This window comes from Cynara cardunculus (genome assembly GCF_001531365.2).
Source record: "Cynara cardunculus var. scolymus isolate 2C chromosome LG 11, CcrdV1, whole genome shotgun sequence".
Classification (NCBI taxonomy): Eukaryota; Viridiplantae; Streptophyta; class Magnoliopsida; order Asterales; family Asteraceae; genus Cynara; species Cynara cardunculus.
Genome location: NC_037538.1, coordinates 6,339,160 through 6,401,402, shown reverse-complemented (window position 1 = coordinate 6,401,402; position 62,243 = coordinate 6,339,160). Strand labels below are relative to the sequence as shown.

Sequence of the window (62,243 nt, the reverse complement as noted above, 5' to 3'; positions counted from 1 at the left end):
AGAGGATGAACATCACATTTTAAAATATAAAAAATCTAAAATATAATTAGAATAATTATCGAGTTCCAACAAAATAAATAATTATTATCTTTATAAAACAATTATATTATTAAACCAAATATAAATTACTTCGTTATTGTACATAAATTAAATTATAAAAAAATTGAATTAAAAAATTACACAAAAAATGAGGAATTTCAGATAGTTAATTTAATACTAATATCGATATATTTTTGTCAAATTTTTATGATATCTTCAAACATATATTTTATTCAAAAATAAAAACATCATCGATTTCTCAAAATCACATAAAGTCATATTATAACATCGACTGAGATAAAGAATAAAATGAAATATTAAAATCACAATGTATCTCGCTGCATTGCGCGAGTATGCTTCTAGTTATTTACATAATAGTTTCGTGGAAAAGTACTAATTAAAATTACATAAAATCGCTTCTACTCCTACTTTGTTATATTTCAAAATCCTATTTCTTGTATTTTTGCTAAATATTTTTAATTAATTTTTAACAATAATACAAATTTATAAATAAATAAAAAATCATTTCACATTTAACAATCAACCTCAAGAAAAAAACAACGCATCAATTGTTACAAAATTACCAAGATCCAAATAAGAAGATGTTCAATGGTCGATTCTCGGTAAAATACAAATAACCCAAAAATAAATGAACTAAAGTTCTATATCGAGATTTTAAGCAGTAATAATGCAAGATAATCAACCACTAAAGAATGTAAATAATAAACGACTCCATAAAATACAAAATAAAACATAACTAGGAGAAAACACTGAGATTTTTAAGTGGAAACCCGAAAAGGGAAAAACCACTGATGGAGAACATGGAGAACTGTTTCATTGATTGTTTTCATGATGATACTCTTGAAAAAATTATAGTCTTTTACAATGGATAAATGATAAGCCAAGAACTGCTCCATTGTCATTTTAAAATTACAATAAACTTGGGGAGAAAGCTTTTAGAGAGAGAAAAAAAGTTTTTCTATATCTGATAATTTTGAAATCTACGCCCTACAAGGAAAGAAGCAGGATTAAAACCCTCGGACCAAAGATTTGGACCGGGCCACATGTTGGGCGAAGTAAGAGGTTGCTTGTTTACCTCTTAATGGTTCTAAAATTCTCTTAATGATTTTACATCATGGACATTTCTTTAACCATTTCGTGCCTTAATTTCACTGTAAACAATTACCAAACAATTATATTTCATTTTGCACTATATCGTGAGAGCCTCTTAATCATTCTGCACCAAACCATTCAGCAACTATCAAACAACCTCTAAGCCGCATGAATGAGGTCGCCCATCACACACACAGGGGCTGAAATCCGTGTGAACGATTTGGCCGGTTGGCAAGAGCATGCCATAAGGCGTACGAGTTATTGGAGATATCGATCACGAAAGGTGCTGTGCAACATCTTGAGCTGTTAAAGCCGTACAGAAAAAATGCCAAAAACCATCAAATTACAATGTAAAGTTAAAAACTTATTACTTTATTTATGATACTATCTTTTGTTGCAAGTCATGTCAAAACTTGTTTAGGCCACGGATATTGGGGGGAAGCAAATAACAAGGACAACCTGACAAGGCCACAAACTCGGGAATGACATTATATCATTGTCAATGGCAGCAGCGGCTGCAAGCAGAACTTCCATAACTAACACAACGTTCTACCTACAAATTTTGGAGAATTCTATTAAATTAAGGTCACTAACGAATGCCAAGACAATTCATCAGCATTTCATCAAGAACAATCTCAAATACAGCTCCGTTGTACTGGACAAACTCACCCGTGTCTACATTTCGTTTCACCAGCTCGAACTTGCCCACCGAGTGTTCGATAATATTCCTTACCCAGAAAGAAAGAACAATGTCTTGTTATGGAACCAGTTGATCAGAGCTTACGCTTGGGAAGGACCCTTTGATCATGCCATCACTTTATATGTTGAAATGATGCAATCAGGGGCCACAGCCAATAAGTACACTTACCCGTTTGTTTTGAAAGCGTGTTCTGCAATAGGGGATGTTGAATTTGGTAAATTGATTCATGATCGTGTGAAGAGTGTGTTTCTTGGTGATGATGTTTACATTTGCACTGCCTTGGTTGATTTTTATGTGAAATGTGGGTTATTAGGTGAAGCACGGAAGGTGTTTGATAAAATGCCTAATAGAGACGTTGTGGCATGGAATGCTATGATTGCAGGAAGTTCTCTTCATGGCATGTATCACGAAATGATCGATTTAGTTCAAGAAATGCAGAAGGTGGGATTGAGGCCTAATTCATCGACCATTGTGGCTATTCTTCCGGCTATTGGGGAAGCTAATGAATTGATGCAAGGAAAAGCAGTTCATGGGTTTTGTTTAAGGAGGAGATTTGACGGTGATGTGGTTGTGGGAACTGGGTTATTGGACATGTATGCCAAATGTGAGTGCCTGGAAAACGCGAGGAGAGTTTTCGATACAATTAATGTAAAAAATGATGTAACTTGGAGTGCGATGATAGCAGCATGTGTCGCTTGTGATTCAACCATGGAGGCATTGGAACTGTTTGACCAATTAATGGTAAAAAATGGTGCAAACATGTCTCCAGTTATAGTTGCAACTGTTCTTCGCGCCTGTGCTAATCTTACTGATATTAACAGAGGGAGGTGGATACATGGTTATTCTATCAAATTGGGGTTTGTTTCTTATATAATGGTCGGTAACACACTTCTTTCTCTTTATGCCAAATGTGGGATCATAGATGATGCAATTAGGTTTTTCAACCAAATGGATTTAGAAGACACTGTATCCTTCAATTCCATCATTTCTGGTTGTGTGCAGAATGGTCATGCAAGGGTCGCATTTAATTTGTTTCACGATATGAGATCATTTGGTATCAACCCTGATATGGAAACCATGATGGGATTCTTTGCTGCATGTTCACATTTGGCAGCTCTACAACATGGAGCCTGCGGCCATAGCTATTCAGTAGTACAAGGATTTACAGAATCGACCAAAGTTTGTAATGCTATTATTGATATGTATTCAAAGTGTGGAAAGATAGAAATGGGAAGGCTAGTTTTTGATCAAATGCATAAAAGGGATTCTGTTTCATGGAATGCTATGATTTTCGGTTATGGCATACATGGTTTAGGGTTGGTAGCAGTTTCATTATTTGAACATATGCAAACTGTTGGTTTTAATCCGGATGATGTCACTTTTGTCTGTCTTTTATCCGCTTGCAGCCATTCAAGACTTGTTGCAGATGGGAAACATTGGTATGCTGCCATGACTCACAAATTTCAGATAAATCCCAGGTTAGAACACTACTTGTGTATGGTCGATCTTTTAGGTCGTGCTGGACTTTTGAGTGAAGCTTATGAGTTCATTCTTAGGATGCCGTTTAAGCCTGATGTTCGTATTTGGAGTGCATTGCTTGGTGCTTGTCGAATTCATAAAAATGTTAAGTTAGGCGAAGAGATTTCAAGCAAAATTCAGATTCTTGGTCCCGAAAGTACTGGAAACTTTGTTCTTTTATCTAATATTTATAGTACAGCAAAAAGATGGGATGATGCAGCACGAACCCGAGTCTTGCAAAGGGACAAAGGTTTCAAGAAAAGCCCAGGGTGCAGTTGGGTTGAAATAAATGGCATCGTTCACACATTTGTTGGCGGAGATAGGTCACACCCCCAATGGCCGTTAATAAACACAAGGTTAGACAAATTGCTAACGGCTATGAAAAATTTGGGATATGATGGAGATTACAATTTTGTCCTTCAGGATGTTGAAGAGGAGGAGAAGGAACATATTCTTCTTTATCACAGTGAGAAGTTAGCTGTTGCTTTGGGCGATCTTAGTTTGAGCCCAGAGAAGCCAATTCTCGTGACCAAAAACTTACGAGTATGTGTTGATTGTCATACGGCCTTAAAGTATATGAGTACAATAACAAAGAGAATGATAACCGTTAGGGACACAATCCGTTTTCACCATTTCAAGAACGGAACTTGTAACTGTGGAGATTTCTGGTAGGGTGGTGATCTTAGAGGAATCTTCAAAACCACCGGTTCAAAGAGAAATACTTAGAAGATTGTTTTTGATTCGGGAAGCTACGGGTGAAAGGTGGGTTAACTACATCATGTTCATTTAAACTTTGGTAACGAACCATCTTGTTGGCAGTCTATTTATGTGATGAGATATCATCACTACGCTGAATATAGTCACAAGAATTAACTTTTATATTCATCATAAGTATCGAATGAAGATGCATTTACGGTCCATGTTTTGTAGGGTGCGGTTGATCGAGATTACAGCAGGGGAGATGCATGATCCAAGGGCAGATCTCAACCACCATTGGTCGCGGGTTCAAGTCTTTTCAGGATCATTGGAGATTTTCTTGGCTGTTATTTCTGTGCCTCATGGGATAGTCGAGATGCGTGCAGGCCGGCTCAGACACCATGATTACCAAAAAAAGGCAAGATTTTTTAGCTCTTCACGCACACTACTTATATGGTTCATCAAGTTGAAACACATTAGTCATTAGCGTGGGCATTTCCCATGGCCCATGCGTTTGTTACGATCGCACAAGCATATATCTTTGTCAACCCCGTTTTATACAAGCCTATACAATTCTGAAGGCGGAGAACTTGTGGGGGGATCTCAATTTAATTCACAAATGACTGAATGCGTTTTACGTTACGAGAGATATTTAACCTTTCAAGAGGTACATATATATATATATATATAGAGAGAGAGAGAGAGAGGGAGGGGGGGAGGATCAAATGAGAACAAAGTCAAATAAGAGAACACGAGAATAGCCAAATCACACGTGATTTTGCACTAAAATCACATGTGACTATGGAACATGGTCAATGCAAGAGTGTGCGGGCAACCTGACCCGCTATCTCAGGTCGCGGCTAAGGTTGCGCTAATCACATGTGATTTGGTTATTCTCGTGCTTTCTTATTTGACTTTGTTCTCATTTGATCCTCCCCTCTCTATATATGTAGATCTATATATATCTGTCTAAAAAACATGCCAAAATCATATAAACAGTTAACCATTGGGGGTGGGTTAGCTGGTAAGAACTTGAGTTTGCTCATAAGTGGTCACCAATTTGAGTCCCTTCAAAATCACTATAGGTTTTTCAGTTAATTTTAGGTCCTTATGCCAAAATCATATAATAGAGAATATGCATGCTCTAAGATTAGCCTCGTTAACACTTTAAGGCGCTTTTGGTTTGCATAAAATGTTTAATGAGGAATTGCAATCCAAGAATTTTGGAATCAAATTGAATCTGATTTAGGGGCCGTTTACCCAAATGCTTACCCGGTAAGCGCTTACCAATAGGAGTCAACAATATAATTTATTTTGATGCGTAAGATTTTAGTACATCAAAACATATTGAATGCAACGATTTACTGGGTAAGTGCTTACCTTGGTAAGAGTCGTCATCCTCACTTACCGGGTAAGACTCTCCATCTTTCTAATCGCTCTTACCCAGTAAGATTCTTGACCCATCTCATGTTCATCCGATGAAGAAATTTATACGTTAAACACTTACCAAGTAAGTTTTTAATAAACGACACCTTAATCATACATTTAATTGGTATAGAATAAAATGGAATTCAATTCTATTTTTTAACCTTATGTCTGGTTCATAGAATATGTTCTGGAACTAAATATAAATAAAGATAAATCATAGTTGTACCTTTCAGTAATATTTTTCTAATTTATTGTTTAGTTTACAAAGTACCTACTCACAATTAATTATAAATATTAGTAAAATTATTCAAATTACCATTTATTTGATATTATTAAATTATATATATATGCAATATTTAGAGAATAGTTTTTTCCATCATTTGGGAAAAAAAGTTTGAATACCTACAATTTTAATTGGCCTTACAAGGAATCAATATTAGGTAGTATTTTTTAGCTCACTCAGTAGGAGGGGTTGAACCCGAGAGATGTCGTTATTGAATAATATTTTAGAGATTTAACTAACAAAAAAACCGTATTAAACTATATGCCGCTACAGGTTTTTTAATCTAACTGATACTAATCGAGTTTCTTAAAAGGTTATAGATTTAAAAGAAGTACTAAATATTGTGGCTGAACCGATCCTAATCTTTTTGTTAATTATTTTAAATAGAGTTGTTTACAGACAAGACATCTGCTGGACCAACCCGTTCGACTCGTTAAAAAAAAAATAGGCTTTGGACAATAATTTTCAAAAAATTGGAAATGCCAGAAATGACTCATTTATATTCATGGGTAGGCTTAAACTATATAAATTTCTTTGGGTAAAATACGTGAAATAGCAACATATTTTTACAAATTTTTTTATTATAGCATTGTATTTTCAGTTTTTTTATTGGGTAACATCTTAAATTAAGTTTACCCATTATACCAGGTTTCTTTGCCACATCATTATCCACGTAGATTGTCCATATGTACGATGGTGCTGATATGACATTTCTTAATTGTCCATTTTTGATATTTTATAAAACTCTTTTTTTTCTGTTATATATTTACATCTTATTTCAATTGAAAATATTACTATGTACTTTAGATTATTTTATGTAAGTTGTGGTTTTATATAAGTTTTGTTTCTTGACAATTACAAGATTTTTTTGGCTCGTTTTTCTACCCATTTAGAGGATGGGTAAAGGTACGTTATTCAATCCGGAAAAAAGAGTTTGAGTATGCAATATTAGGCTTGTTCGACAAAAACGTTGAGTTAGACCAAGTTCGGACCTGACTCAAGTCCACGAATGATCATCTCTAATTTTAAATAATGTTATTTAGAAATTTTACAAAATAAATAAATAAATAAAAAGTAATTGAATTTAGGTTTAAATCTAATTTTCTTTGAGAATAAATAAAGTACATCATCATCTACACTCACCATATAGTTAGAAGAGTCTAACCATAAGCATTCATAGTCTCATGATACCATACATATTTTACCTTACAATCTAAGCATCACATTCATCATGGGTACATTGGGTGTCAATCACATGTGAAGTAAATTAGGTGAAGGTCTCACAAACTTTTAAAAAGTAATTTTTAGTTTTATTTTCTTCATGTTTTTATAAAAAAAACATTTAATGATACACATGTACGGTCCAATTTTTTTGGAGGCCCTATTGTATCTAGAATTTTTGATGGCATTGCATAAGAGATAACAACATACATATATGTTAAGCACAAAATGACGCTAATCCTAAACGATCAACAATCTGAACCTAACCTGAATCCAAACCGTTAGTAATTGGCATTTAAACCTAAACAATTAACAATTTGAATCTAAACAATTTGGGCTATAGCTTTACATAAATTGATGAAAATGCCCTAAACATATGTAAAATTGGGCCCCAAAATTTTTTGAGACTATGTTCAAAATCTCATATTTAACATGCTAAGGGACGACCCTGATGATACATATAGTTTTATATAATTATTTGTATATGTTAAATTAATTGATGCAATAAAAAATAAATATTAAATATCACATTTAAGATTTTTATATCTAACCAATTGCATCAATTGATTTTTTTGCATTAGTAAAAAACAATTTTTATTGTGGTAATTTGGATTTTTTTTAAATGTTCAATTTGATATCTGAATTAAAAAAAAAAACGAGATTTGAAATGAAAAATAGATTTGATTGCATTAATTTTTGAAAAAAAAAAACGAATTTTAGTTATTTTTCTATAATTATTTTGCAAGTTGGTTCCCCAAAATAGCAATCAGGTGCAAGTTGGTTCTCGAAAATGACGATTTTGAAAGTTGGTTCTCCATAATAGGAATTAGGTGAAAGTTGGTTCCATTTTGGTATAATTTTCCCTTAAATTAAAATACTTTCTAATAACATAATAAAAATAAAAATAATCTTATCACCTATGATCAATAATATCAAACACTTTGATGGTAGATTCAATGGTGTTAGTTTGGAGAAGATAGTTTCAAACACTATATTTAAGGGTTTATAGTAAACTACAAATTTGGTCCTTATGGTTTATCAAAAAATAACATTTTTTGTTGTTACAGTTTTGATATTACAAGATGGCTATCACGGTTTGTAAAAACATCTGAATTTCGTCCTTCCCTCAAACACCCGTCAAAAATTCTGTTAAATAAGGAGTATTTAAGTCTTTTTATCGATTTTTTTGCCACTACTCCATCAAAAACCACAAAGACCAAATCATAAAATCAATTTTGATTGGTTAAAAGAAAAAAAAATCGATAAAAGAACGAACATGCCCTTCATTTAACGAAAAATTTTATATGTCATTAGAAGGAGAGACCAAATTCAGACCATGATAGTCATCTTGTAACTTCATATCTGCATAGATGAAAAGTGTTACTTTTGGCAAAACAAAAGAGACTATAATTGTAGTTTACTTTAGGAGATTGTTTGTTTACCTCTTAACAGTTCCATTAAGAGACAACATCTGAATCGTTAAGAGGTGAATCTTGTTTGATAATTTTTTTTTGGCTCTTAATGGTTCCAAAACTCTTTCAATGATTTTGTATCTTGAACTTTTTTTAACCATTCAGCACCCTAATTTCATTGTAAATAATAACCAAACAATTATATTTTATTTTGTATTATATCATGAGAGCCTTTTAATCATTTCAATCACTTAATCATTCTGCACAAAACCATTCAGTAACAGCCAAACAACCCATAAATTTTACATACGTTACATTAAAATTTGGTACTAAAACAAACAATTTCAAACTAACGAGTTTTCCAAAATTTGATTCACTAAAATAAGGATTAGATTAAAATACGTATTATTTTTATAAATTTTAATTTAAAAAAAATAAGAAATACAAGAAGTTTTTTTTACCTATATTTTTTATAAATAAAAATACGTAAAATATTTTTTAAAATCGATTGTATAGTTAATATCGTCTATGTTCAACGCAAGAGCTAAAAAATGAATTATTAAATAATATTTAATTGAATTGTTTTGTTTTGTCATTGAAGGGTAACAAGAAGGATCGGAAATCGGAATACATCAAATATTCCAATGCCTCTCTTTGGATTTATTGATGGAACTTTTCTGGAAAATTAATATTAAAAATAACTTAATAATATTAATTAATAAATAACTAACAAAACTAGAGGACTTGGCGCCGTATGTACTAACGAGGAGTACTGTTTGCAAAATGATAAATTTCAAAACACCCCCTTCAATATTGTAATAAATGCATAGACACCCCTGTGTTTTTGACACAACACAAACATTAAAATTTACATACCAATAATGAAGTCAGTTGAAGATTTTTTGGTTGCCTAAGAGATCGTTCACTAAACACTTACCAGGTAAGTATTTATTGGGTCATTTATTTTATCGGATGAACATGATAAACTGAGAATTTTACCTGGTAAGGATGATTATAAGGATGTAGAGTCTTACTCGATAAACTGTTGCATGCGGAAATGTTTTGATGGGATACCGGGTAACCGACCCCTAAGTTCATGTGTCGGGTAATCATCCCAAGGGACTAATGCACTCTAAGTTGCTTGGACTAATGGTATTTGAACCAAGGTTTGCCGCTCTAGGAACCCAACACTCTGGCTAGCTCTCTCTCGACACTCTGAAATAATTTGTGCCTGCCTTTGTTAAAGAGAACGTGTTGCAGTCCATATCAGCTAGACTCGCAATCTATTGAGCTATAAATGTACTGATATAGATTTTATAGAATGAATAAAATATCATATAATCTGTATAAATACATTTGTGAAAGAAGAGTAACTACTCTTTAAATGGGAAAAAATCAAGATCAATTTATTAGTCAATCTAGAAAAAGTTAAAGGGGAAAAGATGTCAAATTACTAAAATACAAGGGTCGGATTTGTTGTTTCTAACTCGGCCGGCTATTTTACGTTTCCCCAGCACCCCCAAGGACCATCTCTGATCTCTTCTGTGTTGAAAATGGAGTAAAAAAGCAGAGGAGATCAAAAAACAACCACGAGAACAATGGCCACCTAGCTAACATCACTTTCTCTCTCTGGATTTGCCTTGTTAATATCACTGCATTGTGATCAATCATTTGATACCCAACGACAAGAACTGAAAATGTATTCTGTTTCTTAAAGCTGAAAATGGGTTTGTTGGTAGTGATACTACTGGAATTTACAATCGTTTAGGACACCATTAATTGGTGGAGCTTGCCGCTAGATAAGGATGTATAGAGCACAAAGAAATGGGAAGTCTCCCACTTCGGGCGAGAGGATTGATTTTAAGTTCTCAAAATTTCAAGCTCTTCAGGTGAACAACGATAACCCATCAATCAATCTTTCTGAATTGTCTTTTTTTAATCTTCAAGATTAATGAATTTATTTGCGATACTTGTTACAGTTTTTATGGTAGTGTTTGTGGTAGATTCATCTTAATTTTTGATAAAAATGGCTGGTTTTGTGTAGTTGTTCTAAAATGTTTTAAGAACCAACATGATACACTTCAAGTGCTTGATAAAATTACTGAGAAGGATTTGTGAATCGGTAGGCGTAACACCATTAAGAGCTTCAAAGTCAATCTGAGAACTTTTCTGAAACTGCATAATGTTTGATGATTTATTGTAGTATTAGTCGCAATCTAAGAGAATGACTTCATGTTGCTATGATGTTTGATGATTTCTTGTATTATTTGATGTTTCTATGATTTATACGAGTTCAAAACTTGTCTTGCTAAGAACTTGGTTTTTGATCATATTGTATCCATGGTGATTAATTACCATTTTTGGTTGGGATTTTATTGTCCTAGGTACCGAAAGTATGGGACAAGCTTTTAGTGTCAATCATCTCTGTGGAAACAGGAAAAACAATTGCAAGATCAAACAAAGCTATGGTGCGAAATGGGAACTGTCAATGGACAGAAACTCTATCCGAATCTATCTGGATTTCAAATGATGATTCTTCAAAAGAGCTTGAAGAACATCTCTTCAAATTCGTTGTTTCTATGGTACAAATGATCTTGATCCTTAAAATTTCAAACTTTATCATCTGACCATAATCTTCCAATCGATTGTGTGGCTTTAAACTTCGGGGTTGTAAAAGAATCTTTATTTTGTTCTAGGGGTCTGCTAGATCTGGCATTCTTGGGGAAGCAACCATCAATATTGCACGATACTATACAAGTTCAAGATCATCTGCCCAAGTTTCATTGCCGTTGAAGAAATGCAACTATGGCACAATTTTACAGGTAAATCGTGTCTGAACCAATGTGAAAATTATAACAATAATTGGTATCAACATAATCCAATAAGATATTACATAAAATCATGCTCTTTTCATAGAGCATGTATGGATGCAATTGTCTTATCGAGAAGTCAAAATTCACAACCTAAGGTTTGTAAAGATCCACCAATACCATTTAGATCAAATGACACTTGGTATGTCTTATGAAGGGTTATTTAGCTAAATGATCAACTCATTATTGTTTTTTTTAAATCCATGACCTTCTCACAAGTTTCTAGAAATTTTTGTGTATGAAAGTGGCATTCTTTTGTTAATCAGCAACATTCTCAAACCTGTCAGAATAGCATGGATCAAAAAATAACTATCTGATGTATGACAGTATGAGTGTTCCTTATAGACTTATGCTCTCATTTCAGGTCAAAATCCAGTGCTTAACACCAAGAACAAAACTCAGGTACCTGCATATGACAAATTGTGTTGCTTGTGTATGATATTTCCGTGTTCCACTTGATGTTGACAGTTGTCAGTGCATATCAAAGGGTTGAAGGACCGAAATACTCGGGCTCCAATGCAGAAGCCTTGGACGAAGATTATGATGATGGGAGTAGCAGATCAAATGGGTCAGCTGCCTCTGTTAATCTGACTGTTAAATCCCCTTCAAGTCAAGATTTGGCTCCCACTTCACTTCTTGGAAGGATTAAAATCATGGTATGTTACAATGATATAGATTCTCCAAACTTTGACTTTCTTGGTCAATAAGATTAATTTGAACTCAGAAATCGATATGCTTACTTCAGTTGTTAAAGAAACATTACATAACTGCCTAGAATTTTGTTAAAAATAATACAAATTTAACATTTTTGGTGCTTAATTTGTGAAATGATCCATATCAGTTTGAACCTGAAAATAAGATTGTTGACTTTGACCCCAGAAGTAAAGATTAATTTTGAATTCTATGATCTGTTAAGATATTTGCAGCTTAATAACCTAGAGGCTTCTTTAGATCCTCTAAAGATTGTAAATGTGGTTCCATTTTCTTGTTTCCCTAAATGCAGGAAACAAGTTACGAACCATCTGGTTTTAATCAAAACGACGATTCAGCTGAATATTCTATAGAGGAGAGATTCTATCGAAAAAATCATATAAATGGAATCAAGCATAATCTTAATGCTAGCTCCAGAAATAGTTCACCACGAAGCAATTACCCCATCGAAGAAGATCTTTCCATATCAAACTCAAACAACTCATCTTTCAAATCAAGGATAACCCATGATGACCAAGAACAAGAGTACGAGGAAAGCCCCCCGGCTGTTCTTCCCACATCATCTGTGACGAAGACTGGTTCTTCAAAGAACCTTCTAGAAGCGGCTGAGGACACCATCGAAGAGCTCCGTGATGAAGCCAAAATGTGGGAGAGGAATTCACAGAAGTTAATGCTTGATTTGGAGATCTTGAAAGAGAGATTCTCTGATCAGTCCAAGAATCTGTCGGATGCTCAAATGGAGCTTTCAGCAGCACAGACGGAGTGTGATGGTATGAAGAAAGAAGTTGATCAACTGAAGATGTTGCTGGAGGAAACGGTTGTCAAACAGAAGGCCACAGTGGAGTCAACATATAACTCCAAAGGTGGAAGTCAACTTCTAAGGGAACTTGAAAATGAGCTAAAAGCTCATAAAGAAGCAAATGTTGATTTATCTCAACAGCTAAAGAGGAATCAGGAATCAAACATCGAGCTTGTGGGTATTCTTCAGGAACTGGAGGAAGCCACGGAAACACAGAGAGCAGAAATCGAAGAACTTCTGGAGGTTAAGTCAAAGTTTAGCGAATTAGAAAAGTCTTTCAATGGCAATTTGGTTGAAACCAGAAGCTTACAACTGAAGTTACAACAGATGGAGGAATCAGAGAAGACTTTACATGCAAACTTGCAGATTCTTGAACAAGCCTTGGAAAACAAAATCAGTGATTTGGAGAACGCGAGAACTTCAAATAGCCATTCAATGTCAGTACTTGAGAAAGAATACAAGAGTTCCTTATCTGTCAAAGAAGAAGAAATTAACAGCTTGGAATTGAAATTATCAAATTGTATCTCAGAAAACAAAGAAAGCGAAGCGGAACAAATGCAAGAAATCCAAGGGCTGAAACAAAAAGTTAGTGAGGTAGAAAAGGAATGTAGTGAGCTAACAAATGAAAACTTGGATCTCCTTTTTGAGTTCAAAGAGTCGAAGAAAGTGATCCAAGTGAGAAATGAGGCTATTGAAGAAGGTCAAAAGCAACTGAAAGATTACAGTTTGAAAATTCGAGAGCTAGAGAGTTTGAATGTGGAACAAGAAGCTCAAATTTCTGATCTTGAAAAGGAGAAAGAAGAGCTACAAGAAAACATGGAAGTTGCATTGAAAGAGAGCAACATAACCTCTAAATGCTTGGATAATTTAAGGAACGATCTGATGGTGCTTAGCAGCAGTGTCGATTCACAAGTCTCTGCCAATAAGCTACTAGAACGGAAAGCACTGGAGCTGGAAAAAATTAAGCGTGAAGTGGAGCTTCGGTTGTTTGAGGTGGAAGAAGAGAATGTCAAACTACTTGAACAGGTGTCTGCATTGGAGAGTCAACTGAGGCTTGTGAAAGACGAGCATGGCGTCGCACAATTGGAGTTGGAGAAATCTGAATCTGCGATAGCTGATCTTCAGAATGAAGTCGAAAAGTTGCAGGATGTGGAGAAGTTACTATTGGATGTTCAAGAGGAGTGTGAATATGTGAAAGCTGAAAAGCAGAAATTGCAAGACTCTGCGGAGAATCTCATTGAGGAATGCAATTCTCTTCAGAAGTCATATGAAGAGATGACAAAGGGAAAGGCGGAGCTGTATGAGCAATGTTCACGTTTGGAGATCGAATTGATGGGAGCTCGGGAGAATCTGGTAATTTCTTCTGAAAGGGTAGAGGAATTGGAAGAAAAATATTCTTCTATGCTGGAGGAATACATGTTCAAAGAGAAGAGTCTTTCTTCACACTTGGATGAACTTAATCAAGAAAACTGGCAGTTAAAGGAGAAAGTTACAATGGAAGAAAGTTTGTTGAATCAAATGTACTTGGAGAAGACGGCCGAGATTGAGAACTTCCAAAGTGAAGTAGAACATCTCAAAGAGGAAATTTTTCGGCTTCAAGAACAAAAGGCAAAGGTGGCATCTGAAGCCTTAGAAGAAATCTCAAGTTTAACTTCTGAAAAATCCAAGTTGGACTATTCTCTCAAAGAAGTTCATTCAAGAGCAGAATTTATTGAAAACCAGCTTCAATTTGTTCGTGAGGAATCTGAATCGAAGATTCAAGAACTAACAACTGAGCTTGATGCCATTAAACAAAGCCATAAGAAACTGACGGCAGATCACGATAGGAAGTCAAAGTTTTTGGCTGGTTATAGAGCCAGAGAAGAGCGGAGAAAGACAATGGAGAACGATCTCGAACTTAAACTTACAGTTTCAGAATACGATCGCCAACAGCTCATTGAAGAATCTGCAAAGTTGAAAGATAAGCTGCAGAAAACTTCAAAGCTTGAAAATGAAGTATTAGATCAAAAGAGAAATCTTGATAAAGTAAAGTACGAAAAGAGTAATCTTGAAGCTTCTCTCCTTTCTGTTTCTAGTAGCTTGGAAGAGCTTAAAGCTGAGAAGATGTCTTTAACTGAAAAGATGTCTATCTTGGAAGCATCTGTTTCTGAGTATGAGGATTGTAAACATCAGAGAAATGCATTACAAGAAAAGCTACTGAGATTGGATGGTGATCTAACGGCTAAAGGAGCATCATGTTCGCAGGACGCTGAGATGAAAAACGAGCTTAGTAGGATCAAGAGTGGAAATTTGCAATATCAGCTGAAAATCCAACAACTTGAAGGCGAAAAAAACGAATGCTTGAAGAAAGTCCATGCTCTGGAGGAAGATCTGAAACTGCTGTCAGCCAAAAAAGATCAAACCAAATCAGGCAGTAAAATGGTTAGTTTTGTTCTCTATTTATTCTCCATTGTATATTATTAAGTTTTTTGTACCAAATTTAATGTTAATTTACTTAACAACCAATTAAATTCTTGAAAGAAATATAGCCTTTTAGCTGGAATCTGTAATATCAATATTATTTTCTATCTTCTGTACCAGGGTGTTCAGGAAACTTATTCTCAAGAAGATACTGATTATGCAACAAAGATAGAGATGCTGGAAGCTGAGCTTGATGAGGCTCTTGATGCAAATAACAAGTACAGAGTCCAGCTTCAGAGGTGAGTAAACATCAATGTGAGTTGTCACAATTCTAGTAAAGGATACTCTTTGTCAAAAAATATGTGTCCACTTTCGAAAGTAAATACTTACTTTTTCACTTCTACCGTTATATTGTTAAGGGTAAAATTGTCATTTAGTTAATAAAAAGTGTATTACACATTTTTTGAACTCTGCACAATTTTCATTGTGGACATTTATTTTGGGACGGAGGGGTATTACAAAGGCAAACATCTTGAGTTAAAAGGTAAAAGCATCACTAGTGTGCACAATTGTTAGTCGTGGCAGTCGCAGTGTCAGAGTTACAATTCCTTAGGGGATTAGGCTCTTTGTGCGCACTGGACTCTTAAGCCAACCACCTAGTGGGCCGTTGTATACCTGATTTGCTTCTTCTTAGAGTGGGGTGGGGAGAGGCAATGTCGGCCAGCTCGGGGGTTGCCAGTTAGAAACCCTTTTGCATAAACTCTTAATTGGTCAACATATCTCTCCAGGCTAAAGTCCGAGGGGCGTAATAGTCTTTCATCAACTCCTGGGAAATCAAAGGGTGAAGGTGAAGTAGTAACGAAAGAAAGGTTCGAAAGGACAAAGTCATCATTGGAGACAGAGCTAAAAGACCTTCGTGACCGTTACCTTGAAATGAGCCTCAAGTATGCAGAAGTAGAGGCCGAACGAGAAGATCTTGTAATGCAGTTAAAAACCAACACCACCACAAGGAAACGATTCCAGTTCATCGACAACCCATGATAAGTATACGCTATTCATTCAATCAAAGATTAATAGTTCATATCCGTACTCTTAAATACACTAAAAATAATGTTCACGGCACGGGGTGGTATGAATATGAGCCCATGCACGTCGACAACAACATGTTGCCACCAGAAAGAAATAAAACGATATTGTTTCGAGAATCATTAATGGTTTTTCGTTCTATTTTTGTACGTTTTGAAGAATAGAATGTATAAATATAGTCCATCTTGAAGAGAAGATGCTTATTCATGATGGATATAGTTCATGGTAATTTACATATTTTAATTCAAAGTGTAAGATGCCTTCTTTGGACCTATTTACAAACTAATTTTCTAGTGTTCTTTTTTACAAATTTTACAGTTTAACACAAGAGGGAGTGGTGGAGTCAGGATTTGGGTCTAGGGGGACCAACAAGTATAAATAAAATAAAAACAAATATTAATTTTCCAAAAATGGTAAAAACAACGTTATTATATTCATGACACGTATGACGTATCTATACGGATTTAACGGTGACCTCGAGATTTCGTTTTCTGTAACTTATCTATAACGTGTTCATTATCTACCTTAGCAAAAGCATCTTTCTTTTCATACCCTACAAAAACATGACGTGAGCACTTACAACGACCAAGAATTTTATCTGATACAAGGCTAGCAAATACGATAAAGAAACACTTATAAGCTAAAAAATACCTACCAACAATTCATTTTGATGACCAACAATACTGTTATCCGATAAGGAAAGTGAATGGTATTATAAAATATTAAATTATTAGTATTAGAACTATAAAAATTGTAGTTTTGGCAAATAAAATTCAAAAACAAAATAAATATTTTAGAACCATTAATATTATCATTAACTTTAAGAAAATCAATAATAATTATATATAGAAAATATGTATATCTGAGAATTTATCACCTGCATTTTGCTTTAAAATGTTATGATGAATTAATTTGGTTATTTATCCATGTTTTTTTTATTAACTTGGATGTTTAAACCGTTATGCGAATCGACTAATATTATAGATCTGTTTGAAACAAAATACATTAAATATATATTTGTTCAATTGTATTTTATGGGAGAACAATTGTTCGATTAGTTCAATCTTTAAATCAGTTGATTTTTTTAAGGAATATTATTTGATATGTGTTCCATCTAGGGATGTTCAAAAACCCGACCAACCCAACCCAACCCAACGTGAAATAACTTAACCCGAAGCAACCCGATGTCTAATCGAGTTGTAAAATTGTCAAACCGTAGATATTGGGTTACAATTATTTGAACCCAACTCAACCCGATGAACCCGATATCCTTTTATTTATTTGATTTAATATGATTGTTTAATTTCTATTAATATATACATTAGACAATTACACTATCATGTATGATTTTCATATACACATATTTTCAATCTATACATATCTCTATATACTCATTCATATATATGTTCAGTAACTGAAACATATATATGTAAATAGAGAAAATTGACTGAATGAGATATAAGTAAGAAATATAGATAAGTTATATCAAATGGTTGATGATTTAAAAAAAAATTATGAGTAGAGAAATAACATATTCAAGATTAGAAGAATATTTTAATATATCAAAGTATCAACCCGACCAACCCGTACGGGTTGGGTTAAGATTTTTTAAATCACAAGCATTGGGTTAGGTTATTTAAATGTCATCAACCCGATCAACCCAACCCATAAACACCTCTAGTTCCATCACATCAACAAAGTTCATGTATACTAAAATCGTAATTAAATATAAAAACCTTATTAAAAATTAACATGACTTACAACAAAAGATGATGACATAAACAAGTTTTAACTGTATTTTCCAATGAAACTATAAGTATAATGAATAATAAATAATATTTTAAAGTATTATATAAATTTAAATAAACTTCTTTTTCAAAAATGTATTTTAAAAAATGATTTTAAATTTAAAACTTTTTTTTCTTCTAATACAAGGGCAGCCTTACGGCCTTACCTTCGCTTTCTTTGTTCATTGCTTTATTTTTCTGGTCTAAGGGACCGTTCATCTAAATGTGTCTAAATGTTTAAGGGTCGTTTATTAAATATTTATCCGGGTAAGTACTTACTAAGTCATGTTATCTTACCAGATGAATATGTTAAGAACCAAAAGTCTTATCCGATAAGTGAGAGCGACGACTCTTACCATGGTTAACGCTTACCGACTATATTGTTATATACAATGCCGTTTTGATGAACTAAAATCTTATCCAGTAAATAAGTGATAGTGTTAAATTTTACTGGTAATCGTTTACCGGGTAAATGTTTGGTAAACGACTCCTTAGTCAATAAGTGTTTACTGGTAAGAGTTAATACTCTAACTTATTTTACTGGGTAAGTCCATCAAAATAGTATCATATGCAACTACTTATTCGGTAAATGCTACCGTTAAAAAGTCAACACTCTAACTTACTTTACATGATAATATTATAGTTCATCAAAGCTGTATCGTATGCAACAATTTATCTGATAAGTGTTTATTGGTAAGAGTCAAACACTCTAATTTACTTTACCAGGTAATATTGCATTTCATCAAGACAGTGTTATATACAATAATACCAGTAAACACTTACCGAATAAGAATCGTAATCTTCACTTACCATAACAGGGTTTCGTCTTTGTCACGCGCCTCTAAGTGGGCTATAAATAAATTTAGAGTTGTTGTATTTTTTCAAATGGGACCCATAAGTGGGAATTGTTTTCTCCTTCTCTACATGAGCAAGCAAGACATAAAATCATACGGCGGGCAAACTCTTAGTGCTTCATGATTTTGTTGTTGGAATGATCGAAGAATCAGAAAATTGAACTACTTGTATTTGTGATCTTGGATTCTTAAATCTATCAGCCGGTTTCGATTATAATCATGTTCAAACCCTTCTGGTAATCTTCTTACGTTCATTTTTTTTTCGATTATAGGGTTTGATTTATCTGATTGTTTGAATTACTTGTAACGTTTGTGGAAGCTCTTCGGTAGGGATTGGTCTTTTATTCGAGTTTTGACCAACTTGATTTCAAACGATAACTGCTAGTTTTGATTGATGTATACGCACAAAGCAAAGTTCTTCATAAGAGGCGAAAAAAAGAAGAAATTAACGGACTTGTAGAGAACTTGAAGTTGTTTTCGGAGTCGATGTAGTACTCCGATCAAGAATATGTGGATTGGAAGACGCAAAATTATCTGAACAGTTTCCTCAACGTTGAATTTTACAAAACGATTACTCCCAACTGAAGAGGAGTCCCTTTTGAATCCAAAATCGTAGCTTTTCTTTTTTCAAATGCAAAATTGGTATGTCTTGCAACTCCATAGTGTTTTTATTTGACTAATTATTTTTGTAGTATATCATAGTCATCAATTTTTAGGATGAATGGAGGCATTTTTTTTCCCAATGTTAACCTCAAAAATTAACTTGGTTGACAGTAAGGTCAAATATGAAGAGGGGTATCATAAGTAGATGTATGCAATATTCTTAACACATTATTACAGGTCAGATAAGTTCCATTTTTCAAAATTGAAGTGGGTTTTCACCTTTACTAAGTGAGTTCTATCCTTGGTCGAGTCTTCTGATTTTTGTTTGTTGTGCTTCTACTTAATGTGGTAATATGGGTTGGTACTGCAAGTGAAGTGGGGGAGTTCTAATAACTCGAGCTATTTCAATCGCTACCATGAATGATTGTCCATTTTTTAGATCTTTCTGCAGTTGCTCAGTTAGTATTTCCTTTAAACTTCAGAGAATATTATTCGCTATCAAATATGATATATATGCAAAAACACACTGGCTAGTGTCATTGATCTGACATTTGTTTTCTCACTGGAAGGTTGGTAAACAGAGACTATTTTGTTCTGTATTGTTGGGGATGGGGGGAGCTTTTGGTTTATAGATTCTAACCTAGCACTTTCTTCATTCTAAATCGATGTCAATGTTTTCAGCATTGTAACTCCAAAAGGACCAAAACAATCTATTGCAATATATTTTTGCATAGTTTATCGAATGGCAAATCTCTTTCATCATCTTTTGTATGAACTTGATCCTAAAGGTGCCCAATATGATACTCCGAATTCATGATGAACCAGTAAATTGCCCGTCTTGTATGATGTGGGATATGGCTTTGAAAAGTCAAAACAAGCGCAGATTGGAAAACCAATGAGTTTTCATGTTCCTACTACTGAATTATACCTATAGTTGTAAACCTGGTGCCTGTTGTTTTCTAGAAGAGTTAATATCATTGCTGAAAGATGATGCTCAATTGTAAATCGTTTGCTTATAACCATTTGAATTTTAAACCTTAGGGGTCATTGGGGGACTGTCTCTGAGCTGAGCACTAGAGTTGGTATCCATGGGACCATATGTCTTCCTATGAACCTCTTGCTTGGTAGTTATAATAGGATGTTCATATGTTGATACAATCATATGTAATGGCGGAATTGTATTTATGTGCATGTTCCAGTTGAAGATACAATCTTTTTCCTTTTTTCACTTTTTTGAACTCTCGTTCCCTCTAGGGGTTCTGAAGAACAGGTTCACGCGCAGGCATATGGAGATAGACCTGTATCCCGCATTCCACCTGGTGAGGCTGCTGGGATTGTCGTCGTCTTAAAAGATAAAAGGTTTGCTAGTCTTCTTAAATCTGTTGACATACCTTACATAGTTACTTAAACAATTGATGGCTTCCCAAACCTGGTTAATTTTGGAAATGATTGGTATGATTAGCACTTATCTTTATATATGTAAACTATGCAACTACTGGCTTGGCATGATGCAAAGAAAAACTCGCATGTATAATATTTGTAGAGCTTCAGGTTTTACATTTTCACATGAATGGACATCTTTTGTTGCATCATGAATCAATAATTTGATTGGGATGGTTGGATGCTGACAAGCTTAGCTACGTAACACATCTGATTTGTGATAGTGGCCATCTTGTTTGAAACTGGTATAGGTTGCTTGAACACCTTGAGTTCATGAGCCATGGTGCTTGTGTGCACAATGCAATTCTGTGTTAGACTGTTTCTATCTGCTCAAGTAACAAGCACCTCGGGAAAACTAGGTTATCAGACCTTCCACCTGATAGGCAAAAGCCATATAAACTCATTGGTAATATGGTGTCTACCCATCTAGAAGATGAGCATAGACGGGAGAACAGAGGTCAAATAAATCTACCCATCCAGTGTACAACTGTATTTAATTCGAGGGAGTTCCAAATTTATATGGAAAATGCGAAAAGTTGCTTGAATAAATTGGCCTACAAAACCACAAGGTTCACATAGGAGTCTTTCTCTTGCAACCATCAACCCTTGGCCTGTAGGCAGTTTGTAAATTGTGCCCTTGGCAAGTAAAAACTCATGAAGGACTATGTATCCGCTTGGGAGGATGGGTAAATCCTATGCATATAAAACCAGTTGAAGATTTGGCATGTTGGGTGAGACTGACTCCCTAGACAAGGGACGTGTGGCCTATTTATATTTGAGAGGGACACTGAGTACGAAGATTTCATGCAGCTACTATTGTTAGGCCAGAGATTAAGCACATGTATAGTAGAAGGAGGAAATAGTAAGTAGGGGGCAGATATATAATAAGTCATGAGGGCACTTTTATACTTTTCATTAGAGAGTTGTTTAGTAGTTAGAGGAGTAGCAGAGTTGGTTAGAAGGGAGCGGGTTGGTGTTCTTACAGTGGGATGTCAACTATAAATAGGGAGGTGGGTAGGTGAGGATGTGAGAAGTTTCTTGCCGTAACAGGCCTAGCCTCTGGAAGAGAGCAGCCTCTCAAACAACTGCGATTTGTACGCGCTTGGTGAGAAGTCAATAAGATTCAGATAATATGCTTCAGCCTTCAACAATTGGTATAAGAAACAGAGAAGAGAAGTAACATGCCTACAACTCTGAAACCCCTTGCATCAGCTGAGAAGGAAATTTTGTTTCATTTATAGCAAGTACATTGTCGTGTACCTATGGAGCCAACTCTCCTTGTCTAACTTGCTTGCCAATCTTGTACACTATTCTACTATACTGGTTCCATGGTGCTCAAAATGAGTACAAGTAGTTTCCCAAAAGCCACCCGTGTTTGTTATATTTATTTAACGTATAGGAGGTTTGATTTTACAAATTTCATGGATTCTGATCAGCTTTCTTACTTTGATTAAATCTCATAAATAATGATATGTTTTTATTTTGACCCAATCCCTTTTTCTGCCTGTCAATTTCTTATAGTGCTAGTGAGTTGCAGAAGCTTTTGTCCAACAAAGATGCATATCAACAATTTTTACTTTCTCTTGACATGGTCCAAACTCAGATTCGTGTAAGTTATTATACAATTTCATGCTATTTTGTTGTCTGCTTACACATTTTCATAACGTCTTTCTCCCCTGTGGTACCAAAGAGAACACCAAAAGACAATCGGGAAAAATAGTTGTGATTGGAATTGACGTTTGTTCGATACGAACTGTGGCTTCCATTTACTTTTATGAATAATTATGCGTCATGTAACCTTCAACCGAAAGAATATTTTGAGCAGTGAAATCCCAATTTGAAAACATTAACTGAATAACTCCCCTAGGGTTCTGGGACATGGATGATGTCCTTCCATGCTCTGCTATATAAGGTTAATTCATTTTGTATGTTTCAGTCACACCTAATGTATTAAAAAGAAGTCAGCAAAGCAGTTTCTAGAGCCAGCAAATGAAAGAAAATTAATGAAACAGAAACACAAAAATAAAGCAAATTGACGTATTAGCTCAGTTGGTTAGAGGATTGTGCTAATAATGTCGTCACATGTTGAAGATTTACATGAGCTATGTATGTTCTCCCTCCGTCCCTTGAAAATTGCAACATTTGCTCCCTTGAAAATAAAGCAGTAGCATTATCATTATTACAAACAAGTTTATGGTATTGACTTTGGCAGACCAGTTTTTTATTGCCTTTGTTGAGGGTATTTAGATATTCAACAAATAGTCAAACTTTCTCAATGAACTTTTTGCCAAGTCAAATGCCACAATTCTCATGAAACAAAACAAGTATGTCTTTATGCATTTAAAAACTAAGCTGTTTGAAGCTATGGATATCAATTCTAACATTTACCCCCATACCTTCTTTCTGTTCTTGATATCAGCTGAGAGATGAACTGCGAGATGAAACTATGCAGCTTGCAAGTGAGTCTTCCATAGTCTGTTTGTTTTTTCCTTTGTGTATAAATACTGAGCAATGATCACACCTTTGAAATTATAGAACAGTAAGTCAACATCATTTGTTGACATAATGGTTCTTTTATGCAGAACACAACTTGGAAAAAGAACCACACATCAGGGAGCTGCGAAACCAGGTAAGTACTTCATCTGCCTTGTACCAATTGGCTCTGGGAACTTGAACACTTGAAAGGGTGGTGATCCTTATAGAAATCCTCTTTTCCGTTTTTCCGATATAGTGCCAAATAATACGGGCCACTGAACTGGCTGCTGCAAGAGAGAAGCTCCATGAGCTCGAAAAGCAGAAACAAGAAATCCTCAGATTTTACTCTCCTGCATCCTTGCTTCATCGTCTGCAAGGTAAATTCTCTTTTTCAAAAGGATTCACTTGGCCGCTGTACTTCATATTTCAATCATCTTTTGCCCACTAGTCTTCTTTTCCAGCCTACTCTTAACCTGCTTTTAAAATTTTTATTAGCCGACTTTCTCTCTTTGTCATACTTTTCACAACTTGGGGTATTTTCACGGAACCACCTCCTCTACCCTTTGGGGTAGAGGTCAGATCTGCAGACATCTACCCCACCTCGGTTCGGATATACTGGGTCGTTTGGTGTGGTTTGGTTTGGTTTTCTCTTTTAAAACCAGCTTTTCTTGACATATTTGCCCATTAATGAGCATTTGCATAAAATTGTTTTAGCACGGTGAAACTAGTCTAGTTCACTTTTTCTTTTTGGCCCAAAGCAGGATTGGCAGGCTATAATCTTTATAATACAATAACGAAAACTTAATTATTGGCCATTGTACTATGTAGTTCTGTGTTATTGCTTTATCTTAACCAGTTTTTCAAATCTTTATCATATCCGTCTTTCTCTCTTTGTTACACTTTTCACAAGTCTGGGGTCTTCACATAAACAGCTGCTCTATAAGTCTATTCTTCGGGTCAGGTCTGCTTACATCCCTCCCCAGACCCCACCTCAAGTGAGATATGTAGTTGTTGGTTTGGCCACCATGCCACAAGCTCCAACCATTTTCACCCATTAGTCTTAATTCCGGGCCAAAAAGAAAACGACTTAACCAGTTTCCCGCTATTAAAATGATGTTCTGTTGGCCCTTGTTAAGGGAAATTGTGTCTAGAAGCACCTGTTTTAGATTGAAAAGTACAGGTTTGGCCACTGTACCATAAAATATCGTTCGGCCACCAGAATGTTCCGACCATTGTTTCCCACTGGTCTTCCTTTCAATCCCCCAAAAGAAAAACTTGTCCAGTTTTCCCTTGGTAAAAAATATGTTATATTAAATGCTGATTAAGGGCTGATATGTCAGGAAATCCCTCTTTATGGTCAGAAAGTTGGAGCAGGTAAAAGATATTGAAACATGAGCTACGATGGTCAAATAGATGACTGTAATAGTAGACAAAAAATGTACTCAATAGTACAAGGTTTACACACATACATTTTAGGCACCGTACCAACTAGGGAAGGGTTCAAATGAAAACAGTAAAAAAGTTGAAAACATGAAAAAAACGGGTGAAAAAAATATAACAATGTGGATATCAAATTAAAGAGAATAAAATACTCGTTTTTTGGTATAATTTGTTTAACTCCAATTTTGATTATATTTAGTCTCTCTTTTATTAAGGGGGATAATCTTTTTAGTTTTAAAAATGAAGTTTTTAAATTAATCACATCTCTTGAATCAAATCCATCTAACGGTTGAAGCCTGTTTTCATGTTTTCAACTTTTTTATAGTTTTCAGTCGATTTCTCTTCTCTATTGTATACTAGTCTTAGCTTTTCTTCTTGTACTATTAGTTCGTTAGTATTGTGCTTTTTGTTCCTTTGTTTGTTTGTTTGTTTTTTTACCCGTTGCTTGATTGCACAAATTTTCACCTATAGTTTGCTCTCTTTGTTTCTTCTATTTTTGGTTTTACAAGCCGGAAAACAACCTCCCTACCCCTTTGGGGTAAAAGGAAAAGTCTGCAGACATTCTACCCCAGACCCTACCTATATTAACCCGGTTTATTTGGTTTTAGTTATAATGGTTATGATCGTTTGCAGAGGCAATGCATAACACGGAAGAGGAATCAGAAGCTCTCCACCAACAGCTTCTCGATCGAGAAATTGATCTGACTGCTTTCGTGCAAAAGTACAAGAGGCTGCGAAATTCGTACCATAAACGCGCCCTTACCCGTCTAGCAACCAACATGTCTTTGGCTGGTTAAGAAGTCATGTATGTTTTCAGGAATTCTCCAAAGGGATACTTCATACTTCTTTTCTGTCTGCCATACTTATCAGAACTTGCAACTGTTTCATGATTTCTGTATATATATAGCATATTACCTTAAGCTATATAGCTATACCATCTTTGTGCTATCAATGGTTAACTTTTTGCAGCTGATGGACTGAAAATCAATCATCAACCTGCTCATCAAAGAACTGTGGTTTGGTATACAAAGGTTCACAATTAGGTCTGTTTGTTAATAGAGATGCACAAGGCGTGGGCCTTTCAAACCTGTTTTCAGTAAGTAAAGAAAAAGGCTAGGTTTGGGTTTGAAAGAGGGCGCGGTCGGGGTTTTTTAGGCTGGGGTTAATCTGGCTTTTTTCAGGCTTAACTGGTATTTTATAACGCCTTTTCGAACATGCTTTTTCGGATCGGACCTAGGCTTTGCCTTGCACCAAAATTTCAGCCTGATCGGGTTTTAAGGCCTAACTCGTACCAGGCTTTGTGCTCACTAGGCCTGGGTTTTTTGGGCTGGGCTTTGACTTGGGCTTTTTTGTGCCTTTCTAGTTTGTTATGCCAAGCTGGAGTGCTGGACATGGCCAAAAACCGGTCCTGGGCATAAACAGTGACAATCTGGACCGGTCAAAGAGGAAAGGCCCGGTTAAGATGTATGAGGCCAGGTTATGAGAACCGGTCTCAGGCCGTACCCAAATCGGTCTCACTTAATTTTTTTTATTTAAATTAATTTTTAACATATAAAAAATATTTTTTGAAGAATTTGGTCAATTAAATACACCAACAAATACGTTTTTATTATAATTGGGTGAATCAAAAACATGTTTTTGTTATAAAGAATTTGGTCCATCAAATATATTTTAGAATATTTAACTGGGTCAACTGAATACACTAAAAAAATACGTTTTTATCATAATACACTTAAAAATACATTTTGGTCTCCAATCAAATACACTTAAAAATAAATTTTAAATAAAAAATCGGGTCAGGCCCTTAACCGGTCCTGGTCCCGAGCCGTGCCTTATTTTTGGTGGAATGTCATAATCGGTCCTAGATTGCGGGTCCTGGTCCCGGTCCTCCGCCGGGCCCATTTGGCCATCTCTATGCCAAACAGTATAATAAAAACAAAAGAACCCAGTAGATCATGTGCAAAAATAAGGTATAGGGATAGGAAAAGCTGTTTTCATAAATACTTTGGACTTATAAAACAAACAATTAAAGAAACAATATAATTGTTGGAAATAAGCATCGGTTATAGTAAGATACTAGATAACATCGACAAATGTGTGGAAAATAGGTTAAAACAATTAAGGAAACACAAAATGCAGTATCAACAATCACTGATGAAAAGTAAGAAATGCCAAGACAACCCTATGTAAAACGTAAGACTTTGATAACCTAACGCACTACCTCTTCCCCTGTCTGACCCTCCATCTGCTCCAACCTGTCTATGTTACCATTCCCGTTCATAATTTGCTACCCTACATGTTCCTTTTGTGTGTGTTTGTGTTTTGCAATTACGTTCATAAATAAGGTACGGAAACCATATGATACATATATTCCATCGAATCTCAACTTTTACTGATCCCAAAGGTCGAAATCAACAAATTTCCAACTTACGAATCAAGATGCATTCCGAGATATTTTTTCTTTCAAGTTATATAAAAGACGATATTACGCTTGCTTGGCGACAAACACGAAATGTTGCTTTAAACTTTGTGATGTATATATCGATTTTTTTCGAACTATAAAAATTACTATGTTTGACTTTACAAAGTCAACTATTCGTTTTTGTGTAGAGAATGGCTAGTAATAAGGCTCCTTGAACACAACCACATAAATGATGCAACAAATTGAGAAAATAATTATGAAAATATCAAAAGTAAGAGCCGACTTGGCTTGGTCACTCAGCTCCATGTTCCTTCCTCCAAGCCGGTCAACCATGTCTGGGACCGACTCCCAATTTTCTATGTCTTTCATGTACGGGTCTTCCAACCTCACCCTCATTTTCTCGGCTTCACGGCTCGCGGCTTCCTGAGCCAAGGTCCAATCGTAAAACCTTCGCTTCTCCGAGTTGCTCAACACGTCGTAAACTTCTCTTAGTTTCATAAACATTTCGGAGGCTGCCTTGAGTGGGAGAGAGGTGGTGTCGGGATGGTATTCTTTTGATAGTCGCCGGTAAGCCGCCTTGATCTCTTCCAAGTCGGCTTCAGCTGGCACCCCTAAGAACCTGCCATTGTTGAGTTGAAGGGCTGGCTTAGTAATGTCTACCGTTCTAGTGTTCTATTTTTCCAAAAAATAACAATAAAGATTTACTATTTGCGACGGCCTCTAGCGTCACTATGTATAGGTGTTGCAAGAAATTTGGTCTAGGAGGTTAACAAGCCTAGGCCAAGCTGAGCTGATGAGGCAGCTCGCTTTACTAATTGAACCGAACTCGAGCATAGTATATATGGTTCGGGCATGACAGGTTTAAGAGCCGAAATGAGCCAAGCCCATTGAAATATTACTAGAACAAAACCCGTTTTATAAGACGTCAAATATGTCAAAATACCCTAATTGACTGTTTTATAGGATTTAGGTTTGTAAGTCCAAACAATTATCCGTTATATGTAAAAATGTTACAATAAGTTGATAATACGTTTTTTGACCGTCCTAGCTAACTTTTTGAACATTTTTGAAATAAAGTGTCACATTAGTCTTTTTAAATGATATTGTTTGAAAAAAAGTATCATACAAAAAGATTTGTTCATAGGACATTTTTATAAAAGATTTCTATAACAAATACTAATAGGAAACTATGTATCTGAAGTTTCATAAAAGACTTGTTAAAATGCTCAAATACGTCTCGAACATCTTATTATAACACCTTTACATAAGACATATATATTTGTTTGGTCCAATAAAACAGTCTGGAAATTTAATCATATTTAATGTTTTAGTATATGCCGATTTTGTTGTAATGTATAGAAGTCGTTTATGGTCTGTAATTTTAGTGTCAACTATAATACTTTGTGAATACCGTTTTAGATCATTGTCACTATTTGCGACACCCTGTCCGTCGCGTAGGATCAGGTTGTTTAGAAAGTTGTTTCGAATTCATACTAACAGAGATCTTCGCGACAGCTAAAGGTGTCACTAATAGTTGGACTTCCGTCGCTATTTGTGTGTGGATGAGAGAATGGAGAATACTAACTGGTAATGAGAATCTGTAGAATTGTTGAGTAATTCAGAGAATTTTTCACCAAGCAAGTTGTTTGTCTGCTCTTCTTCTTCTTCTACCTTCCGGGTGGTGTTGCCGCTGCCGCTGCCGCCAACCCATCCTTCATCCTCGTTCTCCCAATGAATTCTGGTATCAACTCCTGGTGGTGCTCTCTGCCTTTCTCCTCCTCCTTCTGCTGCATAAATCCGTAGAATGCTTCTGCCACCAACTCGAGTGGTGGGTTTCCGGCAAGCGACACTGGTGGTGGTGGTGGCTCCGCCTCTTCCTGGCAGGAGAGACAGTGATGACGAGGGTATTGCTGTTCTTGCAGCCATATGATTTTGGTGGCTGAGGAATTGAAACTGGTTTTAGAAGTATCTGTTTGGTTCAGATGATGCTATTCCAAAATATTGTGTGGCTCGTGGTGTTTTTCCCAGCAAATTGGACCCATTTCAGATGGTTCCAAAGTAAATTACTTGTTCTAGAGGATAGACAATGTAGATGCACAAGGCCCGGGTCTTTTTGGGCCTGGGTCGGATCTTCCGAGCCTGTTTTCAATGAGAAAACATGGGTCGATTTTTTTTAGACCTAGACCGAGATGGTATGGGGAGGGCTTAGGGTTAAATAAGGCCTGATCAGGCTTTTTCAGATATTTTTGCACTTAATTGGGCTTTTCTAGGTTGGGGTTTTTTAGGCCAGGGCTAGCCCCAATATTTTTGCTTGGCTCGACCAGGTTTCGGACTCACTAGGCCAGAGTTTTTTTGGGTCAAGCCTGGGTTGGGATTTGGGCTTGGGGTTTTTTGTGCATCTCCCCGATACACAATACAAATACAAATACAAATATCTATATTGGTATTCAGGTAAAACTCCTAAAAACTCTTAATATAATATTGGTGAAACAGAAACACCAATATAAATCACTAGTGTCTGCTTTAGGGGAAAATCGCAAAAAAATAATAAGTTGAGTAGCACCCTAGTAACCGTTCGTTTGGATCGTATGCACATGTTCATACAAATAAATGAATAATTAATTAACAGTTTCCGGTATGCACATGTGTATAACATGCACACGTGTATAAAAACCAAGAAACAACTTCAATTAGATGCATGCACAGGTGCATATCATCCAGATAAATGGTTATCAGGTTGTTTCTTAGTTTTTTATTTTTTGCGGTTTTCCCGTGAACCTCCCTTTAAATCACTGATATATTAGAAGTTATAGAACGACAATAACAAAAAGATACGATTTTACTTGAAGTTTATAAAAGTTCCCCATACAAAAATAATTAGTAAAAACGAGAACGTTGAATTAATAAATAAAAAAACTAGAGCTTCAGTAGTTTTTTTCTTTCTCGTAAGAATTATCATCGTCATTATCGTTATCATTAACGTTGGTATCTGGTTCATCACACATAGGTGTGGTGTAATAGAACGGGCCAAGGACATGTTTGATCATGTCTCGATACACCAAGGTTGGGCGGCCAAGCTTTACTCCGGTCTTGCCTCCGGCAAAATCAGTCGGAATGTTGCAAATAGGATCAGGTGAAGAAACGAGCCTTGTGAAACAAGCTTCAGGCTTTATCTGCTTTCCGTGGATGTATTTGTTTATAGTGACCTCAAACTCGCCTTCTGAATCAGTCTCGTCCCTTCCATAGTAAACTATCCTCTTTCTTTCGTCCATACATGTCACAGAAACCGTACAACCTAAATAGCATAAAATAAAACCAATAAACAATTAATTAATCTGTTCTGTTTCCATTTAACAAGTAATTTTGAATATATAATTGTGTAATATGTACAACAAAAGCCAAAATACATATCTTAAAACTTTATTTAAATTGACTGCTACATATGTTTATATATAATGATTATTGAAATACATTTTCTTATACTGGATGAAAAAATACAGTTCATATCACAAGTGTAGACTAAAATAAGACTGTTAATGTCTCGTAAGCAGATAGGATCCAAAAAATAGAAAAAAATATCCATAAAATCATGTGTGTACCTTTGATAGGTTTATGCCCGGCGACCCATTCATTCCACCCCTCGGTGCAATCCTGACAAAGCACTTTGCCGCCAACACGTATTACTCCGTCACCACCATTGCCGACCGGCTCCTCCCAACATTCCCCTACGTTCATCACCCCGACAACGACAACGAGCAACACTATCGACCAGATCATCTTCATCGTGTATTTTATCTATCGTTTTTTATGCAAAATAATTAAAATTTGTTAACTATATGTAATGAAGACGAGTAGTATAAGTTGCATATGTATATGTATATATAAAGCAGGGTATTGACCGATAATTGAAGTGGATGGCAACTACTTGTGACGTGCAAACCATAACCTATAGTTGTACTAATTTATCAATGATAATAATAATAGGTGGAAAATTGGAAATAAAAATAATTATTATATTTCTTTATAACTAATATATAATTTATCCTTTTATAAATTATTTAATAAAATCGGAAATTGTGATTTTCATTTTCTATTGTTTGTAATTCTTTATTGATTTCGTCTTTAAGCTAACTTCTACCTTTAAGTATAAGGTGACATTTATTTTTTAATAGGTGCTGAAATCTGAAGTTTGATTTCACTTTTGATTTTTAAGAGGTGGTGCTGAAGTCTGAAATCTAAATCAGTTAGACTGTTTGTTTTTGTAAACTGACAAACGTTTGAAGTCTGAATCAATAGTTTGCTTTTGTAACCAACAAACATATGAATATGTATAATTTCTGATTTCACTTCTCTTTATGTTCCCAAGATTCCTTTAATTCTTACTTCTCCTCCAGATCAAGCCTTCCATCTTCAATCTCCACCCTCATCCCACCACCATCAACCACCGTCCACCACCACTCCTTCTCTAAAATCCAATCCCCAAATCCACCTTTAAAATCGAAGCAAATCTCCATCGTGATGAAAATTACATGGACGAAAATACCTTGATTCACGAGGATAAAGGTGCACAACTATTGGTTTCACAGGAATGAAAACACACAATATCGAAAACCCACAGGAAAGAAAACCCTCTTGATTTGGATCTGATTTGGGTCGATTTGAAGCCACCAGAGGCGATGGAGGGCGAAGTCGATCGATTGAGACAATGAGGAGGGTGAAGTCTATCGATTGAGACAGTGAAGTCGATCGAATGATGAAGTAGAAATCGGTTCTCTGGATAGTCTTCAGGATTAAGAGAAAAATAAGTGGCTAGGTTATCACTTAATTTTTAAGAGGAAAATAAGGGATACGTAGCTTTGAAAAAAAATGAAAAACAAACGGTCTGAATTGCCTTATGTCTGACCGAATAAGACATAAGTGGTAAAATAAGAGCTTTTAAAAAAACAAAAGATACGATGAGACTTAATGAAATGAGAACCCAAAAATTTGTGAGATTTAATGTGAACCACTTATTTGATATAATTATGTTAATTATTAAAATAATATAAAAGGTAATTTAGTCAACTTATAAATGTATTTAATTAATTTATTCTCCCTATAAATATGAAATCTATAACTTCCATAAATAAAAAAATCATAAATTTTCAAATAAAACATTAATTGTTCATAATGTACTCTGTCCAAGTCATTGGAAAATACTTTTAGGAATTTTAGTTGTTTTTATTTTTATTTTTTTTGTTTTTAGCGTCATTATGTTTATAAGGTGATCACAATGTGTATCAAAGTCCTTACACAATACTTTTAGGAATCTTTAGTGTTTTTTCTCTTTTTGATTTTTTGTTCTTAGTGTTGTTGTGTCACATTGTATTCATAAGGTGTAAAAAAACAGGTGATCACATAGTGTAAAAAGTTAGGTGGTCACAATATTTAATTGAAACAATATATTTGATAGTGGTTCACATTATGATACTATAGATTTTTGGTTTTGGGTTCATCGAACATGCTTGATGGATATTCAAACTTAATTATCGATCACCGCCATTATCGTCGTCGTTTTTTGATTAAACCATCGAAGGATATCTTAATTTCATGTAAGATTTCTTATTAAAAAAATTAGAGGTTATGAGTATAATTTTTATAATATTAAATTGGTTTTTAATAATTGTTAGTAGAACATCAATATTTTCTGCTGATGTAACAGTGAATAATATAAGAAATTGTAAGGTATGTTTATAAAAAAAATTATGAACAATTTATTAAATGAGATTTGGTTATAAATAAGATACAAACAGTCTGACCGTTAATTAATACTGATATAATTTTTTTATTTAGTAAATTATATTTTTAACATTATATTCGATTTTCTTATAAATTTAACATTAGTATGTTAACGAATATTAAAAAAATGCAAAATATGATTTATATTACAATACAATAAAATATATTACATAAATAAAAATAACTTAACACATATAAAATTACATCATTGTTCATTTAAAAGTTGTTGAATTTGATGTTTGTACAATCTCCTTTGTGGTTCGGTCATTGTTGTGGGATTTATTTTCATCAATTTCATGATCATTTTTTTTATTAACCTAGATATCCAACCCGCTATGTGAGCCGACTAATCTCAGGACGACCACCCGCTTCGCGGGTAGTCCAGAGTCACCGCATTTGAACCTCCTTGGCCACAAGGGGATTTTTTTTATTCTTTCTTGGATTCGAACCTGGGACCTCCAGACACTTTTAACCTTTGGAGCCCAAGTTCAAACGAATCAGACATCACCCTTGTGGTTTTGATGATCATTTTTCGATTTTCTCGTTTGTTTTTTAGTTATTTTGTTTCCACAAATGATGTATGAACTTCTTCTGTCACTTGTATTTTTTTTCTTTTTCAGTATAGTCGTAAAAATAGATTCTTCATGGTTCATGGTTCACATGATAATTTCATGATTATCGACAATTCACAAGTTTCATGATACTTCACAGTTCACGTCTTACATGGTAATTTCATGACTCTTCATTCTTCACTTGGTTATATAAATTTTCCAATACGCGGAAGTTGGAATAAATATCAGATTTTGAGAGCAGTTCTCATTTAAAAACATTAATCTTTTTTCTCACTAAAACATCTGTAGAATGGTTTACTGATGATGCCTGCGATCTTATGCTTCAATACGATGAATTACAACATCAAGCTTCATCATCTGTAGGTACAAAGCAGTCAAGAAGCTATATGCAACGGAGCCATGAAAATGCAGATCAATGTCTATGCAAATGCTATTTCTTTGAAAATCCGATGTACAATGAAGACATATTTCGGAGTAGAATTTAAAATGAGGAGGCAACTATTTCTTCGCAAAGTTCAAGGTGTAAAAACTATGGACCCTTTCTTCTAAGAGTAATTTTGATTCTACCGCTAGACAAAGTTTATCACCTATTCAAAAGTGTATTGTTATAATGCGTACGTTAGCATATAGTGTAAGCAGATGTCATTGACGAATATTTACAAATTGGGAAAACAATGACGATAAAATGAGTCAAGAAGTTCATACAAGTTGTTATTGCCATGTTTGGATACGAGCATTTGAGAAGGTCAAACGCCATAGACCTTGAACGACTATTTTATATTGGGCAACAACGCAGATTCTCAGGTATGTTAGGAAGTATTTATTGCATGTATTAGCAATGAAAAAATTGTCTCATAACATGTTTAGGATATTATCTTACTGATAGAAAACATTAAAAACATTAAAAAAAATACATGTAAATAGATTAAAGTTATACGAAACACTAAAAATAAGTATTTTTTAATACATAATTATAAACATTTATTCATTGGAAAACATTTTATAAATTAAATTAAATATTTTATTTATTTAATTTAATTTAATTTATTTTATTATAATTATTTAATTAATAAATTATTTGATATTAAGTTATAATTAAAAAAATATTTAATTATAGTTTTGTTGTTATTTGGTTAAAATATATATTTTTATGAATAGATATCACTTGAAAATTTGATAAGAAATCATCGTAGTAAGAAGTAATCTATAATAAAAAATTGTATTATTTAATTTTGTGAATTTCTTTTTTACTGTAATCTCGCCTTCAATTTCATAGTGTTGGCTCCTGAAGGAAATTAAACATGGCGACGACATCAGGTTCGTCTTTTTCTACTTGCTCCTCAAATTTGTTCTTCTTTCCGGAATCTCTAATTTTTTCTTATGTTATTTGTGGTTCTTCTTGTTCTAATTACATCTTATGCTATATTATGGGACCTCGCATAGTTTAATATGCATAATTTTGTTTAACTCTCTTTAGGGTTTCGTGAGATATTGCAGTCGGCATTTGAATATTGAAACCCTCCATTGGCTTTGATAAGAATACGAAATTTGTCAATCGAATTGATTTCTAGTTCGTATTTTGTTTAATGTTTCTTTCTACTTGATTCAGATAGTGAGTTAAGATGTTGATGTTGGTCTCTAGTTTCGCCAATGGCCTATTAAGGTTTCTCTATTTCTAATGGAAAGGCATTTTGATCGTCAAACGATTTAAAAGTTTCCCATAAATATGTTCGAGAATCTTACCTAGTAACCGATGGTAAGAATCGAGAGTCCTACCGGGTAAGTGTAGGTCTTACCGGTTAGCGTTTACCGAGTAAATTGTTGCATACGATGTCGCTTTTATCGACTAAAATCTTACTTGATAAATTAAGTGATAATATCGAATTTTAATGATAAATATTTACAGGGTAAGTCTTTGGGTAAACGACCTATATTGAGTTGAACAAAATGTAGGTATCCACAGAAAATGGCCTTTTGAATTTCGTAACTCGTTTTATTTGTTGAAATGAGATCAAGTGATGATATCAATTTTCTCATCTTATTAACAAGTTCTGAATTATATCCCTGACTTCTTTTAAATGTTTAATGATTTAAAGTTTAGATTGACATCATGTGACACCAGTCTCATTTTATAAACCCGTGAGACCAGAGAATAATATTGAATCTTCATGGTAAAAACATTGTAAGAGTTTGTTTTTGTACATTTACAGTGTTTTTGATATGAAAGTTTAGTATGTTTTCGTTCGCAATTGGTCTCATAGGGCTCATGGAAACAAGTTGGTCTTAAGAGAACCCAACCCTTATGGGACGTTTGGTTTGATGGAATAACGTTTCTTTTCATTTATTTGTATTTTATTTTATATTTCATTTTCCATTTCCTGCTACATTACATGGCTTTTTAAATAACTAAAATAAAAAATGTTACTTGTTTCAACTGAACCCGCAATGTCTCATTTAAAAATCAGAAGAACAAAAAAGAATTCAGTTTGCATGTACAACGGGCCAAATAATCAATCCTTCATGGCCCAGCCCATAACCATCTGGCCTCAAATGTCCCGTAATTGGCCCGGCCAAACCGGTGCCAAACTAGTTCTGTCTTAACATTTCAGTTCTAACTTCCTATGCGAGTACTTAGGGGTGTTTGAGATTGCTTATTTGAAACAACTTATACTTTTCTACAAAAGTGTTTATTAACTTATTATAAGTTAGAATGATTTAACTTTTTCAAAAACTTCTTATTACCGGTTTGACACTGATATAAGTTGTTTATTCAAACACTCAAAAGTGCTTATTACCGGTGTCACACCAAAATAAGTCAATAAGTTGTTTTTATAAGCAATTCCAAATACCCCCTTAACCAGATTGGTCCCTCTTAATCGGTCGTCACTACGGTGTACATGGTTATACACAAATTTTCCCAATTTAAAAGGTAAGGTGATATATATATATATATATATATGTGTGTGTGTGTGTGTGTGTGTGTGTGTGTGTGTGTGTGTGTATGTATCAAAAATGAGTCGTCAAGTGTATATAAATGGTCTTCATATAATGATTGATCAGTCGTGAAATTCGACTTTATTTTCTCGTCAATCATCCCTCTTTATTGCATTAAAATGGTACAATCAAACAACATTGATGTGTTTTTATATTTTGCTAGGTGCGGAACACTTTGTAGCAAAAAAGAACAAACAGAGAATTTTTGACAGATTTACAGGACTATGGTGTTCCTAGCATATCTCACTCATCTAAGCTCAGATTTAAGTGATTCAAGATGATCTGAAAACACAACAGATAAGCCTATAATCTTCGTGTTTTGAGAAGTTGCAAAATCAAGCCTCATTTGAGCCAAAATGAACGCTAAAGTTTAGTGGCACAATGACAAAGTTCGTGGACATGTATGGTGCAGTCCCAAATGCGAATCCCTTCTTAATAACCTTCCTTAGGTTTTTATCGTAAGCAGCCCCTCCCCAATCTTGAAGCCCACTTCGTTAGCTACATTACATCAGCTTCATAAATTATTCTTCAGTACAAGGATTTATAACCAGGTTCTAAAGTGACACATCATCATAAAAAACTATATCTTAATCAAATAACAACAAAAAAGTACAATTACATACAATTTCTAATACTATTTACCGTTACATCAACAAAATAATAATAATTTGATATTAGTAATTACTAAAAACCAATTTCCTATTAAAAAATCATATTCACAGTCAACACAGTTTCTTAGTTAAATATTCTGCTTGTCAATTAGAAAACCATTAGAAATCCATTAAAAATCATTCAAGTGGATGGTTAGGGCTACCATAAACTATAAGAAGGGGAGGCCGATTTCCAATTTGTTTTTATAAAAATACTTTCCAAATACATTTGATTTGATTCGATTCGAAGGATTATCGAAGATTTAAAGATTGTTGATTTGATGGTAACCATGATTGAAGATTATTGATGATTGAAGATCCGAGTTTGATATAATGGAGGTTTGAGGTTTCTTTCAAGTAGAGATGGTCAAAAACTGGTCTCGGACCGGGCCCAAACAGTAACAATCCGGACCGGTCCCGGTCTCGTCAAAAATACTAAGCCCGGTTAAGGTTACTTGTATCCGGTTATGGTAACCGGTCCCGTCAAAAATACTAAGCCCGGTTATGGTAACTGGTCCCGGTCCAGGGCCGGGCTCAAACCGGTCGTATATTAAAAAAACATTTTCTTTTTATATATTTTTTAAAAAAATGATGATTTTTTTAAAATATTTTAATATTATTCTAGTACACTTTAAAATATCTAATTAGGCCAATCAAATACACTTAAAAAATATGTTTTATTGTAGTTTTTATAATTGGTTTTCAATCAAACACACTTAAAAATTACGTTTTGTTATAGTTTTTATAATTGGTTTTCAATCAAATACACTTAAAAATTACGTTTTGTTATAGTTTTATAATTGGTTTTCAATCAAATACATGTAAAAAATATGTTTTATTGTAAATTTGTAATTTGATTTTCAATCAAATACATTTAGAAAGCTAGAAATACATATAAAAATACATTTTTTTGAAAAAAAAATATGGGCCGGTCCCGGCCAAGCCTTGTTTTTGGATGAAAACCATAACCGGTCCTTAACTGGTTGTCCCAAACCGGTCCCAGTCGGTCCCGGGACGGGCCGATCCTAAGTTGGTCCCGGTCCCGATTTTCCGCCGGTCTCAGGCCAGGCCGGGCCCATTTGGCCATCTCTACTTTCAAGTATTGTTTTTTTAGAAAATCATGTTTATTAATTGTAGTTCAGTTTTAGAATTAGGTTTAAGTTATTTGTTCTTGATATTGTTTGCTATTGAAAGTATTGGAATATATTTCTTGGATAAATTTTGTAGCTTTTTATTTAATTTAAAGTAGAGGATGTTGATTTCGTATTCATGATATTTTGTCAAGTCATAAAGTTTCTAAGAATTATTTATTGAGAATAATACGTGACAAAAATATTGTTAGCTTTGAATGATTTCATATTTTACGTTATTTCAGTCATAAAGTTTCTATTTTTATTCGTTTGAGAGTTTGGTATAATTCACAATCTAAATCTTTTGAAATAGTGTTATTTGTAATAATCAGATTTTGGGTTTTAGTTAGGTTATCTTTGAGCTTAATCGATAAATTGAGTAGTCAATCTTTTGTGACACATGTGCTTTCGGTTTTAACACAAATCATTAGCTTACCACTGATTCCTCGATAAGAACGATACACGACTTACCCATTTACTGGATCGAGTTAGGTTTATAGATTTAAGTCTTGTTGTGCATTTCAACGACGTGTGCAACAATGATGAAGTTACATCAATCTTTGTTGAGGATTCAATGAAATATGAGCGACATAGAATTGAAAGTAAGTTATGTGCTTGTTATCTTCATGAATGTGAAAAGCAACCATATAAGATTTTGTTATGCACATAACTCATCAAGAAGATCGGAGGTGAAAAACGCTTTGATGATTGTGAAATTGAAGAAAGTCAAATAATGTCATATGACAATTTTGAAGATAACGTCATTATGGAAGTACAAGAACGTGATATGGTTTCGGCAACAAGAGGTACTAGTACTAGTGATGGTTGTGATGATATAGCATCAAGTCTTAAAAGTCCACGTCGAGAAGAAGGATTACAAGTGTTTGAATGTCAATAAAGTGATCCCGTGTCGTGAACCACTGGAAACTGTTGTTCATGATTTAGTGATGAAGCTTTATATTTCACAGATGAGTCTGATTTGGCAATTGGTCAAGAAATTGAGAACAAATAAGAGGTGAGATAAAAGTTGAACGATATTGTCCTAAAAACTTGTTATGAAATTGTAACACTCACATTTCTCGTGAATTATAAATAATTGGAATTACGGGATTTTCGTGGTTTTGATTTTTTTTTTCAAATGTTGGGAAATAATGTTTCAACTTTAAATATTCTTCATTGGGTTATTCTAGGTTGAGTCAGAATCGGATTAGACAAATTTTGGAGTTTCAGGAGGTCCAAGTGACTTCCTGGGCGGCTTAAGCCGCGAGAAAAAGTCTCCCAAGCTTTTATTTAGGTCGACCACAACATACATACCTAAAATTTGGATACAGTAGCCGAGGCTACTCACAGGGCGCCTTAGGTCGCATGGAGCAAGTCACCCGAGTATGTGGGGCATGTGAAAGGGTCGCCTGAGATGTGTGTGCACGGGATCAAGGGTCGTGGGACTTGGGGCTAGGCGCCCTATGTCGCCCTAAAAGTGGTTGGGGCTTCTATGGTCGACTTTTGCCTCAAATCAACACGTCTCTTGGAAAGAAACTCATTTTAACTTTTTTTCTACTTTTCTTAACCACTCTCAACCTTTCTCTCATTTTACCCTTCTCTCTTCATTCCTCTTCTCTTGTTGGATCTTTGCATATTGTTGAGCATTATGGAGGAGATCTAACCTAATGGCTTCAAGATATTTTGATGGGATCTCCACATTCGTGAAAAGGTAAGATTTTTGGAAGTTTTGCAAAATATTTAAGGTTTTGCCATGGATCTGATATCGGGTTGTCCTTGGTACACTCTAGGTTTGGTTGTGATTTACATAAAGTTTTCTAGAGAGAATGTTTGTGGATCTAAAATTTTCACCATTCTAAGTCTAATATTTGGATGATTTGGACGAATCGAAATGCGTTGGTCTTCAACAAACCCGGTAAAAACCCGATGGTAATTTACAAGGATATTGTGCTTTTTTCTTTTAATTGGATTAGACTCAGATCGAAGTCTTGTAATTCTCTTGATTGGAATGTTTGGTGTACCAGCCCTTTAACGGCTCTTTTGTATGTGCTAGCATCTTGCTAGCCTCGGCGGTTTCTTAATAAAATTGCTGTTTCTAAAAAAAAAAATTCACCATTCTAAAAGTTAGATGAGTTCGAAACCTACGTTTAACTTAACCTAGTAAGGTGAGTTCAAGTTGATTTGTGAAAACTTTGTACATGTAAAAATGTATATTTTGAAGTTGTGAAGATGTTTTCTTGATATTTATCAAATGTATTGATTATTTGATCTATTTTGCATCTTTAGTATATTTGAGTTATAAATCTTGTGAAAGACCCATATTTGGGATTTTGAGAAATTTTGATAAATGAAATCGTATTGAGTTTGTTCTCTTGATGATTTATTGTATAAACAATAATTATTTGACGATTAATGCACTTTTAGTATATTTTGTTTTATAAAGCATTTTGGAAATGCACATTTTTGTGCTATGAAGCATTTTCGAAATATAAAAATGCATGGTCTCATTTGGAAAATGATTTGCCTAAACAAAATGGAGTTTTTGAGTCAATCATACTTCATAGCATGTGTTTGCATAGACATGGGTTAAATGCGTTCTATTACTCATAATTGACTTCTATTTGAGTAGTCAAATAAGTATGGTATTTTTGGCTTTTTTTTTTGCCCATTTGGGTTTTGTGGACAATTGTACGATTTAATTTTGCTCATTGATTGAGCTTAGGCATGATTTACATTTACTGCATTTTTATTTTGAGAATTACATGTTTTATGCACGTTGGTCATTCAATTGGGATCATGTAAGTTAGATTGTAATGCAATTGATGAATATGCATAGGAGTCGTTTTGTTGGTTTGAAAATGGGATCATTATCCTTATTTTGTAGCTTGACGTCCATATGAGCAATAGACCTAGAGTGGTTGAGTTTGACGCCTATACGTACAGTAGACCTAGAATGGTAAAACTTGGTTTTTTCCATAAAACGATATGATCTTTAATTTGGGATAGAATGGTGTTGCAATTCTTTGATGGTAATTTTTAAGTTTTAAATATATTTATTTTTAAAATAAATATATATAATCTGTACTATATTATAAAGCATTTGACAAAAACTCTTAAAAACCACTTTTATGCATAAAGTACTGTTTATTAATGCATATTACTTAAAAATCAAGATTGCAAGTAGATTGTACGTAAGTACAACTTATTAAAGCTCGATATTTGAATTCGTGTAACTAACTGCAGATAAACATAATCAAATACAAGATAAACATCTCATTTTAAATATAAAAAAATCTAAAATATAATTAGGATAATCATTGAGTTCTAACATAATTTAATTATTATCTTTATAAAATGTTATATTATCAAACCAAAATTAAATTATTTCGTTATTAAACTTAAATTAAATTATAATAAAAAATAAATTAAAGAAATTACATAAAAATGAAAACTTTTAAACAGTTGATTTGATATTAACATTGATATATATTTTTTTAAATTTTTATGATATCTTTAAATTTATATTTTATTTAAAAATAAAATTATTATTGTTTTCTTAAAACACATAAAATCGTATTATAACATCGACAAAGACAAATAATAAAATAGAACATTAAAATCGAGATGTGTCTCGTTGCATTGTGCGAGTACTCTTCTAAAAAACGATAATTATTAAATAGTTAATTTGATATTAATATCGATTTTATTTTTTTCAATTTTTTATGCTATCTTCAAATTTATATTTCATTCAAATAATAAAAACATTATCGTTTTCTCAAAACCACATAAAATTGTATTATATCGATAGAGACAAAAAAATAAAAAGTAAACATTAAAATGAAGATTTATCTCGCTGCATTGCGCTAGTACCCTTCTAGTATATTATAAAGTATTTGACAAAAACTCTTAAAAATCATTTTTTTTTATGCATGAAGTATTATATATTAATGCATATTACTTAAAATTCAAGATTACAAGTAATTATGCATAAATACAACTTATTAAAGCTCCATGTTTGAATTCTTGTAACTAACTGTGGATAAACATAATCAAATATAAGATAAACATCTCATTTTAAAATATAAAAAATCTAAATATAATTAGGATAATTATCAAGTTCTAACAAAATAATTAATTATTATCTTTATAAGAAAATATATTATTAAACCAAATATAAAAAACTTCATTATTAAAGCTAAATTAAATTATAATAAAAAACTAAATTAAAAAATTACACAAAAATAGGAATTTTAAATAGTTAATTTGATACTAATATCGATATATTTTTGTCAAATTTTTATGATATCTTCAAATTTATATTTTATTCAAAAATAAAAAACATCATTATTTTTTCAAAATCACATAAAACCATACTATAACATCGATTGGGATAATTAATAAAATAAAATATTAAAATCAAAATGTATTTCGCTGTATTGCGCAAGTACACTTCTAATATAAATAATACATAAAAACTGATATTTAAATACAAATTAAAAGAACTTGTAAAGAATAAAAAAATAGTAACTTTGTTTTGTTTTTTTGGTAAAGAAAAAAAAAACACACACATACACCAAACTTTTATACATACTAAAAAATGTTTGACCAAAACCAAGGCTTGTAGATTACTCTTTATTTCAATTTTAATCAAGTGATAAGCTTGTGAACTAAAAGCACCATATATTATTTAAAAGTCAGAATTACCCTTTTAATATCATTGATATTACATTTATGATAGAAGGGTAGTTTTGTAATTCTTTAAAGTTTTTCTTTAGATCCTTCAATACTTCAAGTCATCATCGCCACCAATTTCTTTAATTATTTATTTTATTGTTGAAATGATTGCAATATAAAATGTACGTCCGATGTATATGAATTATCGTATGATGACTTTCGGTTTTTCGATTAATCAACAAGCGTGTGTTTCATGTTGTGATGTACGTGAAATAGATATCTTTGTATTTTAAATTGTTTTTATTTATTTATATATTTTCTTTTCGAGTAATGTGTATGTATGCATGTATGTATGTATGTATTTTGTATGCAATGTATATGTATGTATATACCATATACACACACACTTGTGTATATTAGTGACTTACTGTTTTGGAAAATCTCATAGAACTACTTAAATTCATGTAAAATTAAAAATTAAAAATTAAAAAAATTAAAAAATTAAAAAAGAAAAGAAAAACCATTTTTATCAAATTTATAAGAAAATGATATAAAGAGTGTAAAATTGAGATTAAATCTGTTGAGTCTCTACTCACTATTTATTCCGATCTTCAGAGAATTCATGTTTGAATCTTTGTGCACGGGAATGAGAGTAACACGTTACAACAGAAGTCAAGCCTTAGAGTGGAGTCACATGAGTTAACATAGCATTGAAATTAAACTTCGATGTCATAACACGACATAACGAGTTATTTAGAACTATGTATATAAGGGTCTTCTTTTAAGAACCTTGCAATATGTGAGATCCAATATAAACCACAAATAATATTAAATTAAGAGTTAAATTTGGAAATGAATAATTTTGGTGATTTAAAATAAAAATTATATAAAAGTTAATGTAAATATTTTGTATTTTTTTGCTCTTTCCTATTTCCCCTCTCATCAACAACACAATTTAAAAAAATAGTACTAAAACAAGTAACTTAACACATTGTGAAAATCAAATAACTAAACTTAAAGTTAATATGATTGTTGAGTTTCTATTAATATGTACGTTAGATGATTACACCATTACGTACCCTCTTGATATACATATATTTTAAATATATTTTCAATCTCTATATAACTCATTCAGTAATTGTAAACACACACACACACATATATATATATATAGGGTTTATTTCAAATACAACCTATCGTATTTGTACAACCAATGCAACCCAATAAATTAAAATATTTATGAAAATGATTAGAGTTCATTTATTATGATTTAAATATTTATGGAATATGAATACGGTTCATTAATTATGATTAATACTTTATATTATGAAATAATCAAAACCTCTATAAAATCACATATTAATCAAATGAAATGGACGGTTGAGATTGGGTTGTATTGGTTGCACAAATGACAAGGGTTGTATAATAACCAACATCTCTCTCTCTCTCTCTATATATATATATATAAATTGAGAAAATTAATTGAATGTACAAAATGATTGATGGTGAAAAGAATAGACTAGAGAAAACAACATTTTCAAGGTTTGGAGAGTATTTTTGTTATATCAAAGTATCAACCCGACCAACTCGTATAGTTTGAGTTGGATTAAGTTGATATTTTTCAAACCGTAAACAATGAGTTAGGTCATTCAAATGTTTTTAGCCAGATGCATGTTATTTTCTAAAATGCGATACATGTTATTTTCGAAAAATATAATTAAAAACATTAATTATAAGGTTTCGATAAAATTTATTGTATAAACAAATTTTTTTAAAATTTTCTCTTAAAAATTTAATATAATTATTAATTAAATAATACAAGAGGGAGGAACTTGTTATGAAACGAGAAATGAATTTACTGGTTACTTCTTGGAATCGGGGGTGCAACTTTAATTAAAGGATGATGATCATCACCATCCTTAATTCTCTCTCATTCTCTCTCTACAAAATGAATAGATACAACTTCCTGTAAGTATATATACACATTCCACCATTACAATCCACAGCATCCACTTTCCCTTTCCTCATCTCTCCGATGATGCTGTAAAGCCAACATTTGTTTATTTGGGTTATAAATACCCACATAATTCTATCGATATTCTTAATTCTTTTGATAGAATAATTCGTGAAAAGTAATTTTCTTGGTTTTAATTGATCAAAAGAACGCCGGTAAAGACTGGAAATGGGGTTCTTGATCGTTCTGTTGGTGGCAGCCGCTGCTGCCGCAGTGGTGAAAGGCGGTGTCGGTGGGTTTCCGGCCAGGGTTCTTACTTTGGAAAGGGCTTTTCCGGCGAACAAGACGGTTGAACTTGAAGTCCTCAGAAAACGAGACCGTGTGAGACACGCCCGAATCTTGCAAAGCTTCTCCGGCGGCATTGTTGACTTCGAAGTCGTCGGCACCTCCGATCCTTACTACGGCGGGTAATTTCATCAAAACCCCATAAAAAACTGTCCTATTTTTTCACCTTTTTTGGTGTTTAATCTTTATTAAATAACTTCAATTTTATAATTTCTATACCCACCGATTTCGAGTTCTTAATTCACATTTATTTTAGGGAAAATTTGTGGGTCTAATTAAATATGCAGTATTGTCGGTGACAACATGTTCTTATGAATATGGTGGTCGTATTTGTCTGGAATTTCTTGTAAAGGGGTTACCTTAATTTAATTTTTCTGGTAGGACAATGGGTGTCTCTAGATTCTTGATCATACTTCTAAAGAAACTTAAAATATTAGATTTTGGCATTCATTACTACAGTTGATACATTTTGACCTTTTGATTTCAAACCTATTTAGGGCAACTTATCTTACTGAGTGAGCAAGAGAAGGTCCGAGAATCTTACCCGGCAAGGGGCGTAGCAACGACCTAGAATCTTAAGTAGGTGAGGGAAAAAACTCTTACCTAGAATCTTAAGTAAGTTTTAGAAAAAACTCTTACCCGATAAGCATTTACATGGTAAAAAAAAACTTACCAACAATCCATTTTGATCCATTTTGATGGCCGAAAATATTACCTGATAAGGAGGTGAGAGTGGTAGCCTTGCTAATAAGCACGTACCTGGTAAGTGTTTGGTAAACGGCCCTACATGTTTCAGTTTTTGTTGGTTGTTGTAAACTTTAATGGGGTCATTGACTTTTTCTAATAGAAACTACATAATTCAGAACAATTATGAAGTTTGAGAAGAGATTGTTTGACTTGAAAATTCAAAATCTGTATTTTCTTTTGGATCAAGAGTATGCCTTTACTACCATCCCAACATAAATGTGTACGACCAAATAACTGTGCATCCTGTATTGAAATAAAGTGTCATATTAACTTTTTAATATGACAAACAAATTTTCAAATAATGTCATAATAAAAGGCTAATAGGGCGTCCAAAAAAAGTGCCAAACTTATTGTAACACATTTATATAAGTCGCACAATTATCTGGTCCTATAAGTCATATCAAGCAATCTATAGACATAATATGATGTCCTATAAAACCGTCTTTTTGTAGTGCTACCTTTGCAAACTTCCCTTTCCTCGGTGCTTTTGCCTTTTGGGATGTGGCGTGGACTATATCCCCAAATGTTCGTGTTTTTTTTAAAGTATATAATATTTATATACAGGCAAACTGCAAATGAACTCACACACAATCTTCACCTTTGATGAGGTTTGAACCCCTCACAATCCAAGAAGCAGGGTTCTATCAGTAACCTAGATACCGCTAGGCCAAATGCCCTTTGGGCTTTGGTTGTTATTGTTATGAATTTGATGAATCACTTATGACGTAATTTATTTCTGTTACTTGTTTCCTTTTAGACTTGTACATATATAAATGCATAGTATCCTCAATTGTGGGCACTTATTATTATTCTTCGTATTTTGGTTGTGCTGTAGGTTGTACTTTACTAAAGTGAAATTGGGTTCGCCACCAAGAGAGTTCAATGTTCAGATTGATACCGGAAGTGACATCTTGTGGGTCACTTGCGATTCTTGCAGTGATTGTCCTCGATCTAGTGGATTTGGTGTATGTTCCTTTTTCTTGTTTGTTTGGCGATTCGAAACTGAGTAAATGCCATGTTGTAATAGCCTCCTAAAAAAGCCCGTTTCTTGTTCATAGGTAGCTCTCAATTTCTTTGATGCTGAAAGCTCTTCAACGGCTTCTCAAGTATCGTGTTCAGACTCCATATGCTCTTCGATGGTTCAAACTGCAGATGCATCATGTTCTGATCAAACCAATCAATGTGGTTATAAGTTTCAGTATGGAGATGGTAGTGGAACATCCGGTCATTATGTCACGGATTTGTTGTATTTCGACACAATCGTGGGCCCTTCCATGGTTGCCAACTCTTCAGCTTCCATTACCTTCGGGTGAGCTTCTTGTCCGTTCTTTCGAAGTTTTCTTGAAAATGGTTGTCCATCAAGTGTCTGGAAAATTGCTGACTGAATCAGACTGAGTCAGAAAGCAACCCCTTCTTTACTGTGTCAGAGTGTGTTGGTAAACATCACTTATGGAGTAAGCACCTCTTACCCAGTAAGAGGCGGTCAAATGTTAGTAAACAACCCCTTAGGTTTGTGTGGAGACTTTGATGATCTTCTTGGACTAATAAAAAATATACAAGAAGGTGTACCCACAAAAATGATTGCTAGAAGTTGAACATGCCCCAGAAAAGGAGTCAAATATCATGCTCGATGAAACCTTAATGATCTTGTTTAATTAAGCAATTCACATGTGAATGGTTGAACTTCCTGTAACTATCTACATATGGTTTGTGGTGTTGGCAATAGGTGTAGCACCTATCAATCGGGTAGCTTGACTAAACCAGATAAGGCGGTCGATGGGATTTTCGGTTTCGGGCAACGTGGTCTATCTATCGTGTCACAACTGGCATCACGTGGGATTACTCCGAAAGTATTCTCGCATTGCTTAAAAGGAGATGGAACTGGTGGTGGCAAGCTTGTCCTTGGTGAGATTTTGGCTCCGACTATGGTTTATAGTCCCCTTGTCCCATCGCAGTACGTATTATCTTGAGTATTAAAACTTTTCAACTTTTTCTAAGTCATGAGTTTTTGGTTTTTTTAATTGACATCATGTTTTTTTAAATAAGTGTCCACATTTCTATTTTAGTTTGTCACAAAATAAGTGTCACATTTCGAAAGTAAGTGCCCACTTTCCAATTCTACCCTTGGTTGATGAAGAAATTCATTCTTGCCTCTGTTATTAAGGGTACAATTGTCATTTAGTTTATTTAATAATGTAACAATCACATTTTTCTAGAACTAGTCTTTTTCGTTATGGACATTTATTTTGGGTGAGTACCAAAATGGAAACAGTGCAAGTGTGATGGTTTCTGATCTTGAATTTTCAGGCCTCATTACAATTTGGATCTACAGAGTATTGCGGTCAACGGGCAGATACTACCGATAGATGCAGCCGTTTTTGCAACATCAGATAACCAGGGTACCATTGTTGACACTGGAACAACTTTGACATACCTCGTTGCAGAAGCATTTGATCCTTTTGTCAATGCTGTAAGTTTTAGCTCGTCTTCCGCCATTTACAGATTCGGTTTGAAATAAAAAAGCATGAACTCGACATAATTTCTTTTGGGCCATACCACATTCGATCTTTTAGGCTTCAGTGATCATATGAGTTGGTTCATCAGACTTTTAGGGGGCGTTTGATTTGAAAAATGGAATTTGGTGGAATTGGAATCCATCAAAGGAATTTGACTTTAAGGGAATTGATATAGAATTTGATGGAATTTCACCCTGTGTTTTGTTGGTAGGAATCTCTCAAAAGAATTGGAATCTCCATCTTTGTTTAGTGGTGTGGGGGTGGCAGCTGTGACATCAACAGTAGTGGCATGCTGTTGGGAGTGGGTGGGTGGTGGCAAGGGGTGGGGTGGGGTGATAGCTGTCAGGATGACAGGAGTGGCATGGTGGTCGGTGGGGGTGGCGACGACAGTAGGGGCATGGTGGTCGGTGGGGTGGGCATGGCAGCTAGGGGTGTAAACGAGTCTAGCTTTTAACGAGCTATTCAAGCTTGAGTTCATTTACATCGAGCTTGAGCTTAATAATTCTCGAGCTCGAGTTGATCTCGTATAAAAATAAAGGTTGCTTAACTTAACAAGTCGAACTACATCACACCGATGTTTGCCTCGACTCGTTTGAAAGCTGGATTAAACTTTATGAGTCAAGCCGAGCTGTTCGAGCATACACTTTTTTTGAGTCAAAACATTTTCATACATTTACAAATTATATAATCAAAATATGAAAAATCATCGCACTTGAGCCAATAAACGAGTTAACCGATCTCGAGTTCGAGCTCATAAACGAGCATTGAGCTCTAACTCAAACATTGAAAAAAATATCCGAGCTCAAGCTTGAGCCTCACTTTGAAAAGGTTAATCGAGCTCAACCCGAGCTCGAGCCTGATATTATTTTTTCGAGCCGAGCTCCAATAAGCTGCTACTCGACTTGACTTGTTTACACCCCTAGTGATAGCTGTAACGACAACAATAGTAGCATGGTGGTCAGTGGTAGGGTGTGGTTGTGACGGCGATAATGGTGGTGGGTGAGTGGGGGTGGGCTGGTGCGCGTGAAATTGAAAGGAGTGTGGTAGGGGTGGGTCGGTGGCGATTGTGCTGACGAACAACAGTGGTGTTGGTGGGGTGGGTAGTGTTGGTTAAATTGGATGCAAAGGTTACTTTTGTCTTCTAAAACCAAATTACAAAATCCGTTACATCTGACATGGGATGGTATTCAGTTCATTTACTTTTACCAAAGAATGATGGAATCATTAATCTATGGAATTTAAAGGATTCCATCTATTTCAAGAAGTGAACCAAATAAAGGAATTGGATTTTGGTCAAAGGAATTTACCATTCCAATTCCCTTGAAATCCCATGGATTCTATGAACCAAACAACACCTTAGCATTTTGGTAATTTGTATTGAAGTGTGTTAAAAGTCTCATATCGGCTAGACTTGGACTATTTCCCCCCTGTATATGTAGGAACTTCCCTTGCTCTTTTGGAGAATACTGCCATATGGCAGACCGACAATTACTAGCGATTCCGGCTTCACCAGACGAGTTATAGTCTGCAATCCAAACCGAGGACGGGTTTTTGGAGTTAGTCCACCCTTGTGGGATCGTGACCCCTTGTCCTGGCCATTGTAGCACGTGTCTCCTAGGGGCATAAGGGGTATGATGACTTGACGTCATCCTCGCCTTCCTGTGGCTTATCACCGGCAATTTTGTAATATATATTCATATGGTATCAAAGCCAAGGTCTACAACTTTAGGGACTCGACATGGGGCAATTTGTACTCGTCTAACCCCCTCTCGACACTCTAGGACAATCTATGCCCGTTTAGCCTATGTTGGAGGTGCCGTGTTAAGAGTCCCAAATCGGCTAGACTTTGATTATTTCTCCACTATATGTACTCGGTAAGACTAACGTATCTACAACTACATCCCTGGGATGTCAAGAGGGGGTGTGAATTCGAGGCTGAATGGTTAAAGCGCGCAACCGGGTAAATTCGTAGGTTCGATTTGGAACCTCCCTTCTCTCCTAGGGGGTTCTTTTGGAGAATAATCTAATGAGGTTCTACATATTTCACATGGTATCCAGAGCCAAGGTCTACAACTCTAGGTACTTGATACAACGGGCAATTGGTACCCGTCTAGTCCCCTTCGACACTCTGGGACAATCGTTGTCCGTCTAGCCTTTGTTGGAGGGGGTGTGGTAGAGTTCCACATCGTAATTCAATCTAAGCTTCATTAGTTTGCAATTTGTGGGCTAGTTAACCAAAAATTACCCTGTAAATTTTTTATCACCAAGATGCTCATCTATACAAATTTTCTTTATAGAATCCGACTAATTGACTTTTCAATTATCGTATTTGGAGAAAATTCAAAAAACACTTACAGTTCGTAAGAATGGGCGATTTGGGACAAATTGTGTGAATGTAAATGCCAAAATACCAAGAACTCGGCAGCCATTGTCCAAAATCGCCCATTCCTGAGAAATTTATCATTCTCTTTCGCATTTTCACAAGAACAACGGTCCTTTTGCAATGAAAAACCATGTATGATGGCACGAAAAGTCAATAACTCCATAATATTATATCCCTCTGCTCTAGCATTCTCGGACCATGGGGCTAAGTGTTTGCTTCTTGTTTGCAGATAACTGCTGCTGTTTCGCAATTAACAACCCCTGTCTTATCGAAGGGCACTCAATGTTATTTGGTTACATCAAGGTGCCTCTCAAATGCCGGTTTTTATTCGTTTCATTTTATATCCATAGCCATTTGGACCTCTAAGTGATTGTTATTTGCCTCATAAAAGCATAACTGGGATTTTCCCGGAGGTTTCATTGAACTTTGCTGGCGGTGCGGCCATGATTCTTAAGCCGGAGAACTACCTTGTACATGGGGATCCCGTTGTGAGTTTTCTTAATATTGTCTGTTTATTACTCCCTATGTCCCAAAATAAATGTCCACAGTGAAAAATGCATACAGTCTTGGAAATGTGTAATTGGTACACTTTTTAGTTAAGTAAAAGACACTTTTACCTTTGATGATAGAGGGGATGATGAAATCCTCCATCTAATAAAGGACACTTATCTTGAGATGAATGGATCCAAGTGCAAATCATAAGGCGCCCAATTGGGCTTCGCTTAAATGGTTGGAACTTGGTCAGTGGTTCGGTAGCGAAAGTTTGACTTGCTCGTGTCTGGTTTATTGGGTCCTCAAAACGAATGGTGTACCGTAAGGCACGATGCTAATATCTATTGAACCAAATGCTTGCAGGATGGAGGTACCCCATGGTGCATTGGCTTTCAGAAAGTTCAAAATGGGGTTTCGATTCTTGGAGGTCAGTTAAAATAGCATGGATTTTAATTTTTGACAATGTTCGTATATGTAGAGTGATTTAGATCTTTTACGTTGTAACATACACCTTCATACATACATAGTAAAAGACTATTCTGCCCTTGAAAACCGACAACGCCCTCGGATTCTCACCGGTTCTCTCTTATTCCTCTTGAGGATCCTGTGTTTAAAAGATGCCAATATTTTGGACATTTTGACATAATGTTTATCTGTATATGCATCAATATACATGCTCCGTAGGTTCTCAATTTTTGTGTGGTTTTCACGTGAACCTGAGCCTATCTGCATATATATATATATATATTTCTAATAGCTATAGTACAAAACTTCTAAGAATATATATATATATATATATATATATATATATATATATATATATAGATTCTTAGAAGTTTTGTACTATAGCTATTAGCCGTTCGGGATGCTGGACTTATTGAATATATTTTTGTTCCAGATCTTGTTCTTAAAGATAAGATCTTCGTTTATGATTTGTCGAAGAAACGAATTGGATGGACTGATTATGATTGTAAGCATGATCCTCCCCCTTATATTCATTTTCTTATAGAATGACCTCTTACCGTCTTCTTCGATATCCGTTCTTCAGGTTCGACTGATGTAAATGTGTCGATAACTTCCAGTAAGGACGAATTCCGAAATGCAGAGTTGAGCGGAAGCAGTTCATTGATAACCACTAGTGTTCTTGGAGCTCTTCTGTTCCATCTAATAGCATTAACGCTTGGATCGTCACTATGGTAAAAACCAGATCAATGTCGTCTAGAGTTATTGACCCTTTTAACCATCGTATTTAGTTTTTTCGTTGCAAACTAACCATTGATGTTTATAATCGTTGCAAACTATAACCATTGATTTTGTATAAACGCAAAATACACCGTAGTTTGCAAGATCGAGCAATTATAGACAAATTGTGAAAATGTCGAAGCAAAAAAACATGCGGTTTTAGGTACTATTTGTGTTCAGAATTGTTCGTTCTTGCAATATATGACGGTCTTTTTTTTGCATTTTTACAAGTATAATTGTTTATTTACGATGAAAAGTCAAGTACAATGGTTCAAAAAGTCAATAACTCTGAAACACTCGTGTTTCTATGCATTGGTTGTTTCGGCTGGCACAAAGCGAAAGATGAAAAGTGGCCCTTGCGCTTGGCTGTAAGAGAGGCTTAGGCTTCTTAAGGCCGAGTGCGAGTAAGGAGGTCCAAGTTGTTTTGCGGCAAGTAACTGGTGGGAGATTGTTGATGTGTAGAATTGGGTTTTTGATTTTGAGGTTGATTAGTGTCGATGGTAACGTCGTTGGGTATTCGTTTACGTGGTTTTAGTATTGGCTTGAAATGTAATTTATTCGCAAAGACAGATGAACGTTTTGTTTCCACCAAACTGTTGATTACTAATAACTTTGTTGATTGTAACAACCTATAGAAAGTGAGATTTGTAAGTTGTTTGTAAACCTTAAGTTGTAGGCTACTAATAACTTTCAGTTTTAAGTTGGGTCAATCCGTTATTTTGGCTTAAACTTTAGGGCGTATGAACTCAAAACCTTAGACAACTCTAATTCGCTTTCTTTAAACCTCATATTGGTTTGAACTTGAGCTCCAAAGATCAAAAGTGTTTGGAGGTTCCAGGTTCGAATCCAAGGAGGAATAAAAGTCTTTTTGTGATCATGGAGGTTCAAATGCGGTGACTCAAGCTACCCGTGAAACAAAATGGTTGTCTTAGATTAGTCGTTTGCATAGTGAATTGGATATTTAGGTTAATAAAAAAAATCGTTTTCTTTACATGTAGAACATATAAAATAAAAAAACAACAATAAAGAAATGGATATTGATGAAAATATACTCATGAGCTTAGCACGTGGGTAACGTAAAAGGTTAATAACGTTAGTGATAGGGACCATATTTGTAGCAAATTCAAAATAGAAAAGAATTTTTTGTAATAAATGAATTGTAGGGATTGTATTCACAAGATTTGTAAACCATGAGAACGATTTATGTGATCTACTCTTTTCCTTTCTTTTTTTCTTTTTAAGTAATATCTATATGCAACAAAATTCATATACATATCACATTCATCATAATTTGTGAGGTTTGAGTTGTTGACATCTACAGAAGTTTAGATCTACTAATAACCTAAATACCGTTAGATCATTGCCTTTTCATCGGTTATTTATTTTTCTTCCCCTTAAATTTTTAACATTTAAGATGGAAGACGGAGGTTAAAGAAAAACCTAAAAAATGAAAAATAAGGAACATCCTGATAATCGTGCATCTACATTGTATGCACATGTGTATATAAATAATTGAAGTTGAATTTTTGTTTCTATGCACATGTACATAGCGTCCAGATGAATGGTTACCAGATAAATTGCTTACAAATAAGTGTATACACTTATACATAACGTCCAAATAAACAGTTATCAGAGTATTCCATGGTTTTTCATTGTTTTACGGTTTTCCCTTAACCTAAGATTTAAAAGTAAACCTGTGCAATTAATAATGTGACATGCCATCGAGTGAGATATGGCGAGTATTTGGTAAGTAAATATTTCAATCCGTCTTTAATGATGTTGTATGATTTTAATTGATCAAATTCATAAATTTAAAATGGATATAAAATTCTGATGATTTGATTAAGAGGTAAACAAATATGAAATAAATTCATAAATTCAGAATGATTAAGTGGTCAAAATGATTAAGAGATTCTCATGATCTAGTGCAATATGAAATATAATTGTTTACAATAAAATTATGACGCTAAATGGTTAAGGATAACCCATAATACAAAATCATTCATATGGTTTTAGAACCATTAAAAGACAAACTTTTTTTATCACACAATATTCACCTCTTAACAATTCAGAAGGTAGCTCTTAATGAAACTATTAAGAGGTAAACAAATAACCCAAGATTTTTCTTAGAACTTCTATCTTTTATCTATTAGTTTCTTAAACAATAAAACAATTAGGGGCTATTTGACAATTGTCGAATTAGTGCAGAATGATTAAGTAGTCAGAATGATTAATAAACTCTCATGATATAGTGCAAAATAAAATGTAATTGTTTGGTAATTGTGTACAATGAAATTAGGGCTCTTAAAAGTTAAGAGAGATCCATGATACAAAATCATTCAGAGAGTTTTAGAACTATTAAGAGGCAAAAAAATTTTACCAAACAAGATTCACCTCTTAACGATTCAGATTTTGCTTGTCAATTGAACTATTGACAGGTAAACAAACAATCCTTAAAATATTGTTTGATTATTATAAGTTTAAATAAGATAAGCATGTGGAAACTACGATTAATATTTGATTTTAATTATATTTATTTCAGATAATCATTTCTTTATATTACTATCAAAATTCAAAAAGGCTGTAGAAGTATCACCGTTACATGCATTTAAAAGATCGTTTGATGAGACGATAGATGGAACCCAAATCACCGTTTCCACTTTCCATGCAAAAATCGCCTTTGCAATTTCTTATTAATTCATAATCTTACCTTAAAAAACGCATGATTTCTAAGCATATTTGGTCTCTGTGTTTAATTCCCAAAATCAATTCCATCAGCAATACGCAGATTCATTGTTTCTCATCCATCTCTACGACTCTCTATTTCTGACCGGAAAATTGCAATCGATAGTGTAACAATGGCATCATCGTCACCGTCGTTGATTGTCCCTGCGTCGCTGTATGTAGGGGATTTGCATCCGGAAATCAACGATATACAATTGACCAATGCATTCTCAGACTACAAGAGCCTCTCCTCCGTTCGGGTTTGTCGTGACTCTTCCACCGGCCGATCTCTCTGTTATGGCTATGTCAACTTCCTCTCTCCACAAGAAGGTATGCCTCCGTTCATATCAAAATCTAAACCAATTTGATTGATTTAATTTTATATAATTAGGTTCTTCGGCTATGCAGATTCCACATCTGAGTATAATTCTGATATTCATTTTGGTTATTGTTGATGTATATTTGATTTTGGGAAATTATAATTTACCTGCTGTCTGATTTCACTTCTGACTTCCGAGTAAGATATTCAAATGTATAACGCCTAATTTTATGCTTCTCATTCGGATCGGTTTTGGGTGTTTTTCAACTTTTGTTTGATATTTTATGAAGAAAAAGGTAAACAAGAAGCCAGTTCAGGTTTTCATGTGGCATACAAGCATTAGAATTGACAAATGCATTTGGATCTCTTTGGAAACTAATAAAACAGCATTTTTCAACCATAATTTGTTAACATTATAACTTATAAGATGTTGTTTTGTTTTTAAGAGGTGTTAAAGTCTGAAGTCTGGTGGTGCTGAAGTAGACCCATAAATGTTTGAATCTGATTTTACATTTCAGAATATCATAATGTTGAATTTATATTCTTTATACAATTTCATCCGGTCATGGATTACCTTGTACTTGTAATTTTTGTGCAGTTAAATATTTTTACTGTAGGATTGAGTGTCCTCATAGTTGTTATGCTGGTCTTTATTTTGTTGATTAAATCGTTATCCTTTCGAATTAGTTTATCTACAATTGTTCTTGGTAGCTATTTCTTAATGCTTTCAACTAACTCAGTGCCAAATATGAGCAGCTACACGAGCGATAGAGGCTAAAAACAACACCATGCTGTACGGGAAAATGATAAGGGTGACAAGGGCAAATCGGGACCCTGATGTAAGAAATGGAATTGGGAATGTGTTTGTCAAGGTCAGATTGCATTTATCATTAAATGTGTTTGCATTAATGGGGTTGGCTCCTTTTGGTCAATTCTCTAAACTCATGTTGTTAGCTCATTTTGGCTGATCTGAATTGTGTTGGCATTAATAAGCTAATAGTGTTTGAATCGAGCTGTCTTTGGTGTTTGGTTGCAGAATTTAAATGAGTCAATTGATAATGTTCAACTTCAAGAATTGTTTCAAAGCTTTGGGAATATTTTGTCTTGCAAAGTTTCCACATTTGAGGATGGCAAGAGCAAAGGGTATGGTTATGTTCAGTTTGAATCAGAGGAATCTTCAAATGCTGCTATTGAGAATCTTAATGGCACTAGTTTTGGAGGCAAGCAAATGTATGGCACATTTTCACTTATATTTGGATTCTGTAAATGACTGCTCCATGTTTATACCCTGGATTTACGACTAAGTGAGACCAGACTGTTTTTGTGTGAGACCCGAGACCACATAAATAACACTAAATTGTCATAACGGAACACTGGCAATGTTTTGTTGTGAAGGGTTGGTGTTTTTAACCACAAGGGTTGTGGCATAGTGGTTGAGGCCATGGGTGATGTGGTGGAAGATCCCATCTGCCCAGGGTCAATTCCATATATACACAACAATTGTGACAACTTAGTTTATCAAGGTTCATTCTTGCAGTCAAATTTGCCAGGATTAGTCCACACCCTTCCAAAAAAAGGTTGGGTGTTTTTATACCTTCACAATGTTTTATTGTGAAGTTTCAGTCTTTTTTCCTGGTCATATGGGTCTCACGAAAACAGACTGGTCTTATTGGTCTCTATGATTTTGTTTCTGATATATCAGTCTGTATTTTGTATTCTCCTATTATCTTTTCACATTAAATTGTTATAGATATGTAGGGAAGTTCATGAAGAAGAGTGATCGACTATTACCCAGTCCTGATGCCAAGTACACAAATCTTTACATCAAGAATCTAGACTTAGATATAACAGAAGACGTTCTTAAGCAAAAGTTCTCTGTGTTTGGAAACATTGTTAGCTTGGTTATAGTGCAAGACGATAACGGGGTTTCAAAAGGCTTTGGGTTTGTGAATTTTGAGAACCCAGATGATGCTAAGAAGGCAACAGAAGCTATGAACGGATTAAACCTTGGTGTGTCATGTTTGTTATGAGCCTAATATACTTTAGACATATATGCGAGCATTTTGTCTGAGTTACGCTTTTTGGCAATTCTTTATGTAGGTGCAAAGGTTCTATATGTTGGTAGAGCACAAAAAAAATCAGAGCGAGAACAAATTTTGCGTCGTCAGTTTGAGGAGTGGAGGAAAGAACAAATATCAAAATACCAGGTTCGTTTTCAATGGTTTTATTTTTAACAACGCCGCCAGTGATCATTGTTGGAGTCTAACATTGGCTATACGTAAATCATTTCTCCAGTATATATGTTAGAATCTCTCTTCTATAGTGGTATGGGGGTTTCACATATTTCTCACATTAACAACTCCGCCAGTGATCATTGGTAACTCCTCCATCAGAACTACATGCATCTTTATTTCAGGGTTCAAATGTTTATGTTAAGAATATCAACGACAACGTCACTGAGAATGAACTGCGAGAATGCTTCAGTCAGTGTGGCACTATCACCTCTGCAAAATTGATGATTAATGACAAAGGGATGAGTAAAGGGTTTGGATTTGTCTGCTTCTCTACACCAGAGGAAGCAAACAAGGCTGTGAACACTTTTCATGGTAAGTTAGCAAATTGCACAAGTTTCTAGATGTATTGACGCCACAAAAGAAGTTCAACAGGATTGCCTATATATTCGACATAGATTATATGAATTTTTGAGACATTTGTGCTCCTAATATTCTCCCTAAGCAATGACTAATACGTCATGATTTTGGCATTTGATGAAGTAACCATCATAATATTATCTTTGATTGTTATCATATCTGTAAATTCGATTGTTAATTTTTGTACTTTCTTCTCTGGTGTCTACTTTACAGGATACATGTTTCACGGAAAGCCTTTATATGTTGCCATTGCTCAAAGAAAAGAAGAGAGACAGGCACAATTACAGATCCAGTATGCACAACGTTTGGCCGGAATTGCAGGACCATCTACTATCATCCCTGGTGGATATCCTCCTCTTTACTATACAACTCGTCCCGGTATTATTTCACAAGTACCTCCACGACCGGGATTGATGTATCAACCTATGGGCATAAGGCCGGGATGGATGCCTAATACCTATGCTCCTCCAACAAGACCCGCTGAAACATCTTCTCTTTCTTCTGTAAGTTTTGTAATTTCTATACCTAAAACAGGAAGAAAAAAAACGCCATACTGCATCATAGTCTTACTTCGGTTAGATACTTTTGCAGGTGAAGGTTCAAATGAAAATCATAAATATTTTTAGAACCGTGAGAACCATTATATGCATTAATGCATATACATTATCAAATTTATTCATTGATGCATATACATTATTAGAATATGTGTTATCTACATGCAAGTATACATGTACTGTGGGAGGTTCAGGGGAAAACCCCCAAAAAATGAAAATTTGAGGAACACCGTAGTAACTTTCGTCTGGACGGTATGCACATATGCATGCATACAAGTAATTGAATTTGTTTCTTGGTTTTTTTACATGTGTGCATACGAGACAAATTGCTTACAAATTACTTGTATGCACATGTACATATCGTTCAGATTAACGCTTACGAGGGTTTTCCTCAATTTTTCATTTTTTGCGGTTTTTCCTTAAACCTGACCCGACATGTGCTTATGTCTATACTCACTGAAATTCATATAGTGTGTATGCATCAATATATATATATATATCAATTCTTACGGTTCTCAAAATGTTTAGTAGCATGAATGGCAGAAAAATATTCTTGCTGATCTTCCGAGTGTATATTTTCAGATTTTTGATGGTCCAAGACTGCAAAGACAAAATAGGGGAAGGATGAATGGACATATGCATTCACAGGATGGTCCTCAGACTGTTCCATATGTTTCCCACCTGCAACAGCCTGTTCAGACATCAACTGATTCTAGCAACCAACAGGTATGCTTTATTTCTAGTACTTTTTTCTTCGCACCCTCGATCAAGTTGGTTCATTTGCACTTAAAGGTCCGCTTATTATTTTATCAGAAATGCTTATCATGAATATGTTAAATCTAAAACAATTTAGTCTCTTGAACTAGTGGTAACACAGGATGTGTGCTTTTAATTTGTATTTACTCTCATCTGAAAAGGGTTGGGTTCCAGTGAGAATGAAAGTTATTGTGAGAAGGGTAAGAAGGGATCTCCTCCCTTGAATTAATCCTAATTGAAAATTAACACTAATGAGATGAAACTGACCAATTCCAGTGAAGAGCGCAATTCATGGGGTGGGGTCAGATTAAAAGTGATCAAGGGTCCAGATCCCTTCTTACGCTTCTCACCTTAACTCCTATTCTCACACGATCCTTCGTGACTTCGTCCATCTGAAAATATCTCAAAACTGACTCCACTTCTTTTAGACTGTTGATATTGCTGCATAATTGCCTTCCATCCTGTTCTAAACCTTGACTTCTGTATCATTGTGTGGACTTGTGGGTTTGAACATAAGGTTTTCCTATAAGGATTCTTATATTACTTAGGTCCTGCCAAATTTCTCTCATCTTCGTGCAATCTTTCATTGCAACAAAATCGTCTTTATAAGACATCAAATATTTAAATCGGCTTTATAAGACCCTAAATGTTCTAATAGATTGTTTTATATGACTTAACTTATATGATAAAACAATTGTGTGTCTTATTTAAAAGTGTTGCAATAAGTTGATAGGACCTTTTTTCGTGTCCTAAGACACTTCATGTCTTTTTTTATAGAACATTTGTTCTTATAGTAAGACACTTTTTCAAATAATGTCATATTTAATGACTATTAAGACGTTTTTACCTATGTTCAGAAATGTCTTACAAACTTGTTGGGCATCTTATCATTGTACCACTTTTACATAGGATGAAAAATTGTGTGGTTTTATAAACGATCACGTTCCTGATATTTTAAGGGCCTTGAGCATAGGTAAAAGAAAGGGTCCCCTATAAATACAAAAAACGGTTTTATTATCATAAACAAAATTAAATACGCCAAAGTGCTAATAAATCATATTAAAAAATGTCTTTGAGTATATCTATACTAAAATAATTAATAATAGTTTCTAAATCAATATTATCTACATATCTTTTTCGGTACATAACATGTTCTACTATCAGATAGATCACGTGTTACATGTAGCTTCCATATTTAGGCTAACGTCATTTAGGTTACAATGTTGATTGTTAGGAATAACATTTTGTGTGAAACAATATAAAGGGATCTCGTGGTGTGTAGTGGAGACGAATAAAAAATGGACTAGGGGACTACAAGATAAGCACCAGCCTAGCTAGGGCCCAAAAAAAGATAGCAATAGCAAGCTCACGAGCTTAAAGATTAAAGTTTAAAGTCGTTGCCTGATGAACTATTGAAGCACGAAAGTAGTCAAATATATATGGATAACAATAGCCAATAATCTCGGACTTTGGTACCAGATAAAAAACTTGGAAAAATTATAACCAATAGAAGCAAAAAATAATCATTTAACTTGTACAAATTTTTTCTCCAATGTAGTTAATTAATATATTTCGGTCCTTTGTTACTAAATATTTCTTTTTGGGCTATTGGTAAGAAATTTAGGCTCTTTTTTCTACAGAATTGTTTTCGACTTCGCTATATATAGAGTAAAAGTTGGGCCCTATTTCTTTTGAGCACTAGGCAAAGCCTGTCCCGCCCTCCCTATAAACCTAAGTCCTATGAAGCAGTTTATCGGCATTGTCTATAAACTTAAGCGCTATAAAGTAGTCTATTAGAATATTTAGACATATTTGATGTTCTATAAAGCCGATTTTACATTAGATTGCAGCATATAAAGTCACATCTTGTTTTGTTCTAGTACTTAAGTTATGCATATTACACAGCGGGTAGGACAGGTTCGGTATGCGCCAAATGGGTATGTCCAGGGAAGTAACAAAGGATCAAGTTCTGCTGGACCTGAGATGTTGAGTACTATGCTTGCTGCTGCTTCACCCGAGATCCAGAAGCAAATTCTAGGAGAACGTCTCTACCCGCTTGTCAACCAATTCAAGGTGACTTTCTTATTATTGATCATAGTTGTTTCATCTAACTGTTTCTAAAACCTGAATATAAAAAAGAAAATTGGACTTCATTTTATTTGAAGTATATAATATTTACATACGGATTATATACCGAAAATATTGACACGCACTCCTCATTTTTTACCCGTTTGGGGTTGGGCTCTACTAGTATCCAGATAACTTTGGATCCAATGACCCTTTGGTAATTCTTGCTTAGACCAAGATGTTTGCTTTCATAGTTATGTCTAAATAGTGAACTGGACCTTTACTCGATTTCAACTAGCTTGGACCAGACCAAAATGCTAGAGCTGTACAATATAAATTAACTTAGGGGCTGTTTGTTTGGCTCTTAATGGTTACATTAAGAGCCAACCTCTTAATCG

General features: G+C 34.4%; 7 protein-coding genes across 7 annotated transcripts in view; 5 read left to right on the top strand and 2 right to left on the bottom strand.

Moving 5' to 3' along the window:
* The first annotated feature begins 1,654 nt into the window (after positions 1-1,654).
* Positions 1,655-4,042, top strand: LOC112521026 (pentatricopeptide repeat-containing protein At3g16610). Its single transcript, XM_025129652.1, has one exon. The coding sequence runs from the start codon at positions 1,655-1,657 to the stop codon at positions 4,040-4,042; it is 2,388 nt and encodes a 795-aa protein (XP_024985420.1).
* An 8,592-nt stretch (positions 4,043-12,634) lies between these two features.
* LOC112521025 (myosin-2 heavy chain-like) lies at positions 12,635-16,231 on the top strand. Its single transcript, XM_025129651.1, has 3 exons — positions 12,635-15,211; positions 15,371-15,489; positions 15,979-16,231. The coding sequence occupies exons 1-3, from the start codon at positions 12,635-12,637 to the stop codon at positions 16,229-16,231; spliced, it is 2,949 nt and encodes a 982-aa protein (XP_024985419.1).
* Positions 16,232-18,950: 2,719 nt separating this feature from the next.
* LOC112521969 (vacuolar protein-sorting-associated protein 37 homolog 1-like) lies at positions 18,951-25,846 on the top strand. The gene is made up of 7 exons (XM_025130992.1): positions 18,951-19,153; positions 20,775-20,879; positions 22,482-22,569; positions 23,380-23,419; positions 23,543-23,589; positions 23,692-23,812; positions 25,509-25,846. Exons 1-7 carry the CDS (start codon positions 19,137-19,139, stop codon positions 25,670-25,672), a joined length of 582 nt encoding a protein of 193 aa, XP_024986760.1. The 5' UTR covers positions 18,951-19,136; the 3' UTR covers positions 25,673-25,846.
* Positions 25,847-27,392: 1,546 nt separating this feature from the next.
* On the bottom strand, positions 27,393-29,287 carry LOC112521869 (NAD(P)H-quinone oxidoreductase subunit T, chloroplastic). The gene is made up of 2 exons (XM_025130863.1): positions 28,883-29,287; positions 27,393-27,916 (listed from the first exon to the last, which is right to left on the bottom strand). Exons 1-2 carry the CDS (start codon positions 29,221-29,223, stop codon positions 27,493-27,495), a joined length of 765 nt encoding a protein of 254 aa, XP_024986631.1. The 5' UTR covers positions 29,224-29,287; the 3' UTR covers positions 27,393-27,492.
* An 831-nt stretch (positions 29,288-30,118) lies between these two features.
* On the bottom strand, positions 30,119-31,112 carry LOC112522171 (pistil-specific extensin-like protein). The gene is made up of 2 exons (XM_025131255.1): positions 30,897-31,112; positions 30,119-30,592 (listed from the first exon to the last, which is right to left on the bottom strand). The coding sequence occupies exons 1-2, from the start codon at positions 31,078-31,080 to the stop codon at positions 30,222-30,224; spliced, it is 555 nt and encodes a 184-aa protein (XP_024987023.1). The 5' UTR covers positions 31,081-31,112; the 3' UTR covers positions 30,119-30,221.
* Positions 31,113-45,251: 14,139 nt separating this feature from the next.
* Positions 45,252-53,474, top strand: LOC112522120 (aspartic proteinase-like protein 2). Its single transcript, XM_025131199.1, has 10 exons — positions 45,252-45,516; positions 46,977-47,110; positions 47,204-47,450; positions 47,868-48,095; positions 48,449-48,611; positions 51,270-51,343; positions 51,432-51,528; positions 51,896-51,959; positions 52,431-52,502; positions 52,581-53,474. Exons 1-10 carry the CDS (start codon positions 45,278-45,280, stop codon positions 52,730-52,732), a joined length of 1,470 nt encoding a protein of 489 aa, XP_024986967.1. The 5' UTR covers positions 45,252-45,277; the 3' UTR covers positions 52,733-53,474.
* Positions 53,475-55,571: 2,097 nt separating this feature from the next.
* LOC112522056 (polyadenylate-binding protein 7-like) overlaps positions 55,572-62,243 on the top strand; it is an 8,149-nt gene continuing 1,477 nt past the window's right edge. The window contains exons 1-9 of the mRNA XM_025131122.1: positions 55,572-55,828; positions 56,574-56,689; positions 56,854-57,047; positions 57,568-57,827; positions 57,918-58,024; positions 58,234-58,423; positions 58,682-58,971; positions 59,605-59,748; positions 61,684-61,851. Coding sequence (XP_024986890.1) covers positions 55,633-55,828; positions 56,574-56,689; positions 56,854-57,047; positions 57,568-57,827; positions 57,918-58,024; positions 58,234-58,423; positions 58,682-58,971; positions 59,605-59,748; positions 61,684-61,851 — 1,665 coding nt within the window. The 5' untranslated portion in view covers positions 55,572-55,632. The remainder of the gene's footprint in view (positions 55,829-56,573; positions 56,690-56,853; positions 57,048-57,567; positions 57,828-57,917; positions 58,025-58,233; positions 58,424-58,681; positions 58,972-59,604; positions 59,749-61,683; positions 61,852-62,243) is intronic.

What these genes read in the sequence shown, in the direction of transcription:
- LOC112521026 (XM_025129652.1), top strand. Translation starts at nt 1,655, where the DNA reads ATGGCAGCAGCGGCTGCAAGCAGAACTTCCATAACTAACACAACGTTC.
- LOC112521025 (XM_025129651.1), top strand. Translation starts at nt 12,635, where the DNA reads ATGTGGGAGAGGAATTCACAGAAGTTAATGCTTGATTTGGAGATCTTG. An exon ending in CCAAATCAGGCAGTAAAATG is followed by an intron (nt 15,212 to 15,370) that starts GTTAGTTTTGTT and finishes CTTCTGTACCAG; the next exon opens with GGTGTTCAGGAAACTTATTC. An exon ending in TACAGAGTCCAGCTTCAGAG is followed by an intron (nt 15,490 to 15,978) that starts GTGAGTAAACAT and finishes ATATCTCTCCAG; the next exon opens with GCTAAAGTCCGAGGGGCGTA.
- LOC112521969 (XM_025130992.1), top strand. An exon ending in GTCGTCTTAAAAGATAAAAG is followed by an intron (nt 20,880 to 22,481) that starts GTTTGCTAGTCT and finishes AATTTCTTATAG; the next exon opens with TGCTAGTGAGTTGCAGAAGC. An exon ending in TGGTCCAAACTCAGATTCGT is followed by an intron (nt 22,570 to 23,379) that starts GTAAGTTATTAT and finishes TCTTGATATCAG; the next exon opens with CTGAGAGATGAACTGCGAGA.
- LOC112521869 (XM_025130863.1), bottom strand. Translation starts at nt 29,223, where the DNA reads ATGGCTGCAAGAACAGCAATACCCTCGTCATCACTGTCTCTCCTGCCA. An exon ending in TCTACAGATTCTCATTACCA is followed by an intron (nt 27,917 to 28,882) that starts GTTAGTATTCTC and finishes CAACAATGGCAG; the next exon opens with GTTCTTAGGGGTGCCAGCTG.
- LOC112522171 (XM_025131255.1), bottom strand. Translation starts at nt 31,080, where the DNA reads ATGAAGATGATCTGGTCGATAGTGTTGCTCGTTGTCGTTGTCGGGGTG. An exon ending in CGGGCATAAACCTATCAAAG is followed by an intron (nt 30,593 to 30,896) that starts GTACACACATGA and finishes TATGCTATTTAG; the next exon opens with GTTGTACGGTTTCTGTGACA.
- LOC112522120 (XM_025131199.1), top strand. Translation starts at nt 45,278, where the DNA reads ATGGGGTTCTTGATCGTTCTGTTGGTGGCAGCCGCTGCTGCCGCAGTG. An exon ending in ATCTAGTGGATTTGGTGTAT is followed by an intron (nt 47,111 to 47,203) that starts GTTCCTTTTTCT and finishes GTTCATAGGTAG; the next exon opens with CTCTCAATTTCTTTGATGCT. An exon ending in AGTCCCCTTGTCCCATCGCA is followed by an intron (nt 48,096 to 48,448) that starts GTACGTATTATC and finishes TTGAATTTTCAG; the next exon opens with GCCTCATTACAATTTGGATC.